This window comes from Carcharodon carcharias, chromosome 22, assembly GCF_017639515.1.
Source record: "Carcharodon carcharias isolate sCarCar2 chromosome 22, sCarCar2.pri, whole genome shotgun sequence".
Lineage (NCBI taxonomy): Eukaryota > Metazoa > Chordata > Chondrichthyes > Lamniformes > Lamnidae > Carcharodon > Carcharodon carcharias.
Genome location: NC_054488.1, coordinates 44853027 through 44925115, shown reverse-complemented (window position 1 = coordinate 44925115; position 72089 = coordinate 44853027). Strand labels below are relative to the sequence as shown.

Genomic DNA, 72089 nt, shown 5'->3' with positions numbered 1-72089 from the left:
AGCTGCCTCAGGGAGCTGAAGATTTTTAACTTAACAAATAAAGGTGGTAAAATTAAGGAAAACATGTCCCCTCTTGTGACTCACATGAGCAGGGACATGTTAAAAATGAGTTTTAAAAGTTCTTATTTTTTCTAAATCAATGGTTGAAACCCCATCCCGCCCATGGATGAGGATTTGCAAAACATGCAAAGGCCACTTGGCCTATTTGTCCTCCCGCCAACCGTAAGGTTGGACGGGCAGCGAAAAATTTAATTCAGTTGAATGATTAAGGGCCTTAATAGGCCTCTTAATTGTCACTGGGTGCACTGCCGTCTCTTGCATGCGCCCACCGACCAAAATATCACGCAAGTGCGCGATGACATTGGGACACTCACCCGACGGCATTGCGCACTATTTTTCTCCTGTTTGGGTTGGGCCCAACAAGGGAAAAGTTCTGCCCCAGGGCCTGGGGGCCAGGGGTGGCCTCAAGTTCAGTGTCGTAAACAGCGTTCTCGTCTTCCTTCAAACGAGCTTCAGACCTGAAAGACCAGCTTTAAAAAAAATCGGAACTATCAAACTGACACGTCCATTTTTTTTTAAGTCAATCTTTCAAGTCCGTTTCACTGAGTTGCTGCACTGCTACTTCTGACTTTTGGGCAGCTTCGCGATTCTGATTTGTTTTTTAAAGACCGCCAGAAAACAACAAAGCTGCCTGTAGATCACCAGCAGCAGCACAGCAGCTGAGAGCGTTCATGGTTGGGGGGATGTGTGAGCAGAGGTTCGGGGAGGGTGGGGGTAGGGTGGGGTGATTGAAAGGAGGTTGTGGCGGTGCCGTGGGGGAAGGTTTGGGGGTGGGGGGAGGTGGGGGGGGGGGGGTGGGGCAGAGTTGGGGGGCGCGGGGGTGGGGGGGTTGTGGTGGAGGAAGGCTGGAGGAGTCCCTTTTAAGGTTTGGTATTACAAAACAGCTATCTTAGTTGATATCAGCTCACACAGTCAAGAAACAGTTGAAACGCTGTCAGAAGGCATAATAAACTTCACTGGTAAATGCGCAGCCTCCGAAATTAATACATAACATTGGCAAAAGGATAATAAAACAAGTGACCTGTCACAAACAAGTATGATTTGTTTTCTCCACACTCGCTTTCTCCACAGTCCTCCTCTAACATGAATTTACTCAACACAATTATAAAACCAAATTTTTATTCGCATTTGCACAAAATACAACGTACAAAACATTCCTTTGAGGCTTCATGCAATTCTGTATAGCCACCATAAGAATAAGGACTATTTCTAACCTCCAAATTTTAAACAGTTCAGGACAAAGAGCAGAGGATCAGCACGCCATGAGCTGGAGATGATGGACAGCGATGCTTGGCGAGGATTGTAGTTTCCAGGGCGGAACCTGGTTTTTGGCTCCTTCCGTATTTTGGGACTCCAGATAAAGGGGTCCGTTACCTGTAGATATTGAAAATATATTGTAGTGAGATGCAGCAATCAAAAAAGTCTTCAGACTTTACAGATACAATTGTGAACCATTCAGTCTTTGTCCTCTAGCCCCTTAAAAGTGGCATCACACAGAGACACTCAAGGTTCCAATACTTCTCACTGACAGTGAAGACCTCTGTTGTTCAATCATTTCACTTTGTTGCTCAGGAGCCATTTGATCATTCTACCCTGCTGCATGCAGCAGGCACATAGGAACACAACCCCCTCCAAGTTACATACCAACACCTTTTCCTGTTGCTAGGTCAAAATCCTGGAACCCTACCTAACAGCATTTTAGAGGCACAGTAACCTCTTGAGCTGCTGTGGTTCAAGAACAACCGCTGCCTTTTCAAAAGCAACTATTGATTGAAAATAAATGCTGACTTTGCAAGTGATGTGCCTATCCTGAAAATGAATAATAAAAACACATTTGTTACACCTACTTACCTATACCAAAGGTAAACAGACCACCTCTCCTGCTCTTAAATGGAACTGTTCAAAACTTAGTGTGACTTAATGTATCCTTTTAATATTATTTAAAATTTTAATTTTATTTTTGTTCAAATGTTACTTAATGTCCATCTGTAAATTTGGGCTTTGTGCTGAGCTAGATTGCATGAATGGCCACATCATTATTCAGTGGTATTACTTTGATCATAAATGGATTTTTCTGATATTTAATTTATACAGCTCATAACACATAGTGACTTAAGACCTATAGAATATGATTCTAGTGATTGAGGAGGATTTGATAAGAATGAATTGTGGAAAGAATACATAAAATTACATTAATCGTGATTTTTTTGCAAGTCTGTGGTGGAAACTGAAAATGTATTGTTGAACATTGGGTCACAACCAAATACCCAACCTGCAGAATAAAATTCATAATGCCATTTACTTATGAGGTAATGTGCTATGGAAAGAACAACGGCCAGGATTCTGTGTCAGTGGCAAAGCGATAGTTCTCATCACTGAATTCGAAGAAAGTTGCCTATGAAGATCTGGCAATCTCTGTGGCGCAGATTTCACCTTTCGCAATGTTAATTTCATTCCAGTGCCAGCTTTGGAGATCTCTGCAATCCAGCAACAGTGATGTCATCAAACAGCCTAAGCAGCCAATCACATTGAATAATTCACACAGACAGCAAACCAGGATGGAACAAGTAGGTTTTATCAATTGATTTTTATAATTTTACAGAAATTAAAATAAAGCTTGGGGCATGCACATGTGATTAAGGCAGAAACTGAAATTGAATGAACAAACTTTAGATTTTTTTTAGATTTTACGAATCCATTTTGGCATGGAATGGATAAATTTGACATTCTAGAAATATAAAACTAGCTTTTCAGGATAAGAGAACTTGTTCAGAGGTAATTACCACGTAGATTCTGGAAAAGTCCCAGGAGATTGGAAAATTGCCAATGTAACACCCTTATCCAAAAAGGGAAGGAGAAAAAAAACAGATAACAATAGGCCAGTTAGCTTAACATTTGTCATTGGGAAAATGTTAGAGTCTATTATAAAGGACGTAATAGCAGAGCATTTAGAAATACATAATATAATCAAACAGAGTCAGCATGGCTTCATGAAGGAGAAGTCATGCCTGACAAATTTTTAGAATTCTTTGAGGAGGTAACAAGCAGGATAGATAAAGGGGAACCAATAGATGTAATACATCTGGATTTCCAAAAGGCATTTGATAAGGTACTGCACATAAGGCTAATTAATAAGATAAGAGCCCATGGTGTTCGGAGTAGTATAATTAGCATGGATAGAGGATTGGCTAACTAATAGAAGACAGAGAGTTGGGATAAGGGGTCATTTTCAGGATGGTAACCTGTAACTAGTGCAGTGCCACAGGGATCAGTGCTGGGGCCACAATTATTTACAATATATACTAATGAGTTGGATGAGGGAAGTGAATGCAAGTTTACCGGTGATACAATAATAGGTGGGAAGGCAAGCGGTGATGGTGACACAAAGAGTCTACAGAGGTACATAAACAGGTTAAGTGAATGGGCAAAAAATTGTCAGATGGAATATAATGTGGGAAAATGTGAGGTTATACACTTTGGCAGGAAGAATAGAGAAGCTGAATATTATTTAAATAGAGAAAGACTGCAGAAAGCTGCAGCACAAAGGGATTTGGGGGTCCTCGTGCAAGAATCACAAAAAGCTAGCATACAAGTTTGACAGGTAATAGGGAAGGTAAATGGAATGTCAGCCTTTATTTCAAAGCGAATAGAGTATAAAAATAGGGAAATCTTGCTAAAACTATACAAGGCACTAGTTAGACCACACCTGGAATACTGTGAACAGTTTTGGTCCCCTTATCTATGGAAAGATATGCTGTCATTGGAGGCAGTCCAGAGAAGGTTCACTAGGTTGATCCTGGGTATGGAGGGATTTTCTTATGAGGTGAGGTTGAGTAGGTTGGGCCTGTACTCATTGGAGTTTAGAAGAATGAGAGGTGACCTTATTGAAACAAAAGATACTAAGGGGGCTTGAGAGGGTAGATGCTGAGAGGTTGTTCCCCCTTGTGGGAGAGTCCAGGACCAAAGGGCATAATCTCAGAGTAAGGAGGTGCCCATTTAAGACAGAGATGAGGAGGAATTTCTTCTTTCGGAGGGTAGTGAATCTGTGGAATTCTTTACCGCAGGGGACTGTGGAGACTGGGTTGTTAAGTATATTCAAGGCTGAGATAAACAGACTTTTAATCAGAGAGGGAATCAAGGGTTTGGGGAAAAAGGCAAAAAAGTGGAATTGAGGATATTCAGATCAGCCATGACCTCACTGAATGGCAGAGCAAACTCAATGGGCCGAATGGCTTACCTGTGCTCTTACGCCTTATGGTCTTAAATACACTGTTCAATACCTAGTTACACTTCAGTCAACAATGCATAACTTTTTCAAGAGGTTTTACATTGGGACCAATAGAGTAAAATGTGGACATTCAGATCAAATCATTGATTTTCATTTGTGGGCACTTCAGCAGCATTCTCTTTGGAGTCACTGACAGAAAGCTCTGGATTTCCATGTTTAACAGTGCATGTGCAGGCTCCAGAAACTGCTATCAGTCTCACAGAGTAATGACAATGAACATTGTCAATGTTGCTGTGATTACAACCACAAAATCTGGCTCGGCATTTTAATCACTTCGTGAAACAATAAAAATAGAAGGAAACATCTGAATCATGACAGACACATGAATAACTGTTAGCAACCATGTATCGTGATGTAAAATTAATTAAAGTGCCACTTGAGAGATTGTTTACTCCATCATGTAAATAAAATATCTTATTTGTAATGGCAAAGCTAAAGATGAAAGACTATAAATTCTCACTCGTTGTGATTAGTGCCTGACACTGTGGCCTTGATATTTATCCCCACTATAAATGGGAGAGGCTCAAGGATGGCTTGGGGTTGCAGGAGTGGAGCTGGTGGGGGGCAGGGGGCAGGGGGCAGGGAGGTGGTAAAACTTAGTTACAGGGAATGAATTCCCAACACATCAAGTACATGATACATTACACAGTGGAAAGCAGGACAACTGACTGTTCTACCTCGGAGAAGGAGGGCACCTAATTAACATATTTAAATTGGGCTCCTACGGCTCAATTAGGAATCGAATTTATAACAGCAGCCTTTCTTAGCGGGCCTTAACACCAAGAGGAGCAGGAGTGACCCCCACCCCAGGTCTCACAAGGAAGCCTTTGGCCTCCCTCCACCAGATGGCAACCTCCCTTCCTCCTCCTCAATGCCGCCCTTCCTCTCTCTGGTTATTGGGGGCCCAGGGTGACTAACCATCCCGGATCTTCTAGGACTGTCCCATAATTCAGCTTTTCGTCCCGCATCCTGGGAGTTTTGTCCTGGGTTTTGCTCTCTCTCTCTCTCTCTACAGACTTTGTTTCTGTGCAGGCAGAATTAGTCGTGGCAGTTTGGTGGTTTTAGCTCGAGGCTGTTCAGCGCCCCCCACCACCACCCGCCCAGCCATCCCCCCTCTCCCACCGTCTCGGGTCTCGCCAACACGCCCCCTCCCCCTGTTCCCACCGATCTCATCAGCGCCCTGCTCCCCACTCCCACAGCCTCGCCAGCAAATCCCCTCCTTCTCTCACGGTTTCACTGAAAACCTCATCACCACCCCCCACTACCCCATGGTGAAGTGTCCCTTGTTATTTTTTGCCCAAAGTTGATTAGCTCTGCAGGGGCCATCCACAAGGGTCCCCAGCTGCAGCCTCCTGCTACTGGCTTCATGGCTGCCCACCAACCAAGCTGTCAGTTTGACAAGCTGCCGGATGACAAATGGATCAAAAAGAATGACAATGCCGTCCGGCTGTTAAGTACAGCAGGACCACCCCACCCACTGCCTTGCTTGGTTCTTTGGCCATTTTCGGCCTCCCCACTCCCTACCCCATAAATACCAAAGCCTATAATTCATTGTTGACAATAAGATATGGACCTAAATCTTCCTGGAAAAATAACAGCGAATTCACACGCACACTTCTGTTACTTCACACATCGGCCAGGATGCTTAGAGAAAGAAGAGAATGGCGTGAGTTACAAATCTGCAAAAATTGCTTGTCGATTTACAAAGAAAGCTCATCCATTTATCTCCCACAAATAGCAGCTTGCCCTTAATTTTCTCAATTTTTTAAAGAACTTTCCGTGTGTCTACATTAATTTACCATTAAGTTTGCTGCAGAAATCTATGGCTCCTAAATAAAACCATAAGCACTCTTTCAACGTTGGGACAACTGTTCCTGTAGTGCCAATTGACCTCTTTGGCTCAGAAAAGGAAACAATTTAAGCTGGCCAGTTTCATTCCTGCAGGTAGCAAATTGCTGTTAGAGATTTTGAAAAATGTCATATCCAGAGGTTTATGTTTTTTTCTTAATTTTCCTTCCTTTTTTTTTTCTCTCTTAATCCAATCTTTGTTTCCCTGCCTATATTTCTCTTCTTGTACCTGCTTTGACTCTGACATTCCTTTTCCATCATTCCTTTGTTTATTTCTCAATCCTTAAATCTCATTAGTTAAGGAGATGAGATTGTTAGCTCCTTCAATCACTAAGGCTCCAAATGCTCCATTACTGTCACTGTGCCATTATCAGATCTCAATTCCAGTAATTAACTCCGCAAATTATATTTGCGCTGAAGGTTGTAGGAAATGTGCCATGAGATCTACCCAACGATGTGGAAAATTGCCCAGGTATGACTTGCCCACAGAAAACAGGACAAATCCAATCTGGCCAGTTACCGCCCCCATCAACGCCCTCTCCATCATCAGAAAAGTGATGGAAAGTGTCACCGTCAGTGCTATCAATCAACACTTACTCAGCAATAACCTGCTTAGTGACCTCAGTTTGGATTCTGCCAAGGCTTCTTGGCTCCTAACCTCATTGCAGCCTTGGTCCAAACATGGACAAAAGGGCTGAATTATTGAGGTGAATTGAGAGAAACTGCCCTTGACTTCAAGTCAGCATTTGATCAAATGTGGCATCAAGGAGCCCTAGCAAAATTGAAGCCAATGGGAATTGGTAAAAACTCTCTACTGGTATGAATCATACTTAAGAAAAAGGAAGATAGTTGTGGTTGTTGGAGGCCAACTATCTCAGTCCCAGGTCATCCCTGCAAGAATTCCTCAGGGTAGTGTCCTAGGCCCCACCATCTGCAGCTGCTTCATCAATGACCTTCACTTCACCATAAGGTCAGAAGAGGGGCTATTCGCTGATGATTACACAATGTTCAGTACCATTCACAACTTCTCAGATACTGAAGAAGCCCATGTCCATATGCATCAAGACCTGAACAATATTCAGGCTTGGGCTGATAATTGGCAACTAACTTTCATACCACACAAGTGGCAGGCAATAACTGTCTCCAACAAGAGAGAATCTAACCATCTCCCCTTGACATTCAATAACCAGAAACTGAATTGGACCAGCTATATAAATTCTGTGGCTATAAGAGCAGGTGAGAGGCTGGAGGTTTTGTGGTGAGTAACTCATCTTTTGTCTCCCCAAGCATGTCCAGCATCTACAAGGCACTAATCAGGAGTGTGATGGAATACTCTTTACTTGCTTGGATGAGTGTGGCTCTCCAACAACACTCTAAAAGTTCAATACCATCCAGGACAAAGCAGCCTGTTTGACTGGCACCCCATCCACCACCTTAAACATTCAATCCCTCCATCACTGACACACAGCGGCAGCAGTGTGTACCATATACAAAATGCACTGCAACAACAAACTAAGCCTCCTTCAACAGTGCCTTCCAAACCTGCGACCTCTACCGCATAGATGGACAAGGGCAGCAGATGCGTGGGAACATGCCTGCAAGTTCCCTTCCAAGTTACACACTATCCTGACTTGGAACTATATCGCTGTTCTGTCACTGTCACTGGATCAAAATCTTGGAACTCTCTTCCTAAAGCACTGTCGGTGTTACCTGCACCAGATGAACTGCAGTGGTTCAAGAAGGCAGCTCACCACCACCTTCTCAAGAGCAATTAGGAATGGGCATCAAATGCTGGCCTTGCGAGTGACACACACATCCCATGAAATAATTTTAAAAAATGCTCCACTCCATCTACATTTGGCTTATGATTTATTTATCTTTTCTTCCCTTTCCAATTTTGTAAACTTTCTCATTGCTCAAGTTGTTATTTTTTGCTTCCCTTTTCCTGTTGTCTTTATATTTCTTTCCTAATGGATCGGGTTTCATTTTTCCAGGAGGCAGCTTTGTCCTGCCATTTTCCTCATATCCTCCAATAATTCTAGGAATATATCCAGCTGCCTTAATGTTCTTTGTCAGGAGAAATTTTACAAAAGTACAAACATAGGAAAGAGATGGACAAAAAAGACCAGATGGCCCATTGAGTCTGGGTTCACATTTATTCACATTATGACTGAGTGTCATGGCCCTCAATGTTGCAAATGCTGGAAATCTGAAATGAAAATGAAAAATGCTGGAAATTCTCAGCGGGTCAGGCATGATCTGTGGAGAGAGGAACATATAAAATGATGAGGGGCCTTGACAGGGTGGATTTGGAGAACATGTTTCCTTTTGTGGGAGAATCTAGAACTGTTTAAAAATAAGGCACAGCCCCTTTAAAACAGAGATGAGGCAAATAATTTTCACTCAGAGGGTCACAAGTCTTTGGAACTCTCTTCCTGTAAAGGTGGTGGAATCAGAGCCTTTGAATACTTTTAAGGCGGAGGTAGATAGGTTTTTGGTAAACAAGGGGGTGATAGGTTATTGGGGGTAGGCGGGATGCAGATTTCAGGTTATCATCAGATCAGCCATGATCTTATTAAATGGTGGAGCAGGCTCGAGGGGCTGAATGGCCTACTCCTTGTTTGTATGTTCATATGAACAGAGTTAACGTTTCAGGTTGATGACCTTTCATCTGATGACTTTTCGTCAAAATTATTCCAATGAAAGTTAATTGACCTGAAATGTTAACTCTGTTCTGAAATGTTAACTCTGTTCCTCTCTTCGTGAAGGCTGCCTGACTTGCTGAGCATTTCCAGCATTTTCTGTTATTAGGAGCCTCAGTGTGCCTGACCTGCCAGCAAACATGTAATCTCCAGGGACAGGCAAAAAGAGAATTGGATTTTAAAAATCATGGGGCAATTCAGGCAACAACAAAAAATGTTCTGGGGAATCTTTCCCCAACTTCTGAAGATGAAAAGACAGTGACCAGCAAATATGTCCCCCAACTTCGTACTGTACACAGCAATTTCACCCTCCTTCAGGAACTTCTGCTCCCTACTGTATGTTTGCAGTGAACTTACACAAGTTATTCACATGTCCCCTCATTCTCCATAGCCTAATTAATGTGAACACTGCAATCAAATCACAGAGAGGTCTATGCTTTTCTGGAGCCTATTATGATAACTAAGGATTTTTAAACTCAATATTTATCCAGTTGACCTCCTCTGAACCATTTTCAGAGCCTTTATATCTCCCACAGTGTAGTTGGGCTATAATGAAGGTCTAACCATTTTGTACAAGGACACTATGATGCTTTTAGATTTATATCGTATCACTATGCTATACATTACAATAATTTATTTGCTTTTGTAGTAGTTTCAACACTTTGGAACTTTTAGACAATCATGTCCTAAAACACCTTTTCCTCTCAACAGACTTTAGTTTGGAATTATATATCTTATACTTACCATTAGTTCTACTCATTTGCCTGACACGACAGCTATCAACATTAAACTTTTTCTGCCAGACGCAGGCCTATTTTCTCATCACATTGAGATCCAACTGTAATTCTTTTCTTCTCATTTAGGGTTCTGACAATGGCACAATCTGTTTGACATCAGTGCACCTGCGGATGATTCCCCCAACACCTTCAATGTAGACAATTAATGCAGATTGTGAAGAGCAAGTCACAACATCGACTACTGCAGGATTAGTCATGTTCTTCACTACCATTAATAACAAATCTTTGCCTGTAACCAATACCCTTTCCAACCCAGTCACAAGTTCTGCATGATTCTGTTTTCCATTGTAATCTATTGCGTGCCACTTTGTCAAAAACCTTTTTGAAAAATCCACACGTGCAATTTTTATTGGACTACCTTCACCCTAGCAATCTGATTGAAAAATTAAATCAGGTTGTTGAGATGTAAGCTTCTTTTCCAGACTCCATATTTAATAACGCATTCCATCAAGGTGGTCTTACAGAGTATCTCTAATGATCTCTTTGAATAACTTTCCTATAACTGATATCAAGCTAATGATCCTGTTTCTGACATATTTATCTTTCTCAATATTAGTACAGCATTAACCTCCATCCAGTCCATAGAAACAATCCCAAACTTTGAAGAGTTATTAAATTGATAAGCAAGGAGTCACATAGCACAGTTCCTTTGAGCATCCTCAGAATAATGATAAAAGCAAAATATTCAGAATAATGCTGTTGGACAAGCAATTTTATTTGATTTAGGACAAACTATTACTTGCCAATCCTACATATGGTACATTGATGGAAACTGTCCCATGTCCATAGCTGTAAAATAGATCAAAAAGCATTTGTCGCCATTCTAAACTTAGGCTGTAGTTATATTACTTTTTCAGTCTGAGACTGAGACTTACAGGGCTTGGTTCATTGCTGGCAACACCAGAGTTATGCTACAGGCTACATCTTACTCTACATCCCAGAAGAGTGCTTCTACACAGTGAATTTTAAACGTATGGACAGTAATTGTTGGAGATTTCTCAAAACGTATATAAAAATCACCGTTTAAGGTTATAAAGAGCCCAGGACGTCCCTGAGCATTTTTTATATCAGGCTTGGCTGTACAAGGATATAACAAATAGTGTCAAGCTCAGCTGGTAAATAGCTTTTGAGAGGTTGAACAGATTACTGCATTCCAGACTCAGAACAGGACCTTACTCTAACCTTGTGCTATCATTTTTTACACTGCAGCAAATCACAAAGGATTTTGACTCTATAGAATGGTATTAAAAAATGGGTTAATTTTCAGGTCCGAGAACTTGGGCCTTTTGCATCTTACTTTGGATTTTAAGTCAGAAGATATTTAATAAAAATGTGATTAGTACAATAAATATTACTCTGTTTACTCAGATTGGCAACAGGTGGGAAGAGATGTTCCACAGGAATGGGTGCTGTGACCACTATTGTGCACCAATTATGTAATTGATTTGGACTCAGAAATGATTAGTGTCAAATTGCTGGGTGTAACTAATACTGCGGAAGACTGCAGCAATATACAAGAAGATATTAACAAACTTGCAGTATGGCAGGTAAATGACAAGTAAATTTTAAATACAAAATAGTTTGAGGCGGTAAATTTTACTCGGATGAATTTGGAGGCAATCTGCTCCTTGGAAAATAATAGTCAATGGGGTAGAGGCACTGAGATCAAGGTGTACAGATTCACAAAGCACTAAAGCAGCAACGCATTATTAAAGGTTAAAAATACAAACAAAGCTCTTTAGTTACTTTCAAGAGGAACAGAATTCAAAAGCAGATGTCTTTAAAATTATGAAGGTGTTCAATTCGGTAGTCGTGAGGAGTCTAAAACAAACTGTCCAGACTATAAAATAGCCAATAACAAATCCAATGAGGAATTCAGGAGAAATTTCTTTACTCAAAGAGTGGTGAGAATGTGAAACTCACTGGCACGTGGAGTGGTTGAGAGTGGATAGCACATGCTTGAGGTAAAGATAGATGAATGCATAAGGGAGAAGGGAATAGATATGCTGATAGAGTGAGATGAGGTAAGGTGAGAAGAAAGCCTGTGTGGAGCATAAATACCAGAATAGGCCTAAATATATAAATATATATATTTCACCCCTCTCCTATTTATACTTAGTTCTGTTGAAAGGTCATGAGGACTCAAAACGTCAACTTTGTTCTTCTCCGCCGATGCTGCCAGACCTGCTGAGTTTTTCCAGGTATTTCTGTTTTTGTTTTTGTCCAGAATAGGCCTGTTGGGCTGAATGACCTGCTTCTGTGCTGTAAATTCTATAATTCAATTAATGGAAATACATAATCCCTATTAAAAATGTTGCAGTAATGTTGAGTATTTGTAACTTGGTTTTCAGCTTCAGTCCCATTTTGTCTTTGAATTGTCTATCCCTGATAAGAACAACTTATTAACCATACCACACTTTCAATCTACCATGGGTACAGGGAGTTTATCCCATTGGTGGAATATCCCCACGTCCCATCATTTTAACTTTACTGTGCATACTCAACAGGAGAGAAAAATAATGTTAGCATATGCCCATTTCATTAGTGTATTGTGGGCATCAAAGATTTGTGGATAAAAAGTTATAAATTGTAGGAAAAAGTAAATAGAAATGAGTCACTGGAATATTTATGGGTAGATTGCACAAATATAATTGATTAGTGTGCATATGAAATGTGTACCTAAAAGGCAAAAGACTGCTTTTTGCGATGTTAGGTGTTGCACTGTGCAGTGAGTGCTGAGTTGGGGGGGAGGGGGCGGGGACTGTTTGTGCGGCGGAACTGTTTACTCCGCTCCGGTGCGCAGCATCGGACAGTTTTACGGGTGACACGCGGAGGAATTGGAAGGGAATTTTCGGTAAAAAGGCGGAGGAGCCGCTCAGGGGGCGTCATGGCGGAGAACATCGTGAGTAACCGCTTCAGCTCAGCTACCCCTCCTCCCCTTCACCCCCCACCCCGCGGGGGATCCACCTCCAGCCGGGCCTGGGGCCTGAACACTTCCCCACCACAACACCCCCCCCCCTCCCTGCCCCGCTGTCGGGCCGAGCGGGGTCACTCAGGCCCCTGCTCAGTCCCCCTGGCCTGGCCGCAATCCGGGGTGAGAGCCGGGGACAGGCCCGGCAGCGGCCCCCGAGTGGGATGGGATGGAGCAGCTCCACCCGCATCCCCCGACTGCTCAGAGCAATGAGGCAGCAAATTAGGCAAAGAACCTCCCCCCCCACCTCCCGCTTTCCTCAGCCAGAGAAATGCAGCTACAGGGGCCAGGGAAAGGTGTGGGGCTCCTTCCTTTAAAAAATATACACGACATAACCTTCAGCATGACTTGCAGCAACGCTGGAATATTTTCTGAATATGTGAACTGTACATTTGCCTTGTCCAGCTTGAAGCGATCACTTGGTTAAAGTCACTCTCTTCATGATACAACCCATCGAATGGTGATTGCTGCTGGCCCATTATGTTGACCACCACTGAACTTTCTGCCCTGTAGATTACTGGAGAATGCAGCCCCAACAATTGTACTGCTATCGCCTAATTTTTTTTTTGTATACAGTCAGCATTGTTTCCATGAATGGAACACTAGGTTCTACGTGGACAAACTTGTATTTTCGGCCTCTGCTGAAAACTGGGAAAATACAAGTAGGTACTGCTGTAAAGTCAAACTTTGAGCAACAGAAGGAATGGTCAGATTCAACTGTTTTTGAGATTTTTAATGCCAGTTTTCAGAATTGTTCTTCTAGCTCATTTTTTTTTTAAAAAAGGTTTAATTTATTTTTCTGTAGGATTGAAATTAGAAGCTTCATCTAATTGCTCAGTGGCTGCTTGAACTGAGTCATGTCAGCCAGGATCCCTGGTCTGTGCTAAGTTAGCTGATCTCAACCAGCTTGGATATGAACATGAAGATTGATTTGAGCTGGGCTTCCTGGAGTTTTGCTGCCCTCTGTGGATTCATAGCCCTGCATGAGTTAGCAATTTTGGGTGGGGAGGGAGTTTAATATGTCTTCTTGGTTTGAGGAAGTAAGCCAGATGGTGAAGAATGCATTGATTATATTATAACAACCTGATTTGTTTAAAGACAATCTTGTAGCAGCCTGTGCATTTGGAAGAAGGCTGCAGATTGAAGAAAAGGGTGTGGAGAAATTACTTTGTCTAAAATGCTTTGTGTTTATATACTTCAGGCAGTAACAGTTTAGTAAGCCCATTTATTGTATCTAGCATGAGTATAACAATAACTATCTAGAGTTTATATAATGAATTATCTGCTCAGCTCTTCTGGCCTCTTGAGCACTGCTGTACCTTCAAGGCCCTAAGCTTCAGACCTCCTTTAAACCTCTCTACCTCTTTTTCCTCCATTAGTCCTTAAAACCTACCTCTTTGACCAAGTGTTTTGTTATCTACTCATATATCTCTTCATGTCACTCAGTGTACAATTTTGCTTTATAATGCCTTGGAGCATTTAATTTAAGGGTGCTAGATTAATATACGTAATTTTTGAATTTAATTGCCAGTCCATTTGCAGTTTTAGGAGTGGGAGTGGTAAATATTAAATATGAGTTAATTAGGAGATTGGGAACAAGGCACTTTATTTCTTTTTGAGTTTTTGTTAGAAGAGTTGCAAAGTAAGAATGACCCAGTGCAACCTGTTTCTACAGCTAGTAGACTGGTGTGTGTTTGTCATTGTGGCTTAGAAGGCTGGGGACAAACTAATTTTAAAATGTTTCAGTAAAAGGAAATTAAAAACATAATATAACAGTCAGAATGTTGCAGGTTTGCATACATGACGTCAAGAGCAAGAGTAGTTGTCAGTGGAAGTTGGGGTAATTGGACCAAGGCACACAAATAGAATCTAGCAGGTCAGCAGGCCATACAGCATCCATGGAGAGAAGAGACGAGTTAAAGTTTTAGCTGGGGAGTCTTCAACAGAATGCAGTCCAGGCGGTGTTTAGGAAGTCATGCTTTCTGTGCTTTTGCATAATACCTTGATTTTATATTTATGGTTAAAAAAAATCAAAACACTGAAACTTGGGAAACAGAAAATAGAGCTTTGGAATATAGGAGTGTCTCTGCAATAAAGATTGAGAAGCTGGAAAGTGTGGCGTGCAAACACTCCAGCACTACCACTGATAGTGTAATTATGTAGGCAATTTCTGTTATAAAGGAGGGCATAAAATTTTATAATAGAAAACATGACAAAAACATGATATGGAAATAAGATTTTTGTAGCCAAGAATTACATGCAGGCATTAGATTTTTGAAATCCAGCTGTGGCTTAGTTGGGAGCACACTCACCTCTGATTCACAAGTTTCTGGGTTCAAATCCCACTACAGGGTTTGAACACAAAAACCTACATGACACCCCATTGTAGTCTTGAGAGAGTGCTGCAGATGAGATATTAAACTGAGGCCCCATCTGCCCACTTGAGTGGATGTAAAAGATCCCACAGCACTATTACTAAGAAGAGCAGTCAAATCATCTCCAGTGTCCTGGCCAATATTTATCCCTCAAATCAACATCACACAAAACAGATTAACTGGTTGTTATCACATTTGTGGGGAATTTGCTGTGTGCAAATTGGCTGTTGCACACCCTGCATTACAATAATGACTACAGTACAAAAAGTATTTTATTCACTCTAAAACACTTTGAGATGTCTTGTGCTTGTAAAAATCGCTGTCTAAATGCACATCTTTTTAAGTTGTATGGTCAGGTGCATGTTGTGAATAGTCCTTGTATACAGGCGATCAGGCAACCTTTGTTGCTTTAAAAAAAAGTCAAATATACTAACATGAATAAGAATTAGGAGTAGGGCATACAATCCTTCAAGCTCACTTCAGTCTTCAATAAGATCATGGCTGATCTTCTACATCAACTCCAATTTCCTACCCTATGCCCATATCCCTTGATTCTCTTAGTGCCCAAAAATCTATCCATCTCAGTGTTGAACATACTCAATGCCTTGACTATCCCCTGCCCTCTAAGGTATAAAATCCCAAAGGTTCGCAACCTTCGCGTGAAGAAATTCCTCCTTATCTCAGTCTTAAGTGGCTGGCGCCTTATTCTGAGACTATGAAATCTAGTTCTAGACTCTCCAGCCAGGGGAAACAATCTCCCAGCATTTGCCCTAACAAGCCCTCTAACAATGTTCTACCCTTTCAGTGAGATCACCCCTCAATCTGCAGAATTCCTGAGAGTATAGACCCATTATATTCCATTGATCCTCATAGGATAACCCTCTAATCCCAAGATTAGGTCGAGTGAACCCGCTCTTAAGGCAAGTATGTCCTTCCTTAGGCAAGGAGAACGTTTTCTGAATATTTAAACAGTGTTGACATTATTGGGGAACTGACTGTGAAGATTATTGAGCAAAGCTGATAATGGAGATGAATTGGCACCAATAACAATATGTTTACAGTGGTGTTTTTGTCATTGCAGTGCGGTCATGTTCAGTCTTAAACTCCTCACCTAAGATATTGTTCCGTTCAGTGTTTCCCAAAAGGTCATATCAAGGAAATCAATAATAAAGATCAAATGATTAGTGCATAATTAAATTAATAAAGGAACCACTGGTTAGGTGAATCATCCTGTTCATTGTGAAATCCAGTCCATTCTACTACACTATTTTGTTTTAGGGAATAGGTCAAATTAAAATAGAAGCTAACACAAACTCCTTGTTTCTAAGTTGGTAAGACATAATACACAGTATTGTAGCTTAGAACAAGGTTTTGCATGGAACAGATTTTAAAGCTAATGTACCTTTACAAAATGGGCATATTTATAACAGTTAAGTAAATATTCCTTGCAACAAAAATCCAGAAAAGATATGGCACTAAACTTTTCATGATAAATGTGTAGAATAATTAGCTGACATAAAACTAAGTGGTTTTGTGTAAATATGCTTGATTGCTAAGCTATTATTTACAATATAATATTTAATTCATTTAATGTTTCATCTACTTGGATCTCTCATTTCACATGCTGACACACATTTTTACCTAATAAATACCATGTTTGTATATTGTAATATCAATCAGGAGATTATACTCCTTAATGGAACCATCTACACCAACCAAAGCACTTAGAACAAAAGTTCATTTAACTGATGGCACCATAACAGTTGCAATAATGATTTGAAGTTTTAAAATTTGTGCCAATAAGGAGATTGCCTCTTTAAAGACACTGGTGGTAGAGAAGATTTTTCATTTATAATGTAGTATAATGGCATCTCATTTCCAATTAGGCACTTCACAGCCTTCTGAACTCAACATTAAGTACAACAACTTTAGACCATTAATTGTGTCCTCCATTTAGAATTTCCTTCCACCTCCAAGTGGCAGTTTGTATCTTGTTCTCATGAGTTTGCTTTCAAACAACTCTGATTCTTTTTCTGCCATAAACACAGTGCTATTTTGCTTTCAAACAGTGCTGACCTTTATTCTGCTATTAACACCTACTCTGGGCCAATGTTTTTGCCTTTAGTACCATTATTACCACCCCCTATGTTTTGTGTTCCATGGCGTCTTTGCCATTTAACCTCCCCTGCCCTCCAACCTACCTGACATTCTATTATGCTGCACCTGCCCCTCCCCCTTTTTAAGTGCAAAAGCCATCATTTTTCTACCCCTCTCCAGTTCTGAGGATGTCATATTGGACTTGAAAGGTTAATTTTGTTTCTTTCTCCACAGATGCTGCCAGACCTGAATTTTTCCAGCATTTTTTGTCTTTATTTTAGATTTCCAGCATCTGCAGTTTTTTGCTTTTAGTTTAGTATCTTTCAGTTGTCTTAGTTCAGATACTTTTTTGGGTTCAGTAACTCACACCACTCTTGTAGGTGAACATTTGTTCTCTATGTTTTCAGTACCTCTATTTGCCCAGATAGTAAAATACTAAATTAGAAGCATTCCAGAAATTGAATAGGATATTCTCCATTTAATTTGATTTATTGATTTTACCATCTGCCATTGTGTTCTTCCACAAGTGTGGAAGCCAGTAGAATAACACTACACCAGACCATGACTCAAACAAATTTGTTAAGCAGTGAAGGGAAAAGGAAACAGTTGAAATGTGGTATAAAATCCAGTTATTCAGCTTAACTATCTCTTCAATTAAGTAGAAAATTACAAACAGTTGTGATTGCCATGCTAAACTGTAATCTGTTCTTTTGTGTGGTGGATTTTTATTTCTCACCATCTATGGAGCAATCTGACTTGGCCATCTCTCTCCAAAGAATTTAGAGGAACTGCCCAATGTGAATAACTGGAAGGTAACTGGGATCAAAGAAATTTAAATAACTATTTGTTGAATTCAAAGAAAAGCTGCCAATGAAACATTGAACAAATCCCAAAGGATTTTATATTTGAATCGAATGGCTTGGCTCACTCCTTTGGATACCAACCTGAAAAAAAACTCAACTAAAATCTGTAAAGTCTATGACATTTTTATCAACTTAAATTTGGGATGCTGTTTTGAGAGGTAAACTGTTTTTACGTGATTCCGGTATAGAAGCCAGGACCATGTTAACTTTTGGGCCACTGCTTCTTTCCTGTTGTAATTACTTATAAGCTGTTGAATTACAAGATTTGACAGATTGAATTACAGGGAAAGAATTCTTCTCCTGAGTGCAAGCTTTGTTTTTAAAAAAGCTAACATTCAAACCTAAGTTGCAAAAGAAACAGAGCATTCTACTAATGCATTTTATACTCATTACATGGAAACCATTTTAGAGCAGTTCAAACAGAGAGAGCAACCTAACTTGCTGCTCTTTCTCTACTTTTTATTCAGGCAATGCAGAATTCAATGCATTATTAAACACTTCCACAGAATTTGTTCACCAGAATTTGTTCTGTGATCTTTCAGCTGTTGGTTATTGGTTAACTAATGGCATTTTGACTGTTCTAATGTTCATCTTCAACACTGCAATCCAAAGTCTACACTGCACAGTGTTATGTACTTTTTAAATGTTTCTGCAAAATTTTATATTTTTTATTTCATAATATTTAGCTGCTGTTTGCCACACAATCTCAAAATCAGACACATTTGTCCAGCCGATACAGTTATGTAACATTTTGCAGTCAATGGATGAAATAACTGTGATTGCCTTTCTTCGTGTTTAAGCTGCCCAAAGCCTTTATGTAAGCTTTTGAGTGGAAACTTACTGTTACTTGCATTTCTTATCAGCACAATGCCTCTGCAGGAGATCTGGGCCATATGCGAGAGGGGCAGGCAACAGCATGTCTTCTCAACCAATCCAATAGAAGAATCCATATTGAGCCATACAAGGTTTAAATCAGGAAGTGGAAATTATAATATTTAATTCAATGTCAAATCATGTTCAGAAAGTAAAATAAGAAGGGTACTGAGAGAGAGGAATAAAAGAGAGCAAGTAAAACAAAAGGTTTGATTTTAATGCCCAGCAATAAGTAAAATCTGGAGGAATAAGACTCCACACTTGAAAATTAACATTTCAGTGCCAGAGAGCTTCTTAGGTAATAATTAAGACTTACCATGCCATTAAAAAATCACTTATGCCTGAATGCACCAGCCTAGCCTTTTCTGGCCTTTTTAGTGGATAACTAGTTTGTAAGTACAGCAATTTCATGCCCTTCCAAGTCCATGCTCTAGGTGAGGTTAACATTGGAGTGCAGCCCCTGAAGGGCAAATCAAATAGCAGTTTCCAGATTTCGATGTTTAACATTGCAAGTGCAGAGGCTGGACAATGCTGTCCAGTTTGTTCCATAATAGCTGTGGGTGCTGTTAGTCTCACCCTTACCCTTAATTCAAAATTCAGATTGATTTATTTTATTTCTTCTTGGTTATGGGGAGCCATTTGGCATTTCCGGACTCTTCTCAGTGATAACCCATTCTTGATGATTTTGCAACACTGATTGTTGTTGTATTATCACTGCTATAAATTATGCCATTTATTTCAAATCTAATTCTGCAGCCTTCCCCTTTGAAGCCAGATCCATGTTTTCCCCACCTGTTATAGATTATGATGACTTAGTAGCAAGATTTGTAAAAATGTTCATTGACTATCTGCTTGATCTTCTGAGTATTGTACAGAATGGCTTAAGAAGGGATCCCTCCTTTATGATCCAATGTGTAGGGAAAGGCTTGGAGTTTGAGCTGTTTGCCAGTTGTCAGGAGCCCATTGGTCAAGCATTGTTGCTGCAGCAGTGCCATGCACTTTTATTTGTTCTTAAACCTTACACTGCAGATAACAGTTGATTATTAAAAATGAACCGAGTGAGATTGCATTGTCACAGAATTATGGTGGCTTATATCAGGCTGTGGCTAAACATTTCATATGTCAGGATTCAGTAGTGGGACCATAGTACAGTTCATTCAGATTTTTTAAAAGGCGCTTATTTATAATATAGGGATTTGATAATTATAGGAAGGAATCAAATTCACTTATGTCTCTCTATTTTGAGAATGGTTTTTAATATGGTGGTGTGCCACGTACCCTTTATTTTACACTTGTGCAATGTTAGAATATGTGTTTGCAGCTGCAAGCATGGCTGAAATGGATATGGAAACCTAAAATGATAACTGGCCAATGGGAAAATTATAACTTAATACCTGATACCAGTTGTATTAAAACAGAATGAAACCGTTGAGATACCACAAACATACAGAATTTAGCAGCTAAGTATTTTAGTCAACTCTTTGTTTTAGCCTGCTTAAGTCCCATTGAAAATGTTTCTAATTCTCCAGTCTCTAACTCTATTTTGAAGGAATTTACTTGCAGTTTAATCTAGAACATCATGTAAGATCACATGCAGCTGTTGCCGATGCTTTAATATATATTGTCATGATTGTGCTTAAATATTTATTTAACCTTTCCTTAGATTGTCCGTATCCAGTCACCGCATGGTATGAAACGGATTAATGTGGGGAAACGAGAAACAGGAGCCCAATTTTTGAAAAAGGTAATGAGCTATTTTCTTCAAGGGAAGTTTGTTTCTGAAGGCTTCACTTAAAATTAAAGGAAAAATACGATAAATTTATCAGTTTGACTTGAGTACTTTTGGTTAAGTGTTATGTTTACAGAATTAGGTCACTTTTTCACCAGCCACTTTACTGATGTTAACTGAATCTTTCTTTGTAAATTCTTGTTCCTTTATAACATTTACATGGTTTTAGGACCCCAATTCCACACAATTTTGTATTACTTGTTGCACCGGAGCCTGCTAATTATTATATATGTAGTATCGTGTATCTCGCATGTTTGTCTTTTTTGAAGCATCACATCACGAAGTATCAACAGTACAGAAACGAGCCATTCAGCCCAACATACCTGACTATTTATGTTTTACACAAGCCTCCTCCTGCCTTTCTTCAGCTAACACCATCAACATATCCTTCTATTCTTTTCTCCTTTTCTGTAACTTCACTTAAATGCATCTATGGTGTTGCTTTGGTTACTCACTCTCTGGCTAAAAAAAGCTTATTTACGACCACCTTATATTTATGGCCCCTTGTTCTAGTCTCACCAGCAAGTCATGAATCCTTTGTATGCTTAACCTATCAAACCCCTTCATACTCTTACAGAGCACTATAAAGTCACCCTCAGTTTTCTCTCCGAGAGTCTGTTGATAGGAAATATATTTGATTGAAACATATAAGCTCCTGAGCAGTCATGAAAGTGTGGATGTGGAAAGGATGTTTCCTCATGTGGGAGAATCTAGAACTAGGGATCACTGTTTAAAAATAAGGGATTGCTCGTTTAAGACAGAGATGAGGAGAAAATTTTTTGATTGTCATGTGCCTTTAGAACTCTCTTCCTGAAAATATGGTGGGAGCAGAGTCTTTGAATATTTTTAAGGCAATGGTAGCTAGATTCATAATAAGCGAGGGGGTGAAAGTTTATCAGGGTTAGATGGGAATATGAAGTTGAGGTTACAGTCAGAACAGCCATGATTGTATTGAATGGCAGAGCAGGCTCGAGGGGCTCAGCGGCCTACTCCTCCTAATTTGTATGTTTGCTCTTTTCAGCCTTTCCTGTTGGTATAACCACTCTGTCCTGGTATCATTCGTGTAAAATCTTTTTTGCACTTTTTCCAGTGCCTCTGTCTTTTTTTTATAATATGGAGACCAGAACGTTGCATAGTACTTGTCTGTACAGGTTTAACATAATTTCTCTGCTTTTGAATTCTATCCCTCTGGAAATGAACCCCAAGCATTGTTCACTTTTTTAAACACAACTTCAATTTGCATTGCTTCTTGTCGTGATTTATGTATCTGCACCCCCAGATCACAGGGGTAGATGGTGATGTAGTGGTAATGTCACTGGATTAGCAATCCAGAGGCCCAGGCTATTACTGTGGGGACACAGGTTCAAATCCTGCCATGGCAGCTGGTGAAATTTAAATTCAATTAACAAATCTGGAATATAAAGCTCGTCTCAGTCATAGTGACTATGACAACTATTATCTGGTTCACTAATGTCCTTTTGGGAAGGAAATCTGCCAGCCTTACCTGGTCTGGCCTACATGATCTTATTGGATGGCAGAGCAGGATCAAGGGGCCGAATGGTCTACTCCTGTTCCTATTTCTTATGAGTCCAGACCCACAGCAATATGGTTGACTCTTAACTGCCCTCTGAAATGGCCTAGCAGGCCATTCAGTTCAAAGGCAGTTAGGGATGGGCAACAAATGCTGGTTTTGCCAACGATGCCCACATCCCATAAAAGACTAAAGGAAAAAAAATCCCTTGGTACCACTACTCCATTTAAGCATTTAGAAAAATGTATTACCTCACACTTAATGCTTTTTGAAGTTTGTTTTCCAGTTGCATGTTCATTCTGCAGGCTTATATAAGTCTTCCTATATTTTATCACAGTCCTTTTCTGTATTAACTATGGAGCCATTTTGGACACATCCGTACATTTGAAATTATGTTTCCAACATTCAAGTCTGTGGCTGAAATCGCTTCAATAAAACAGCAACAAATCACAACTGAGCAGACAGAAAACCAAATGAAAAACAGCTAGCCTATCTAAGGGAAGGAATAGGATCTTTGCAAGCAGCTGCCAATCTACAAAAATTCTGTCAACAACAGCAATCCTTTAATTGATCTTGGGATCAATTTACAGCACTTAGCATTTGTGGCATTAAAGGGTCAGTCACGCAAAACACAGACTCACCTTTCCTTAAGACTATTTCATTACACCTGTTCGGAAAGGCTGAGGACCTAAACTCTCCTCCTGTTGTACAATACATTGTGCATTACATCCTATCCCATCAATATAAAGCTGTAAAACAAATAGGAAAAACTGCAAATGCTAGCTATCGGAAATAAAAACAGAAGTTGCTGGAAATGTATAGCAAGTCAGCATCTAAAAATGAAAAGACAGTTAAGGTGTTGGCAATTTTGAAGAAAATATTGCCTTTATAACCTTAAGCCATACCAAATTCTGTCAGTTTTTACAATTAGAGTAGCATCAGAACATGAGTTACATATGGTAATAAATCAGTACTGATCTTTAAGATTGGGAAAATGCAACAAAACAGTAAACTTTTTGAAGTGACTGGGAAGTACTTTGGAAAATATTCCCAAGCTTTGATTGTCTTGATTCTTACAGATTACAATTAGCTGTAGCTGCATTGCAAGGAATTTTGGGGAGGCGGTAGCATAGTGGTATTGTCACTGGGTTAGTACTCCAGATACCCTGGGTATTGCTCTGGGGACCCAGGTTCAAATCCCACCATGGCAGATGGTGAAATTTGAATTTAATTTTTAAAAATGTGGAATTAAAAGTCTAATGATGACTATGAAACCATTGTCAATTGTTGTAAAAACCCATCTGGTTCACTGATGTCCTTCGGGGATGGAAATCTGCCATCCTTATCTGGTCATACCTACATGTGACCCACACCTTGCCTCACAAGCCACTTGGTTCTCAAGGGCAATTAGGGATGGATAATAAATGCTGGTCCAGCCAACGAGGCCCATGTACATTGACTGAATTAAAAAAAAACACTGAATAGCTCATTGAATAGTACAAAAATGAATTCTAGATGTATGTAAAAGTTGGGCTGAATATTCTATTCACCAATGGAAAAATAATAACCTAGTGACTAACTGCATATGCAGGAATGTTACTAATGGCAAGGCTCAGAATAGTGCTCAAGCCTTTAGATTCTTGAAGAAAGATTTCTTCTGTTTGTAACTAAATGATAAATGCAATCCTGTGTTAATTTGACTGCAAATGGCAAACAGAGAAAACATTCCCACCTTGTGGCTTTGACTTTGATTTTCTCAGCACACCAAAGATATCACTTAGAAAGACAAAGATATCACTCCTAGTAGGAGTGCTGGTGAGAAATAACTTATTTTTGCGAAAATCTACCTTGCTTTACAGACTGCTTAATCCTGCTAACAGTTAGTACTGTTAGTGAAGAGGAAGAGAGACTAAAATATTATGCCATTCTTTTTAAAGAAATGTAAAATATGATTACAAGATGCTTCTAGAATCGTGTTACCTGTTGAGTATCAGGGTGTTTGCCATTCTAAGAAGCATTACGTCACTCTTTGAAACAAAAATAGAAATCAGAAAAATATTGAATTCAGTTATTTAGTTTCTGCAAACTTGCAAAGCAGCCAAGAGGCAGATTAGCAAGAGAACTGACTTCACAAAATAAGATGTATTTTGGATTCTCTCACCTCCCTCCCCATATCCTCCATCTCACAGCCCATTCTGTGGAACTCCCAAGTTTATCATCTCAAATTTAGATTTTATGGAAAACCAATTATTTTGCGTTATAATTTTTATTTTTCTGCTTTGGGAGAGTGGGGCTGAAAAAGTAGAAAAGCAATACAAAATAAGGCCACGTCTAATGTGCTTTGAAATTAAGCTACTTGCCCTGTTTGAATCCTAAAGTGTAGACCTTGGGTTCTGCCAAGAAAATTTTTCAGCAGAGTTGTGATCAGTTTTGGCCAAGATTTGCATTTATTGAGTATGATGGTCCAGTAGTAGACTTCAGGGAGTTGGGGATGTAAGGAAGGATGTTTTTTATTCATTCATGAGATATGGCCAACACTGGCAAGGCCAGCATTTATTGCCCATCCCTAGTTGCCCTTGGGGAAAGGTGGTGAGCTGCTGCCTTGAACGACTGCAGTTTGTGTGATGAAGGTGTTCCCACAGACCTGTTAGAAAGGGAGTTCCAGAATTTTGTTCCAGCCACAGTGAAGGAATGGTGATATATTTTTAAATCATGAGCTGTGTGACTTGGAGGGGAACTTGCAGGTGGTGGTGTTCTCCTGAGCCTGTTACCCTTGTTCTTCTAAGTGGTAGAGGTCATGGGTTAGGAATATGTTGTCAAAGGAGCCTTGGCAAACTGCTGCAGTGCATTTTGTAAACTACACACACTGCAGCCACGTTTGCCAATGGTGGAGGTGGTGAATGTTTAAGGTGGAAAGTGGAGTGTCAGTCAAGTGGGCTGCTTTGCCCTGGATGGGGTCAAATTTCTTGATTGTTGTTAGAGCTGCACTCGTCTAGTCAAGTGGAATGTATTCCATCATATTCCTTACTTGTGTCTTCTAGTTGGTGAAAAGGTTTTAGGATGTCAAGGTGTGAATCATTTGTCGTATAATTCCCTGCCTCTGACTTGAAGCCAAGGCATTTATGTAGCTGGTCCAGTTAAGTTTCTGGTCACTGATGACTTTCCTGCTGCCCAGGATATAGGGAATTCAGTGATGGTAATGACATTGCATGTTGAGGCGAGGTGGTTAGACTTTGTCTTTTTGAAGGTAGTCATTGCAAATTGCACTTATGTGGCACAAATGTTCCTTAACCACTTACCAGCCTAAGTTTGAATATTGTCCAGGTCTTGCTGCATGCAGGCATATAGTCTGCTTCGTTATCTGAGGAGTTGAGAATGGAACTTTGCAATCATCAGCAAACATGCCATTTAGAGTCATAGAATGGTTACAGCACAGAAGGAGGCCATTTGACTCATCAAGTCTGTGCCAGATCTCTGCAAGAGTAATTTGGCTGCTCCCACCCACTCCCCATCGCCCTTTATTTTTTTTCCATTCAGGTGCTTACCCAATTCCCTTATAAGAGCCACAATTTAATCTGTTTCAGACATCTGTTTCAGATTGTAACCACTGACTGCACAAATAATTTTTTCCTCATGTCACCTTTAGCTATTTTGCCAATCACTTTAACTTCTCTGGTTCTTGACCCTTCTGCCAGTGGAAATAGTTTCTCTCTCTTCACTCTGGCCAAACCCCGTATGATTTTGAACACCTCTATCAAATCTCCTTTCAGCCCCCTCTAAGGAGAACAGCCCCAGCTTCTCCAGTCTGTCCACATAACTGCAATCCCTCATCTCCAGAAGCATTCTTGTAAATCTTTTCTGCATCCTCACTAAACCCTTCACATCCTTCTGAAAGTGCAGTACCCAGAATTGGACGCACTGTTCCAGTTGAGGCTGAACCATTTCTGACCTTATGATGGAGGGGAGTTCCCTGATGAAACAGCTGATGATGTTTGAGTCTAGGACACTGCCTTGATGAGCTCCTGCAATGATGTCCTGGGCTGAGATGATTGGCCTTCAACGACCACAGCCATCTTGCTTTGTACTAGGTATGATTCCAACCCCTGATACCCTTTGGCTTCAATATTGCTAGGGCTTCTCAATGCCACATCCAGTCAAATATTGCCTTTTTACCAAGGCCAGTCACTCATTTCACCTCAGAAATTTTGCTGTCTTGTCCAATTTTGGAGGAAGGTTGTGATAAAGTCTGAGTGGTCCTATTGAACCCAAACTGAGAATCGATTAACAGGTTGTTGGTGAGTACTTGATAACACCGTCAATGGCATCTTCCATCATTTTGATGGTTGATTGAGAGTGGACTGATGGGGCCATAATGGATTTATTGGATTTTGTCCAGTTTTTTTGGTAACCAGGACATACCCAGGCAATTTACCACTTGTTGTGAAGGTGCCAGTGTTGTAGCTTCCCTGGAACAGCTTGGCAAGCAGTGTAGCTAGTTCTGGAGAACAAGTCTTCAGCACTATAGCCAGCATGTTGTTAGGGCCCACAGCCTTTGCTGTAACTGGTGCACTCAGCTATTTCTTGATATCACGTGGAATGAATCAGACTGGCTGAGGACTGGCATCTGTGAAGGCTGGGCTTTTTATCCCCTCGGCACTTCTCGTTGAAGGTGGTTGTGAACGCTTTAGTCTTTTTGTCTTTTGCTGGGCCGGGTGTGCTAGGCTCTACTATCATTGGAAATGTTCATGAAGTGTTCACTTCCCATTAGTTGTTAAGTTGTCTGGTACCATTTACAACTGGATGTGGTAGCGTTGCAGAGTTTTGATTAGATTTGTTGGTTGTGGGATTGTTTAGCTCTGTTTCTATCGCTGGCTGCTTCCACTGTTTAGCATGCATGTAGTCCTGTTGCAGCTTCACCATGTTGGCACCTCCATGTTTTGGTACCCCATGCCCTGCTCCTGGCATGCTCTTCTACACTCCTCTGAACCTGACTTGATGGTAGCAGCAATGTTTGGGTCATGCAAGCATTTACAAATTGTGGTGGAATACAATTCTGCTGTTGCTGATGGCCGCAGCACCTCTTGAATGCCATGATTTGAGCTGCTGGATCTGGTGTGAATCTATCTCATTTAGCACAGTGGTAGTGTCTCACAACATATTAAATAATGTCCTCATTGTGAAGACAGAACTTTGTCTCCACATGGACTGTATGATGGTCACTCCTACCAATACTGACAAGGTCAAGTAGGTTTTTCATCATGCCCGTTCTCTCACTAACAGCTGCAGGCCCAGGCTTGGCAACTATGTCCTTTAGGACTCGTCAGCTTTGTGGTGGTGCAACCAAGCCACTCTTGGTGAAGACTATTGAAGTCCTGCACCCAGAGTGCATTCTGTGCCCTTGTTATCCTCTGTTTCTTCAAAATGCTATTCAACATGGAGGAGCACTGATTCATCACTTGAGAGAGACTGATCTGCAGGACATTTCCTTGCCTATGTTTAATCGGATGCATGAAACTTCTTGGGATCCAGTGTTGTTATTGACTTCCACGGCCACCCCCTCCCATGATGTGTACCACTGTGACTCCATCTCTGGTGGGTCCGTCCTGCCATTGGACAGAACCTACCCAAGGATGATGACAGAGGACTTTGGGACATTGGCTGTTTAGTATGATTCTGAATTTGACTGAGTTAGGTTGATGATTTGTGTTCAATCTGCAGAAGAAGCTTGTTTCTTGTTTTATTGTTACAATTCAGGAATGGTAGAGCAGTCCACGTATAGGTCAGTAGCTGCACATTTAAATCAAACGTGCATGAAGTCCTGATTTTTTTTTTACTTCTCGCATTCTAATTGTAATTTAATTTGTTTTTCTTTTTAGGTTGCAAAGGAATTTGGCTGTTCTAACAATGGCTTTTCTGTATACCTTAACAGAAATAAAACTGGAGAGATCTCCCCAACAACGAATAAATCACTCTCTTTTCTTAAAATTAAGTACGTACTGGTATTTAACCATATTTATTAGTAGTGAACGCATTTCAACATCTAGACATTTTGAAAAGAAATGAATGGGAAAGAGAGCTTTGAGATACAAAAAAAATGGTTTCAGGAACTGAACACACAAACAATGTTAAATTGGACATATAGCTCCTCCCTGATTATTTTAGTCATTTAAGGCTTTGGATTTATTGAAACATGGTAAGTATTGTTGAGAAAGCATAAGTAAAAAATACTATGTTAGAAGACTTTTTATTAACTCAATTACCATAAACCAGTGACTACTTAAATTATTTTCTATCAAGTTATTGTGTAGTTGGGGAAAAGGCAAAAAGGTACACATAGTTTGCCTAACTGAAGTTGCCATCAAGAAGAAGGAAGTATGTGAGGTGTCTGATTTTTTTCTTTTTTTAGTTTTCTGCTCTCTTTCCATTGTCATAGGGAAACACTTGACCTTTATTGAGTGTCAAGAAATAGGTGCCTGTAGGCTGCTTTATTTATAGGTGGAATAGCTGAAGAATGAATAAGCAGCTGAAGGGGATTTTTTTATTTGCTGATGTTGAGCTATAAGCTTTTATTGTGTTCTGTAAGTAGAAAGCAATTTAAAAAGTAAGTAGCTGGCTCAAAAAGAAAAACAGTTCTTCCTCAGTAGTTACAAGTATTCAGAATTTCTGGAAATGATTATGGTTATTGTGTTTGTGACAACCGTTTTCAGTTTTTTGAACACTATATAAACTGATCTCTTGCATTAGATTGGGCCATGAGTACCTGCAGCAACACATTTATATAGCATCTTTAACATAATGAAATGTCCCAAGGTGCTTCACAGAGGCATTATAAAACAAAATGTGACACTGAGCTCAGGAAATATTAAGGAAGATGACTAAAAGCTTTTAAGGAGCATCTTAAAGGAGTAAAGTGAGGCTGCGGTGTGGGAAGGGAATTTCAGAGCTTGAAGCCAAGGCAGCTGAAGACACAGATGTCAATGGTGGAACGATTGAAACTGGAGGCACTGGAGGCCATAATTGGAGAAAAGGAGATACCTCAGAGGGATTTGGGGTGGGATGGGCCATCATGACAGGATTTGAAGAAATGGTGGAGTGTTTTAAAATCAAGGTGTTGCATAGCTCTGAGCCAGTGTAGACCAGCAAGCACAGGAGTGATGGGTGAATGGGAGTTGGTGCGATTTAGGTCACCAGCCTCAAGTTTACAGAGGGTAGAATGTGGGACGCCAGCCAGGAGAGCATAGAATAAGTTAAGTCTGGAAGTAACAAAGGCATGAATGAGGATTCCGGCAACAGATGGGCTGAGGCAGGAGTGGAGTTGGGCAGTGTTACAGAAGGGGAAATAGGCACCTTAGTGATGTATGTATATGTGTTGAAAGTTCACCAAGGGGTTAAATATGAGCTTGAGAAAAACTGATTTAGCCTCAGTCAGTTGCCAGGGAAAGAGATGGAGTCAGTGATGAGCGAGCAGTGTTCGTGGAGGGGACCAAAGACAATGATTTCAGTTTTCCCAAAGTTTAATTGGAGGAAATCTCTACTTATCCAGTACTGGAACAAATCTGACAATTCAGACAGTGAAAAGGTCAAGTGGCAAGTAAAGCTGGGTATCACCTGTTTAAGTATGGAATTGTCATGTTTTTGGATGATGTCGCCAAGGGGCAGTATGTAGATTAGAAATAGGAGGGGGGCACACATTCTTTGGGGGTACTAGAGGTGAACTGTGCGGGCCTCTGGCTAGGATTAAATAGGTAAGAGTGGAACCAAGGCAGTCCCTTCTACTTGATGACGATGGAGAGGCATTAGAGAAGGATGGTGCAGTCTACCAGTTCAAAAAAGGTTGTAAAGATCTGCTCTGCAATTACAAACCAGTCAGTTTAACTGTGGCAGTGGAGAAACTTCTAGAAAGAATTATTCAGGATAGAATTAATGGTCAACGTGGAAAAATGTGGATTGATTTGGAAAAGTCAGCATGAATTTGTTAAAGGAAAATCGCATCTAACTAACTTGCTTTGAAGATGTAACAGAGATGGTTGATGAAGGCAAGGCTGTTGATGTGGTGTGTATGGACTTTCAAAAGGCATCCGATACAGTACCACATAACAGACTTGTGAGAAAAATTATAGGTCATGGAATAAAAGGGACAGTAGCAATGTGGATACAAAATCGGCTAAGGGATAGGAAACAGAGTAATTGTTAATGAGTATTTTTCAGGCTGGAAGGAGGTTTGTAGTGGAGTCCCCCAGGGGTCGTTATTGGCACCCTTGCTTTTCCTGTTATATATAAATGATCTAGATCTTGGTGTGCAGGGGACAATTTCAAAGTTTGCAGATGACACAAAACTTAGGAGAATTGTAAACTGTGAGGAGGGCAGTGTAAAATTCAGAAGGACATTAATACATTAGTGTAGTGGGCAGATAGGTGGCAGATAAAGTTCAATGCAGAGAAGTGTGAGATGATACACTTTGGTACAAAGAACGTAGAAAGACAGTACAAAATAAAGGATACTATCCTAAGGGGTGTGCAGGAGCAGAGAGACCTGGATGTATATTTACATAAGTAATTAAATGTGGCCAGACAGGTAGGGAGCGCTGTTTCTAAAGCATACAGTATTCTAGGCTTCATTAATATGGGCATAGAGTACAAGAGCAGGGAGGTTATGATGATATATAAGACACTGGTTAGACCTCAGCTGGAGTATTGTGTATAGTTCTGATCACCACACTATAGGAAGGATGTGAACACATTGGAGAGAGTGCAGAAGAGGTTTACGAGAATGGATCCAGAGATGAGACAATTCGGTTATAAGGAAAGATTGGGGAAATTGGGACTGTTTTCTTTGGAGAGGAGAAGGCTGAGAGGAGATTTAATAGAAGTTTTCAAAATCATGAGGGGTCTGGACAGATTAGATTGGGAGAAACTGTTCCTGCTTGTAAGTGGATTGAGAACCAGAGAGCACAGTTCTAAAGAGTTTTGCAATAGAAGCAAATGCAAGGTGAGAAAAAGCTTTTTCACACCGCGAGTAGTTAGGGTTTGGAATGCACTGCCTGGAAGTGTGGTGGAGGTAGGTTCAATTGAGGCATTCAAGGGGGCATTTGATGATTGTTTCTATTTAAATAATGTTATGGGGAAAAGGCAGGAGATTGGCATTAAGTTAAAATACTCAGAGAGCCACTGCAGACACGATGGGCTGAATGGCTACCTTCTACACAGTAACAATTCTGAGTCAAAGGCTGCAGTCAGGTTGAGAAAGACAAGAAGGGATAGCTAGGCTTTACCACAGCCATGTAGGATGTCATGTGTGACTTTGAGAGCTGTTTCAGTACTGCGTAGGGGTAGAATCCTAATTGAAGTGATTCAAACATGGAGTTCCAAGGAAGATGGGCATGAACTTACGAGGCAACAACATGTTCAAGGACTTTGGAGAAGAAAAGGATGTTGGAAATTGGATCCTAATTTTCAAGGACGGGGGTAAAGGGTTGGGCTTTGAACGAGAGGGGTGGCGACAGTATATTTGAGCAGAGAAGAACCAAGCCTGAGGAGAGAGAACTGTTAAAAATGTCAACTAACTCCTGGGAGCAGGAAAGGAAGTTGGGCAGTCAGTAGTTTAGTGGGAATAGGATTTAGAGAGCAGGCTGTGGGTCTTGAGAGAATGGTCACACAAAGAGGATATGAGTTGAAATAGGGGAGGTGGAGAAAAATGCATGTTTGAGGTAGGGCAGGAGGAAGCCTTAGTGAAAGTTCAGCCTGGCAGATTCAGGGAGGAGTGGTAAAGGCAGCTGATTGGGTGGTCTCAGTCTTGGTGACAAATCTATGAGCTGCTCACACTTGTTGGAGGTGAAGATGGAGGGAACAGGGAAGACGGGTTTAAGATGACAGGAGAAAAGGAATCAGGATTACCTTGCGTTCCCAGGTGATCCTGAAATATCGAGCAATTTAGCAGACGCGAGTAGAATCTGATAGTGCTTTATGTGGCCTGACCAGATCTAGCGGTGATTGTCTGAACCAATTGGGCAATTTCTTTTCAAGCCTGCATCCCTTGGAGTTAAGGGAGTGGAGATGAGGACCCTATGGAGGAGTGGCCGGGGTGAGAGAGAGAGTAGTTGTTTTAATGGGATGAGGGCATTGAAGGTGGAGGTGAGGGTGCAGTGGAGTATAATGATAGCTGCCAACATGTTGTGAATGGAGGGCCAAAAGCTAGATAGTTGGCATTTTGACAAAGCAGTTGTATATGAATTGGGAAAGTTTTTTTCTGCAGATGGTTGCAGAAGGACCAATGGTTTTGAAGGGGGAAACTGGATGTAGGTGGAGAATGATACAAAGTAGTAATCTGTAACCGTTGTCACAGGCCATATGAGATGGTGAGGTCAGTGAGTGACCATAAATGTGGGTTGGGGAACTTATATGGAGGATGAGATTAAGGGAAGCTAGGAGGATAGTAAATGCGGAAAGAGAACATGATGATTACTGGCTGTTTGTCAATTGGGAAGCCATCATGATCTGCCCTGACACTCGTCACATGCAAATAATTCTAGGAAGGGATCGCTGGATAGTGATAAAGTCTAAGAATCCTGATCAGCAGTATTCTTCTCCCTGCCCACCTGGGGTAAGGATGCTTTTGATAATGTGGGGAAGTTAATAGATAATTAAATGCTCAGAAATATTGGGAGTATCTTCATTTCTCCATTTCCCCTTAAACTGTGACCCCTGGATTTTGTGATGTTTGAAAACATGAGATTTAGATATTAAGCTAGCCAGAGAAAAACTCTCCAGGATAACTGAATATTAGTGGAAATAAGCCAAAAGCTTTTTATCTACTATGAAGTTTACTGCTAGATGTTAGTAAGTTGGATTTATAAAAAAAATTCTACATACTGTACATGTGATTATTTGCTGGAATACTCAGGTTCCCAAAAAATATCAACGGTTGCTTTGTCAGCAGGAATGCTTTAATTTGGACCGATGCAATGTGACTTTGATGTGTCCTTGGTTTCAGTATTTAACTTCAGTGCTCAATATTTTGACAGGTGTAAGCCCAGTAATTTGTCCTTAATATCTTCTGCCTTAGACATGGAGACGTACTGTTCCTCTTTCCATCAAGTGACGCTGGGACTTCCACTCAAGTTATGGAGACTTCAGCCCAAGCTCCTGGAGGGTCACGAGTTTCAACCACGTCTACAGTGCCTGTGGTGGAGGATGAAATTGACCAGTATCTAATGAAACAGGATGGAAAGATATACAGAAACAGGGACCAGCAACAGTAAGACTTTCTGCTCAAAAACCTACAGAATAGCATTAATTATGTATGTTTTATAAATTATAGAATGATACATTGGGTTCGAATTGCTGTAAATTAAGATTAGAGGTGACCTCTTAAAGCGCAAGCCATTTGTGAACAACTTCTGTATCCAAAGTTATTAACTTTTTGAGTGGTAATGTTCCCTCTTATAAGTTAGTCTCCCCCCCCACCTTTCCTCTTTCGTTATCCATATTCAAGAGGTTAGGTGACCAGCCCCTTGGCCCATGGTTCTTAAACTGATTCTTGGGAGATCCTCAGTGAGTGGTCTAGGCTTGCACAAGTCTCTCTGCTCCAGTCACTCCTTTGGTTTGTGCCTCTGTCTGATTTGCCCTCGGTGTTTCTGCACAGATATCATAACCTTAGTTATGTTAAGTGTTACTGGCATAATGGTTGATGGTCCTGTGGCAGCATCATGTTGCACCCATGAACCTTAGTATGATAACAATGAGAGCTTGATTAAATTACACTGCTGAAGCAAGATGAATATGTGATGCAGTGTACAATCTAAACCAGGTTTGATATTCCATTTGAAAGGAAGGAGATTGAAATAAAACAGTTTAAAGTTGAGATGGTTATTTGTTCCATAATAGTGATGGCGCTGGGGAATAAGGTGGGCCAAGTGGACTAAGTGCCTATGGGTGAACATCTGGGTAAGAGCGATCATTGGATCGCAAGGTCTAGATTGGTATCTGAGAACTAAATTGGAGGAGGACGGATTTCCATGGGATGTAAAGATGTTTAGTCAGGGTAAAATAAAAGCAAAACTGTAACTGAACAATGGGTGATCTTTAGGGAGGAGCTCTTTTGGTTACAGTCTAGGTACATTCCAAAAAGGATGAAATGTAAGGAAACCAAAGTCAAGACTCCTTGGATGACAAGGCAGATTAGAGAATAAGACGAAACACAAAAAAGGAGGGTGTACAAATTCTTCAATTGAGAACCAGGCCAAATACAATAAGAGGGGAAGTAAAGAGGAAAATAAGCCTGGCAAAGAGAAAAAATTAGAATAGAATGGCAATAAACATAAATGTGAACCCAAAAATCTTCTATCCGCATGTAAATAATAAGTGCATAGTAAGAGGTGGGGTGGATCATATTAGGGTAATATGTGAGCTAGAAAACTCATGAGTACATTGTACTATTGTTTACCAAGGTAGAGTATGCTGACAAAATATCAGTAGAAGCAGAGATGACAGGTAATGGATTAGGTAAAAATGGGTGGGCATCATGTGTTGGAAAGCTGGCAGATGATACAAAGATAGATGGAGGGACAGGTAGTATTGAGGAGGCGGGGAGGCTGCAGAAGGATTTGGACAGGTTAGGAGAATGGGCAAAGAAGTGGCAGATGGAATACAACGTGGGGAAGTGTGAGGTCATGCACCTTGGTAGGAAGAATAGAGGCATAGACTATTTTCTAAATGGGGAGAGAATTCAGAAATCTGGAGAGCAAAGGGACTTGGGAGTCCTAGTCCAGGATTCTCTTAAGGTTAACTTGTAGGTTGAGTCGGTAGTTAAGAAGGCAAATGTAATGTTGGCATTTATTTCGAGAGGACAAGAATATAAAAGCAGGGATGTGCTGCTGAGGCTTTATAAGGCTCTGGTCAGACCACATTTAGAATATTGTGAGCAATTTTGGGCCCCGTATCTCAGGAAGGATGTGCTGTCCCTGGAGAGAGTCCAGAGGAGGTTCACGAGAACGATCCCAGGAATGTTTGAGGACTCTGGGTCTATACTTGATGGAGTTTAGAAGGATGAGGTGGGGGGATCTGATTGAAACTTACAGAATACTGAAAGGCCTGGGTAGAGTGGACATGGGGAAGATGTTTCCATTAGTAGGAGAGACTAAGACCCGAGGGCACAGCCTCAGAGTAAAGGGAAAACCTTTTAGAACAGAGATGAGGAGAAACTTCTTTATCCAGAGAGTGGTGAATCTATGGAATTCATCGCCACAGAATGCTGTGGAGGCCAGGTCATTGAGTGTATTTAAGACCGAGATGGATAGGTTCTTGATTGGTATGGGGATCAAAGGTTATAGGGAGAAGGTGGGAGAATGGGGTTGAGAAACTTATCAGCCATGATTGAATGGCGGGACAGACTCGATGGGCTGAATGGCCTAATTTCTGCTCCTATGTCTTATGGTTTATGCTTAGATTGGATAAGTCGCTTATCCAGATAGCTTGCATTCCAGGTTACCTGAGGGAAGTAGGGTTGGAGATAGCAGAAGGGCTTGCCATAATCTTCCAGTTTTCCCTAGATACAGAAGAAATGTCAAAGTTTGGAAAGTGGCAAATGTGACACCCTTGTTGAGGAAAGGGTGTAGGACATTCCTAGTAACTACTAGGCCAGTCCATTTAACACCAGTGGTGGGTATGGTTTAAGAAATAATAATCGAGGGGAAAAAATTAACTGGCACTTGGGAGAGGTTTGAGGAGAGCCAGCACAGATGTGTAAATGGCAGATCATGTTTGACTAATCTAATTGAATTTTTCGTGAAATAACCGGGAATATTAATAAGGGGAATGCGGTGTTTATTATCTATATGGATTTTTGAAGAACGCATTTATGAAGTTAGTTTTAAGTGTGATCTGAAGAATTCTCTAAATCGATGGGTAGCTCTGAAAAGTTAGCTACCTTGCTTGATCTGTCATCATGTGGTATTGATAACTTGGCTGATTATTAGGTTATCGCATTTAAAATAAGTGAGACTTGTATTTACATTCCATAATAAAATGATAAACAGAGTCGCAGTAATAAATATTTGTAGTCCGGTTGTGAAAAACTTTTAAGACATAAGGGGTAGACTATGACTTTGTGTGGTAGTGTATGATGAGTGATAGTGAAATGGCAGCCTGAGTTGCACATCCCCTGACCTCAGTGTAAGTAATGGAGGCAGATGCAAAATAGCCTGCCAGTTTGCAGTTGTCCTTTTGTACATTTCTGCGGTTGTCTTTTTGCATATTTCCACAGTCAAAATCTAGACCAAAAACTCAGTTTCATTTTCAGAATTATGTTCTTTGTTAAACTTCTTTTGGTTTTGTGTTTTTGTTAGGTGCCGGCATGGTGCTTTGGGCAAATGTGTTCATTGCGTACCACTGGAGGTAAGGAAGTCATAGCAGTCTCATTATTCTGTTTGGAAATCATTGCACTTTTTCAGAATTTACATTATCGTCCAAGAATATTGATCAAGTTGGTTTGTGCTGCTTTTGATATTACCATAGTGGACAGATTAAAGGACATTTCTGACTGTATGGTACTCTTAACTCTGAGGAAGTGTGAGCAAGTCTGTGCTTTAGACCAATGAGGCAGAGTGAAAATATCCACTCTCCTTTCTTTAAAGGACCCCATATACCTTGAGCGGATCTAAATCCAGGTGTGCAGTAAAATGATGGCTTGTGATTGGCCTGCAATAGTGAGCATGAAATCAAATTTCTGTCCAAAGCACTCTAGCTAAGAGACACGCATGACAATAACTGAGCCAGCTATGGCATTTGTTTTCATACTGGGGGAATCTTCTGTAGAACAAGTATGTTGAAAATCATTATTTTGAAATGATGGAAAATGTTAGATTTTGGATATATAAGCAAATACTGCATCACAGGGTAGCCATTATTAAAATCAATCAGTGACACAGATTTTTATGTTTTGATAATTTTATTATGGCCAAGAATGCCTAAAAAATGTTGTTTCTTGCTGACTGATCCTTATGCAGTTGTGTGTTAATTTACATTATTAATGTGGATTTGAGAAGCCAATGTGAACGCTTATGTGGAATCTTAAAGAACTTTCAGCTTTATTAATATAGCAAATTTTTGCTTTAGTACCTACATCTAGTAATTTAAAAAGTCCAATTGGTGTAGTACAGTCATAGGCCATCATTTTACTGTACACCTGGATTTAGATCTGCTCAAGGTACGCAGGGTCCCAGAAGAAGAGGCTGGATATTTTCATGTTCTCATTAGTCTATAGCACCAACTTGCCCACACTTCTTCACTACTTAACTTTTAACTACAGGTATCTTGTGATGTGCTGGCAAAATAATTGTAAAACCCCTTCTGAATGCTGTGCATTTGCCACTTTTATTTGTTATTCAGTTAACATGCACTTAAACATATCTCCCCCTTTACAAATCGATTCTTTGCATTTTGTTCCTCAGTGCGCAATGTGCAGGCACATGCTATTAGTTTAAAATGAAAATCAATCCCATCTCAGGGATTTTGATGCCATCATATTAGTCTTTTTTGGAGTAATGTAATTTAGTGAACAATTGATTTTAATACTTAATTCAGTAAACCCTTAATGCAGTCTTGGCTACCATGTCTGTTAAGTGGCCTGTGATCTGATAAGGCTTGTTCTTCAAGCTTTTCAAGTACTTTTAACAAAATTCCTTATTGATATGCATGGATATTTATCAACCTGAAGTATAATGTTTCAATGTTGCATTTGTTTTCAATTCACCTAAAAGCAAACTATAGTGAACATTTACATCATTCTTTGTCATTCACCTGCACAATAGAATATTCATCATTGTCTGGTTTAAAAAATGTTTGTCTTTATTTCTAAACCCCTTTGCTATGCAAGGTGCCAACCTCTTTGAAGGTACAGAAAACAGATTGGTATTGAGAACAAAATGGGGATTGAGGGAGGGAATTAGCCCTCAAAAGGGGATAATATCTTAAGGGGAATAAAAAGCAGAATTTGGGTGAGTATTAATAGTTTAAGTGTGAGAAGTAAAAATTCAAGGATAATTGAGCAGTTTTGTTGGGTGGAAGAGAAGGAAAAAAATAAGGAGAAGACGACAATAGATACTCTTTTTAAAAGAGCAAAAATAATGGCCACATAGCTTAACAGCTAATAGAAAAATGAGTGTGTTGGTATGAAAAATCATAAACAATGAAGACATCAGAATAACAGCCAAATATATAATAGCTCAGTGAAAAACATGGGAGAAGCTCATAAGAAGAGGTGGTGATGATTTGGGTGGGGTTGATAGAGAGATTAGATGTTAAGCATCTGAAATTATAACAGAAAATGCTGATAACGCACGCAGTAGGTCCAGAAAAGAGAATAGAAACAGGCTGACATTGCTGGCAAACACCATCACCCCGCCCACCTGTGTGTTAAGAGAAAGGATCGACACTGTGTTAATCTGTCTTTGTTGCCCTTGAATTACCACAGACCCACACTCCCTACTTTACAGCTCTGTGGTATCTTAGAATTTTAAGTGCTGAGGAGGAGGGTGAGATGCTGTTCCTGAGCTTGGTTGGAGTAGTATTGGTGTCCAAAGACCAAGAGGCCAGTGTCATGTTTGACAAATTTTGAGTTGTGTGTGTTTTATCTTTAAAAAATGACAGATTAGGTAGATTAAGGCAATGTGTAAGTGGTTTTCAGAAAACATTTGAAGAGGTGTCTCGCAGGCTTGTTGCAAAATCCAGATGTGTGGCATAAAAGGAAATAAAGCAACAGGATAGAAAGTTGGTTGACAGGGCTAGTGGGTATTGCTTGGATTGAGGAAGGGCTGTAAGGATATGGGCAGGGATCAGTTGCAGACAGCCTTAAGCTGTTGTTAAATGTAATTTAATGCAAAGAAAGGCATGGAAACGCACTTTGGGAGAAACACCAAGAAATGGAAAGACAAGAAAGGCCTAGATGTTCAAACACATATTCCTTGAAAAAGCAGTCAGATAATAAAGTCTCAAATGTGGCCAATAGTATCTTGGGGTTGGATGAATACTTGAATAATTGATAAGAAAAAATAAATTTGTGCAAGCAATGGTTAGGCATTGATAAGACTACTGAATGCAGTTTTACTGCCCGATTATAGAAAGGACATGAAAGCTAAAGTGGGTGTGCAATGAAGATTCACTTGGATGATTCCAGGGATAGAAAACCATAATTGAGAGGCTTGGGTACTGGAACTGTTTTCATTCTTCTCTTATGATCTTAGTGGAGAAGAAAAGGCTAAGAGAAAATTTAATAGAGGTTTTTAAATTTATGAAGGATTTTGATATGTTAACTAGGCTAGGAAAAGACTATTTGTTAAGGAGTTAGTGATGAGAGGTCACAATTTAAAGTTGTTGCTGAGAAGAAAGACATTTTGTGATGCAGAAGGAGATTGGAGCATGCAATGTTCTGCCTCAAGCATTTGAGAGAGAGAGAGACCACTGCATCTTTTAAGGAAAATTAGTGAATATTTGAAGCAGAGGAAGAGTTACAGCTCCTATCTCTAATTTTCCCATTAAAATTTTGTGTAAATATGAATGATATACTTCATTCATTATCATAATTTGTTTTGGGAAGTGAGTCTATATATAAGAATTTTAAGTGTTAGTGATCAAGCAACCTTTAAAAGACTGAAAATCCCAGTACTGTTTAGACAGATTCAGTCACAGATTACATTTCACATTATTCTGTTTTCTACTAGTTCTGAATTATTCAAATAAGGAGCATAAAATAGGAAACATTGGTTGATTTGGCAAACTATCAAAAGTAATATCAGCCTATTGAACCAAAGGGATGTGTTGCATTTGTGCAATGAGTAGTAAATGGATACAATCATTTTTGCCTTCACTCTGTGATATATGATTAAAACACCTGTGCATCTGACATATTTTCACATTTATAGCAAAACTGGTATTTAAAATATTCTATGTTTAATTCAAAATATTCCTATTTGCATTAAGCACATTTCAGTAGATATCTAATGGTGATTGTGAAAAATGTATTGTCTTATTCTGTTTTACACACAAATAATCCATATCCTTTTGGCATAAATTGTAGTTTACATTCATCTATGTTTCTGGACTATGCTTTTTATTCTTTAGCCTTTTGATGAGGATTATCTCAATCACTTGGACCCCCCTGTTAAACATATGTCATTCCATGCATATATCCGAAAACTGACTGGTGGTGCTGACAAGTAAGTATTCTTTAGAAGAAGCGTTTCTCAGATTCTCCACAATAATTATTTTCTAAAAGTAGACCTGCTCGAGTCTATGATTCATACCTTATTTCCAGGTGTGTTGGTTTAAAACTGCCACAGTATCATGACATAGGATTGGGCAAACTAGATGAGGTACCTAAGCATTGTGGATGCTTTTTTGAAAAAAAATTCTTTCCAGAATATCCTGATATAGAGTGTATTCATTCAAAGCAACTTGATCCTGATTGTTAGGTCAGTTTTGAATTTTCTTGTTGTCCTGATCATTTCTGCTGGTTAGATGCTATGATTGACCTATGTAAACTGATGTTAGAGATTTAGATCCAAATCTCAAAAAAGTAGGTTCAGGTCTTTTTAATCCATCTTGCAGTGTTTGACTTCTCTCTCCATTATACCCGAAGACAGCCTTGCACAGTATTTGTGTGAGAGAGAGATATTGCTGAAATTCAGCTTCAAATATATTCCTTTTGGGAATGCCCTGTAGTTTTCATGTAATCTGAGAGCCAAGACTATGACGTGCGCAATTTCTTAGTCACAGTCTTTATATAGCAGCACACTGATGGCTTGTTCTGTGCCTCCTACATTACTGTTTCACTTTAACTTGAAGCCTTTTTTCCAGTTCATATATTTTAAAATTAAGAGGTGCTGCAAAATAAACACCAGACTCCTACATTGGGCTTTCAGGCCACCAATTTATTTAGCAGCATTGCAGCCTATGAATCAATGGCAGCAAAAAACCAATAGTACTTTTAGACCACACTGAAATAGTGCAAATTTAAATCTCATTCAAAGGTGTAAGTTGCTTCCTATGTATACAGTTAATTTTCTAAGATGTGGATAATTCAGAAGAATTTAAACCTGTCTCTGTTGTAACGTATGGGCAACATTTTCCCCCTGTTTGGGGGGGGGGAGGGGGGGTGACCAGGCGCGGGCTGGCGGGTTCCCGATCGGTGCCCCCGCCTGGGGGCGTGCCGCCATTTTACGTAGGCGGGCCAATTAAGGCCCATCCAGCGTGGCATCCACTCAGAAATGCTGTGCGCTCCACGTATGGGCGGGTTCGAGCGGATTCCCTGAGCCGGGAGTGCACCCTTTCGTGCATGTGTGAGAAAGAGCACACAATCTCCCTGAGGCAAAATGCCGCCTCACGGAGACCACTGGAAGTTTTGTAAATTTGTGGAAGTGTGGAAAAAAAATTCCTGACATGCCCCCTCGTGACACTGTCAGGTGAGCTGGGACATGTCAGTTTCTTTTATTTCAACATTTCATAAACATTTTAAAGCCCTCATGAAACCTCACCCGCCCGTGGATGAGGTTTTGTGTTTTTTCTAAAGGCCGCCTGGCCTCCTTGCCTGCCTGCCAACCTTAAGTTAGACGGGCAGGTCCTTTAATTAGCTTAATTACTTTTTTAAAGGCCTTAAGTTGGCCGTTGACAGTTTGGCGGGCACGCAGCCAACTCGACTGCACGCTCGCCAAACTGAGAATCTAAATGACATGGGGTGACGTCGGGACGCACACCCAATGTCACCCCGCGTCATTTTATGCATCGGCAAGCAGGCCCCGCCCCATGCTCGGCAACCAGAAGATGCAGCCCATAATGGTGCATTCATCTACAAAGTTGGGGTTTTTGACTCAGTCATTGCATTAAAAACGATTACCAAACTATCAAAAACTTTGTTCAGATGTGAGTGTTTAAGCAACCAACACTGTACAAAAGCTTCTCTGATTTTAATTATTTTAAAAATGCTAGAGTTCCATTCACATTGAGAATAGAATTTTAAAGTAATTGTAATTTTTAACTTTAAATTTTGAAGCTACAGTCATGCTAATCTCCTGGTCTGAAATTAACCACTGGCCATTTTTTCTCTCCCCTTCCTCACTTCCCGAAACCTGGGATCAGTGAGGCAAATTAGGGATGGGCAATAAATGTTGGCCTGGTCAGCGGCGCCCACATCCCATGAATGAATTAAAAAAAAATTCCATCTTTAGCAGCCCAACAAGCTAGAGATTGCTTGTGAGTCAGATGCTCATTGGCTAAATCCGCTGCTTATTATTGATATTTATTTAATTTGTATTTCTTACTTTTCTTGTATGTTTAAATACCAACTGTGGCCTTTGTCTAGTGCCTCCACAGAACTGACGTAATGCCTGATGTAGAAGTCATGCACAAACCTGCCCAAAGGCATCTCTTTTTTTTTATTAATCAGTTGGCCAAATCCTCAAAGACTAATTTTTTTGCATTGTTGAAGCAACCGGGTTAAGCTTTCTTTCGTTGAAACAGCATTGGGTCTTCTGGTAGCTTGACATTTTGACTCCCTACTGAAACAGATGATCTCATCAGCAGCACCCTAGGGTTAATATCTTGATTGAGGTTGCTAATTATTCTGCTTCAATTAGTATTATGTCAGTGGTGTGCAAGGTTCATGTTTCTGGATTTGCTCAACCTTGTTGGAGAGTTGAAAGGTTTAATTATGATTGTCATTCTGCTCACAGAGGCAAATTTGTTGCCTTGGAGAACATTAGCTGCAAAATCAAATCTGGGTGTGAAGGGCATCCCCCATGGCCTGATGGAATTTGTACAAAGTGCCAGCCGAGCGCCATAACACTTAATAGACAGGCAAGTATGAATCCATTGTTCATGGATTTGCAAACCTCATTATATAGAGTATTGGATAGTTTGGAGAGGGATGGAAAGCACATTTAGAAGCAATTTTTATCTAGCGTGTTAAATAATTCAAGCATAGAATCGATTGTTTGTTACAAATTAGTATAAAACAACACCAAACCATTGGCAGCCCTTTGGAGCAATTCAGTCCGATTTTAAAACTGAGACACCAATCATTTATTATGTTGTTTAATACTTGTGGGGGTTGCTATAGGGAATTTTTTTTTTTTTTTAAATGTATTTATCTAGTAGCCTATTTTTAATTCAAGTTGATGTTATGCATAAAATTGTCTCTTGTACTTTTTTGTTAAAATTTCTTAATTTGATCCCTTGGCTGATACACTTTTTTCAAGCAACTCGAGTAACATTGAATTAAGCACTATTACCTGTATGCTAATTCGCACCAAGTAATAGTCACCCATTTCCTCCCTGTGCTTGCTTCTTGGCCCCTTGTGTGGCAGCACCTCAAATTTAAAATTATGACCCTTGATTTCAAATCCCTCCGTGGCCTCGACCTGTTCCGCTTCTGTAACCTCCTCCCACCCTACAACCTTCTGAGATCCCCGTGCTTCTCCAACACTGGCCTCTTATCCTTTGATGGATGTGGCTTCCATTGTCTAGACCCCAAGTTATGGAATTCCACATCTTTCTACCTCTCTACCTTTCTTTCCCTCTTTAAGATGCTGAGTAAAACCTACCTCTGACCAAACTTTTGATCATTTCATGTAATCTCTCTCAGTGTCCAGTTTTGTGTGATGACACTTGTGAAGGGCCTTGGACTTTTTACAATAACAGCCACTTGTATTTGTACAGTGCCTTTAATGTCTAAAACATCTCAGAATGCTTCACAGGAGGGTTATCGAATAAAATTTAAAACTGAGCTGCAAAAGGAGATATTAGGACAATTGTCCAAAAGATTGGTCAGAGATAGATTTTACAGTGCGACTTAAAGGAGGAGAGAGTGCCAGAATGGGTAAGGGAAGGAATCCCAGGAATTACCGTCTAGGTATTCAAAGCACCGTAACTAGTGATGGAACAATTAAAACTGAGGTACATAAAAGGCCAGAATTAGAGAAGTGCAAGGCCAGAACGTTGGAGATGGGAGGGATAAGGCCATGGATGGGTTTAAAAACAAGGTGAGAATTTTAAAATTGTGGCATTGCCAGACCAGGAGCCAGGATTATTGGTGAACGGGGCTGGATGCGAGTTAGGATATGAGCAACAGAGGTTTGGATAAGCTCAAGTTTACGGAGGGTGGGAGATGGGAAGTGTGCCGGGAAACCATCGGAATAGTCGAGTGTTGAGGTAACTAGGGCTTGGATGAGGGTTTCAACAGCACGTAAGCTGAGCTGGGGCAGTCAGGTAATGTGACTACATTGGCGTCTGGTTGCTTTCAAGTAATCACATAACCAATAAAATTGCTAGACCATAACAAAATAGTTGTTCTTCACATATGATCCTTAGCAGTGAATGTTGTCAGGCTGTTTATCGGGGGAGGGGGACGCAGATGCATCACACCAGAGCCCAATTCTGTCTTCGCCTCCATCCAATTGCACTCGGTTTCTCTCCAACCCCTTTCTAGCCCAGAGGTGCTTTGCTGTTACCCTAGTGAAGATAAGCTGGATAAATCTGTCACGATAGGGTGAACATAAGAACAGCAGCGGGCCATTCAGCCCCTCAAGTCTGTTCCATCGTCCAGTTAGATCACAGCTGACCTGTATATCAACTCTTAACGAACAGAAAGCTATTGATCTAGGTCTCAAAAATTTCAATTGACCCAGCATCCCACAATTTTTTTGTGTGGGAGTGAGTGCTAAATTTTTGCTATGCTTTGTGAAAAAAGCTCCCCTTCAAGCCACGCACTGTCCTGACTTGGAAGTGTATCACCGTTCCTTCACTGTCACTGAATCAGAATCATGGACCTCCCTCCCTAGCAGCACTATGGACATACCTACGTAGATGGACTGCAGCAGTTCTGGAAGATGGCTCACCACCACCTTCTCAAAGGCAATTAGGGAAGGGCAACAAGTGCTGGCCTTGCTGGTGACACTAACATCCCTTGAAAGAATTTTTAAAAATTCTTAAATGACCTGGTGCTAATTTTAAACTTGTACCTTCTTGATCTAGATTCTCTAACCAGAGGGAATTGTTTCTAACCACCCTGCTGAATCCTTTAATCGTTTTAAATACCTCACTTAGATCACTTCTCATTCGCCTATGCTTGGAAATACAAGCTAAGTTTATGCTTTTTAAATGCATTGATAATTCAAAATTCTAAACATTATTAATGAAACAATCATTTGGAATTATCGGGAGGAGGCTGTATACCTTTTTCCCTTTGGAGTATTGTAATTAAAATGATTTGAAGATTGTATTTAGCACATGGCTGTCTTCTGTCGAGTTCTGAATGTTAAAATTCTCAATAATTGTATTTTTTTAAAATATTTCCAAGATCTCTTATGTAGTAATTATCTTTTGAACAGAAATACAGGCATGTGGATAACATAATGTTTGAGAACCACACAATAGCAGATCGTTTCCTCAACTTTTGGCGTCAAACGGGAAACCAGCGGCTTGGATTCCTTTATGGTCGCTACACCGAACACACAGACATTCCTCTAGGTATTCGAGCAGAGGTTGCTGCCATCTATGAACCTCCACAAGTAAGAGATCTGCTTTTGCAGTTTATTAGTAGACATGACACATTTAAAATGCAAAGAGCTCTGCATTCTTTGTTAATTTGTGCATTCAACAAAAATTCACATCTGGACGCTTTGTAGAGTGAGTTCAATTATAAGTACAGGTAAGGAGAATGGAGAAATAAACACTGTTTCCTATGAACAGAAGGGTTTGAGAATGCAGAAAAAATATCTAGCTCAGATTATTGGCAAAATTTAACAGCTGTTATGCCAAGAAGGCATGAAGAAAAAAAATCTTAAAAATTTTCTTCCTTTCCATCTTCTCTTGTTTAAATTCTGTTCTTAAAAATGGACAAAGGCTAACTCATCAACCTCCTGGAGTGTGACACCCTTTGCATTGTATGAACATTCCAACCAAACCAACACAAAGGACTAGTAGACAAGATGTCTGCACCAGCCAGCTCTGGACAAAGGCAGAGCTATTGTGACCCCTCATCTCCAATGTTGTGCTAATGGTTCCACAGTTATCTGCTCAAAATACAATGGGTTTTAACAAGGGCCCTTAAAGTAAATCATTAGCTGAATGGCTCGAACCAAAACCACCCTGTTGCAAGACTGAGATTTGAGCTGTTTGAATTGCTTTAATTGTACAGCTTTTGAACTGTGTCTTTGTTTGTGGTTTAATCTCAAGAGAAAATTGGTCTTCAGGCTAGCAGCCTGCCTTTGACTTCATCTCTCTCAAAGTTGGCTCTCCAAAAAGAATCCTGTATTTCGCCTTCAGACTGAACTAATTTCCAGAATACAAGAAAACTTTAATTTCCAGAATACATATAATTTACAGAATACAAGTAATTTCCAGAATACAAGAATACTTGGCTGCATCTTCAACCTGCAGCCAAGTTCCTAGGACCAAGAATTCTCCAGACAAAACCACCTGAAAGAACATTGACTTACTGGACTCTACTTACGTAAATTAATGGCAACGCTTTTTGACTTTTTTTAAGTAACTTGCAATTTGTAACTTCCTTCCCTTTCTTTCTCTGCCTTTCTACCTTGTATGCTCGTGAGTGTGAATGTGTGTCGCAACCCATCCCTCAGGTCTGAATGTGTTAATAAATCCTAGTTTTGTATCACCTTAAAGAATTTGCTGTGGGTTTATTTTTATTGTTGGACCTCATAACCCGGGGTTTGGGAAACACACCGTGGCCCATTTTGGCAAGGGAAAGGATATTAAGGGAAACAAATTAAATTAGAAGTTAAGATATCGCTATCATGGGCAGCAGAGGGGAACAGTAACAATAATTGAATTCACCTCACTCTTGTCTCTGTAATTCAGCAATGAGAATGAATCCACTTTGGCAAGGCTGTGTTTGACACACATTATAACATACTTTTTAATTGAGTATAGTTCATGGTACCTGCTTTCTATTTAATTTGTTTTTGGTACTCGTGCTTCTAACATAGGGGCCTAGAACCTTTACAGGAGGAGAGCTGAACAAATGTAAACAAAGAAATGCTATCTAATCTAAATATCATTAAGTGCAGATATATAGTAATGTAAGTTGTGAAGCCTTACATACTCAAAACTATTACTTCATGTGAAGGAGTCATATAACCTGGACTTCTATGTAATGTAGTTAAAATCAAATTACATTTTATCCTCTGTGTGTACATTCAGCAAAAGAGTTACCCAAGAAGAGAACTTGTGTGGTGTTGAATACACTTCATCCCAGTGGCTCAACGAGAGCAGTTTGGATCCACCAGATGGCCCCATATTGTCTGTTCTCTAAACAGAAGAATGCTGTTTTGCATGATTTGAATTAGTTACTCTCAAGCAGCAAATATATTCTATAGCAAATGAATGGTGTAATAAATATTAGCTACATTATCACGCCAGTTTGAAGCATGTAGAATTCAATTCTGGTTCAGAATATACATCTTTTCAAAAAAAAATATTTGCATACTGTTAGTTTCATTTTATTTGGAGATCTCGTTCATTTTACATATATTTTATTAATGCGTCAATACATATATTTCATGCTATTTTTAAGCAGATATTTGTGGGAGGGAGGTGTTCTTTTATAATTTATTCATGATTCATGTGGGCCACTGCTGGCTGGCCAACATTTATCGTCCTTGAAACAGCTGAGTGACTTGCAAGGCCAGTTCAGAGGGTGGTTAAGAGTCAACCACAGTGTGGTGGGTTTGGAGGTGGACATTGGCCAGACTGGGTCTGGCAGCAGATTTTCAATCTAAAAGGACACTGGTGAACCAGATGGGTTTTAATGACAATCTGGTAGTTTCATGGTCACCATTACTGAAACCAGCTTTCTATTCCAGATTTATTTAATTAACTGAATTAAAATTTGCTTGCTGCTGTGCTGGGAATTGAACTTGGGTCTCTGGATCATTACTCCAGGCTTCTGGATTACTAGTCCAGTAATGTAACCACAATGTTCCCATAGCATTATTGTTATTGAGCCACCCTGACTTAGGCAATGCATCATAAGTGAACAGTTTTCTGTCTGTTGACCAAAGATTCTGTGTATAAAGTTTGAGCAAGAACACAGATTTCTTCTTAGCTATGCGTTCAGCAGGTGCTTACTAGTCTAAGGATTGTGACGGCAACATTGACACCACGGTTGGGAAGCTAACTGGAACTCAAAATTGCACTTGGCAAACATTTGTCTGTGAAGGCCAATTCAATCAGCAGTATCTACAGTTAAATCCACCTGCTTGAGTGAGTGATCCATTTCAAGCTGGTCTTGGATATCTTAATGCTCTGCAGTTACATAGAAATGGAATTATTTGTGTCAACAGACAATTTACCCTCTCCTCCCAAATCAGAGTCTGGTCAGCTTGGAGACTATCTTCCATGTAAAAGTAGATTTCCCAACTTGTTTCCTCTGATCCCCAGGATTCTTCAAATGATCTGGACAGAAGGGATGAAATTGATTCTGGTACCCAGTTTTTGGTCTTGGAATCCATGATTCTCCTTGACCTGCTTCCCCAGAGGAGAAATTCATTCCCAATTAACTCTTGGGTCACATGCACCTCTTAGACCTAGCTGCTTTCTGGTTGGAGGTCATGATTTCTAGAATATGACCATCATTCTTTGGATGATATCCAGCTTCTCAAAAGCCTTTAGCATGGAGAGCATGCAATATTAACTAGATTAAGCTCCTCCAGAGGTATTTATCAAGAAATTTAGAACATCCCTCCTGCAGGGTGACTTCAACTTCACTTCTCTTGGACCATTAAGTAATCGTCAGCTGAAATCCAGTTTGATAAAGTTTTATGTGATAACAGCATCAGTATTCTGTGACTCTTCTGGTTCAGATTAGTTTGGGGGCACCTATATCTGAGAGCTATAAGATAGTTACATTTAAATTGAGCTCACAGTTGTCTATTTAAACTAAATTAAAGAAAAGGAATTAAATTCTCCCCTCCAATAAAATAATTGAGGTGTTGCACCAAATACAATGGAGAAACGTTCAATTACTCTTTCACAACTTCAGAAACATAAGAACAAGTGATTAAATTTCTTAAAAGTCACTAAATAAGAACAAATAGTTAGCTTATCTTTGAATATTGTTTGCTTTTTGACTGATTTTCTTTTTATAGATTGGTACAGCAAACAGCCTAGAATTTTTGGAAGACCCAAAAGCTGAAGTTGTAGATGAAATTGCTGCTAAACTTGGATTGAGAAAGGTGAGTCAATGACCCAGATTTTGCTGCAGGAATAATGGAAAGGCTGTCAACAGTCACTGTTATTAAGTACAATCTGGCAGCAATTTCCGGTGTCGCAAATGCGCAGTTGAATGTGAGAATTGGGATGTTGCTGTCCAAATTGCCCTTCTCCAAAAGCTTTGCTTTTTCAACACTTCCTGAAGAGATTTGCCATTCAAACACTTGAAGGGTATGGAGCTGTGGCACTGACCAACTAGATACCTACTGAATTTGCCGAGAAAGCTTAGGTTTATTCATTCAAGCATAAGTGCAATTTGAATGGCACGCCAAGTCTTAATTATTAGCAAACAACCTCCCTGGAGCTCTTTGACTTGCTGTCAGCTGGCTTTGTTTTTTTTTTTTTAAATTAAAAATAGTACTAATTTATTTTTAAATAATCTTTTAATTTAAAGAAACAGTTTAGTATATTTTATGCCCTGTGCTAAAATGGCCGTTCTTCCAACTTTTGGAGCTTGCGTTGTTTTTCTGTTTCATTAACAATAAGCAGATGTGAAACACTACTTTACAGTAAACGGAGTAATGTTTTCCAGCTGCCGTGGGCAGGACAACATAAGATCTGCATGCATGCAAAATAAAGTTTATTTAACTTTCAGACCTATGTGAATAGAAAAAGGAAGATCTTAAATTCTGGGGTGTTGAAAATAGAAAAATCTGTTGACCTTTTATTTAGCTGTTTTTGCCAATAAGGCAGAAAAAAAAAAACTTGTGAAAGCAAATCATCAAAAATAAGTACTCAGCCCAAAGAGAATGACAAATGCATTCTTGACCAGCAGTTTTTCCTTTGCCGTTGTATCCTCCCAAGTTGCCTTCACCCCAGGACACACACAGTATTAGCTGGGTAGTGGAATGGGAAGGGATGTACATTTCTCCAAAACTATTCCATGATGTTTCAGCAGAAGATGCAGTTGTGACTCTAATATTTCATCATTGAAGTCTATCTTGTTTATTAGTGTATATAGTGTGACCACACTGTCAAATTCACCAATAGATATTGAAAGTCTTCAAATGTCAGCTCTTCAATAAAAGAGCCATTCCTGTCAGTTCAGTAGTTACAAACAAAATATCGTTTGTAGAATAATACCGAATGTGCCAACTTCAATTACTGTTTTTGTGGCTGGGTTGCTTGATGGGGCTCCTAATTTTGCACTTGGGATGAGTGCAGATGAGTAAGGAAAATCTGGAACGATTAGTTTTGCAATGTTTATAACTACATACGTTAGCTGAGCACAAAATAAGACTGGGAAAGGGGTTAGCAAGTCAGCTCATAGTTTGTCCTAGCTTTCTAACTGAATGCTAAATGGACGTCCACAGCCGTATGGTGGAAACATCAAAACACTCAACTCTTAATAGTTTAGACTTGTTTTCAACTTGCTGCGTTGTTTGTTTCAGGTTGGCTGGATATTCACAGATCTTCTATCGGAGGACACGAGGAAAGGCACTGTCAAATTTATCAGGAATAAGGTAAGGAGTTTGATGCTCATTGAAAATAATTTTTAGGATTGCTGTAGCACTCCCATTTAAAGCTTCCTCTTGCTGTGTTTTTAACTTTTTTTAAATTAATATTTCCAGCGTGTTTGTTGTCCTGAAAGAATATTGGACTGTTGACTTATTTCATTTTCATACATTTCTATTTTAAGTTTTTTGCTTCAGGAATTTTGCTTTTCTCCATTACTTAGGGGCATCTGGCATACAGTTGACATAACATACATTTAATTTCAAACTATTTAGCAACATTCTTGATTCTTCTTCCTACAGGTTTTACTGTTCCCACTAATTTTTAAAAATTCTGGCACTCCAGTAAATTAAAAGAAGCACTTGAATTGAAATTGCACCACTTTTCTGTTGAATGAATCATTGAGCTTTTTAAAATACATCCCACTCTATTGCTATATGTACTTATTGTTTTTTATCCTCTTCCATTCCTCTCCTTCCACCATCTCCACTGGATTATGGAGCATTCACAAGCCAGTTTAATGTATGAAGCCAAAAGAGCTTCACGCTGGCTTTAAATTTGGAAGGTAAAGCAGCTGGGAAGACTCATGTTGACTCTGAAATGAAGTGAAGTGAAGCTCCTTGCTCAGAGAATCTTGTTCTGCTTCCTCCCAGTATAAGGTCAAGCCTGAATTTGTACCCAGGTACCACTTATACTATGATTGCAGCTCTGGCGTAAAGTGAAAAAATTTCACACTGATGCCACAACATTAGGATAAATGCAAGTTTAGAGCAGAAGAATCTGTTTTGACTTCTCTGATCCATTCAGGATCTGTCCCCTATCCAGCTTGATGCCATAAATCCATGTAAAGTAATTTTTGCTTTAATTTTCAGAAGTATTATTTGGTACGGCAGCTTCATTGGCTGATTGATAAGAGAGCAGCATTAGGAATAGGTGCTGGATTACAGATTTGCTAATTTATTAATACTCAATTAACCTGTCCAAATTTTGAAAGTTTTTGCACGGGATCATTCCCAATAAACTCTTAGATGATGAAGTTGTCTGTGTACCATGCTGAGCTAGAGAACAGAACAAGAAATGTTTTTTTTTAATGTACATTTGATATTTAAAATCTAAAATGTTTTCAGTGTAAAATAAAGCAAGTGAGCATGGGTGCAGAAAATGTTTGCAGCTGTGTTTCATAAGACATTTGCTGCATTCCAGAAATCTCTCCCAGACAGAAGTGACTACCGGTGCAGACAGGCACGGATGTGCCCGTCTCCAAAATGTGTATTTAGGATTATATTGTATAAATAAATTCAAGTTGGAAAGAGGTACTCTACTTAAACCAACCAAGAACTTCAAATAAGTGTATTATTGGATGCTTTTAACCAGTAAATATATACCACAAAGTAAAAGTAAATACATTCTTTAAAAACCCCTTTAATACACTCTAATTCTGAAAATTGGAAGAAAAGTTAAGTTTCAAGCCAAGCTGATGACTTAACTGAATTAAGTTCACAATCTTACATTCACTATCTACCACACTGACATTAGGAAGGGTAGAGTGGAGATCATGTGCCCTTTTGTGGCGAGGTGGCAAAAGTAGAGGCATAAATTGCAAGAGAAAACAAGTCTCTGATAAACTTGTCACGGCGGTATTTAGACCACAGGTAAAGATTACTGTGTTCTGTAGAACACTCCATTATGGAAAAGGCGTTAATTAATAGACTGTAAAGGGTATATTTACTCGGATGTTACCAGGAATGAGCAGCTTTAGCTATGAGGAAAGACTTAAGATTTTGGAGCTGTTTCCTTGGGACAGGAAAGGCTAGGAGATTAATTAGAGGTTTCTTTCAAAGTTTGTGGCAGATTTTGATAGTATGAATTCAGAAAGACTTTTGTTTGGAATCTGTGATGGGAGGTTATTGATTTTAACATTTGGTACTGAGAGAAAGGAAAGAGGTCAGGAAGACCACCTTTCCTCAGCGAGCGACTGAGCCTGTAGCTTTTCCAGGAGAGATAGTTGAGGCAGGGACCATTGCATTTTCAAGAGAAAAGTAGATAAACATTTGAAGTAGAGGAAAATAGAAGACAAAGGAGAGCAGTGAAATTAGTTTAAAATTTCTTTACCGAGCAGCTGGCACAGACACACAAGGTTGAATGGTCTTATAGATCCTTTGGAGATATGGCTGAGTCACGAGCGTACTTTAGTAGCTGCACAAAATCATAGCTTTGGGAGGTGTGGAGAGGAGCAATCTCTCCTGTCTACAAGCAGCTGCTGAACTAAATGAGTTGAAGTGGTAATAATTCTACTGGTTTGAGCTTACAGCATGATGCTATTTTGACATTGGCATTCAAAAAAATTTTCAAAACAGCTGTGCTTATACTAACTTGAAATGCTAATGGTTTTATTTTTCTTTATCAGGATGCACATTTCCTAAGTGCAGAGGAGTGCATCACAGCAGGAGATTTCCAGAACAAGCACCCCAATGCTTGCCGCCTATCTCCTGATAATCACTTTGGATCCAAGTTTGTTACTGTCTTGGCAACAGGTATGGGCTGATAGTGATTGTGATCAAATCTCAGCATTTCCCTCTCTCTCTCTCATTACAACAAGCCACCCACAGTTCCCTGATTTCTGGCTGCTTCACTGGGAGTGGATCATGTGTTGGTGAAAATCTTGTGTGTCTGTGACGGTGACTAGATATGTCCAGGTTTGGAAAAAGTGAAAATGTCAACTTTGCATGAAGAACAGACGTGTGTTTTTGCAAAGTTAATTACACATTTTTTATGTGACACAGAATAAGCAAGTGCATTGATTTAAGGAAGTGAGTAGGTTGGAAAATCTTGAAACAATATTGTCTTCCATCTCACCTGAGCATCATGCAATTTTCTTATGGAAATTTGTTTGTTTTCCCTTTCCGCAGGTGGCCCAGATAATCAGGTTCATTTTGAAGGTTACCAGGTTTCCAATCAATGTATGGCCCTTGTAGGCGATGACTGTTTTCTGCCATGCAGAGATGCACCAGAGCTCGGATATGTAAAGGAGTCTTCTAGTGAACAATATGTTCCTGATGTTTTCTATAAGGTAACTACATAACTGACTGTGCTGTGGCGTATTACATACTACAGGCAACATACGTCCAAGCAAATAGTTTAAATCAATTTCGCCCACTCATTATTTCTTTTTGTTTGCTATCATAGTCAGCCTTATAAATCATGGAAAGAAGGGAGAAAAGACAGTGGGATGTTTTAGGCTGGAAGCAAAGGAAATAAATCTCCAAAAAAGATAAACTCAATGACTGTCTGAAACAATGTTTGGTATTTGTGTTCATGTTTGAGGAAAATTGTTGCTCAGCCAAGTAGAGGGACTTTTCCACTCAAAATATCCTAGATACTCATTCCAGTTTGAGGCTGAACCAGACTGTTTGCAACCTTGAAGTCCCATTCGACCCTGAACCGAACTACCAACCCCATAACCTGTTCATCACCAAGATCACTTACTTCAATCACCATAACATTATGCATCTCCACCCCTGACTTTTCATCTGCTGCAGGACCCCCTCAATCATGCTTTTGTTACTTCTAGATGCAACAATTTCAATGCTTTTCTGGCTGGTGCCTCACCTTTCACCGTCCATAAACATAATATTATCTAAAACTCTGCTGGCTGTACCCCAACTTGCACCAAGCTCTGTTCACCCATCTCCTCTGTTCTTGTTCACTTCGATTGGCTTCTACTTAGACAACACCTCTATATTTTTAAAATTCTTGTTCTTGTTTTCAAATCTCTCAATGGCCTTGCTCCTCCCTATCTCTGTAACCTCCTCCAGCTCTCCGAGATTTCTACACTCTTCTAACTCTGGCTTCTTGCATGCCACCATTAGTGGCCATGCTTTCAGCTACCTATGCCTTAAGCTCTGGAATTTTCTCCTTAAACCTCTCCACATTTTTACCCCTCCTTTAAGACATTCCTAAAACACCTACCCGTTTGATCAATATTTAGTTACCTGTCCCTAATATCTCCTTTTGTGGCTCACTGTCAATTTGGTGGTTGATCACTTCTGTGAAGTGCCTTGCAGCACTTTTCTATCTTAACAGCACTGTATAAATTGTTCTATAGAATCTTATAGCACAGAATAGAGTCATTCTCTATCATGGCATTATGTCCAAATGCATACCCAATTCCCTTTTGAAAATTACTATTGAATCTGCTTCCACCTCTCCTTCAAACATTGCAATCCAGATCATAACTTGCGGTGTTTTTTTTTAAGATCTCATCTCATCTTTCTTTTTTACAGTCATCTTAAGTCTGTGTCCTATAGTTACTAATCCTCCTGTCAGTGGAAACTGTTTTTCCTTTTTTATTGTTTCAAAATCCACCACACCTTTGAACACCTCAGTCAAATTTCCCTGAACATTCTCTACTCTCAGGAGAACAATCCCATATTCTCTAGTCTGCCCACATGACTTAAGTTCCTCATCCCTGGTATAATTCTGGTAAATCTCCTCCTGAGGGCAATTTAAAGAAATCTTGTTTGAAAACAGTGCCCGTGCGCTCAAAATAAATAAATAATTGAAGGAATGTTGTTTTTGAGGCTGTCATTGGCCCCCTCCTATTTCTCATTGCATTCTGCCCCTCAGCAACATCATCCAAAAACACCATGTCAGTTTCCATGTGTAAGCTGAAACCATGCAGTTCTACTTCACCAGCACCATCTCTCTTGACACGTCCACTGCCTCCAATTTGTCAGTCTGCTTATCAGACATCCAGAGCAGCAATTCCTTTCAACTAAATATCCCGAAGACCGAAGCCATTGTCTTCAGTCCCCACCACAAACTCAGTTTCCTAGTCACAGACTCCATCGCTGTCCCTGGCAAATGTCTGAGGATGAAATATATTATTTGCAACATTGGTGTCATATTTGACTTTGAGCTGAACTTTTGTGCACATATCCACACCATCACTAAGACTGGCTACTTCCATCTCTGTACCATTGCCTGACCCCACCATTTCCTCTGCTCATCTGCTGCTGAAATCCTCATCCGTGCCTTGGTTGCCTCTCAACCTGACTATTCCAACACACACTGTCTAGCCCCTCAATTTCTACACTTCATACACTTCTGATCATCCAAAAGTCTGCTTACTATGTCCTAACTTAAATGAAGACCTGTTCACATATCGCCTCTATTCACTGACTTACATTGTCTCCCAGTTAAGCAATGCCTGGATTTTACGTTTCTTATCATTGTTTTCAAATCCCTCCTTAGCCTTGATACCCCCATTCTCTGTAATTTCTTCCAGCCCTCAGATCCCAGCACTGCTCCAATTCTGGCCTCTTGCGTATCCCTGATTTTAATCACTCCACCATTGGTGAGGGTGCCTTCAACTGCCAAGACCATATGTTCTGAAATTCGCTCCCTAAACCTTTCCTCCACTCTTTCATCCTTTAAGATGTTTTTTAAAATGCACCTCTTTGACCTGCTCTATATCTCCTTTTGTGTCTGGGTGTCAAATTTTGTTTGATAATACTCCTGTGAAGCACCTAGTGTTGTTTTACTGTGTTAAAAATGCCGTATAAATGCAAGTTGTTGTTGTACCCAGAATTGGATACAGTGCTTCAGCTGAGGCCTAATCAGTGACTTACCAATGTTTAGCATAACCTCCTTGCTTTGTACTCCACTCATCTATTGATAACAAGGATTAGGGATGGGCAATAAATGTTGGCCTAACTGGCAACATGCACACCCCATGAAAGAATTTTTAAAAAGTTAGCGTTAACAGCTTTTACCAACTTGTCCTACCATTTTCAAAGATTTGTGTAAGTGAACCCCCACTTCTTTCTGTTCTTGCACACCCTTTAAAATTATTACCTTTCCCCAGCCTTCCATCCAAAATACAGCACTCTGTAGTTCTCTGCATTAAGTTTCATCTGCTGTCTGTCTGCCCATTTTACCAGTCTATCAAAGTCCTCCTGAAGTCTACTACTATTCATCTTATTTGAATAGTTGATTACCATTGCTGGCAGCAGCTTTATTTTGACTAGAAATGTTTGCAAAACCTTATTCATATGAATACATTCCTAAAAATAATAGTTGTTATCACATTCTAGTTAATTATGTCCATATGGTGAAGTGAATATGTGCATGTAAATTGTTCTTGTGGTTTCCCTCATAGGACATAGACAAGTTTGGTAATGAAATCACACAGTTAGCAAGGCCATTGCCAGTTGAGTACCTGATCATAGATGTAAGTACAAGCTAAAGTACATTTCTGATCCTGAATTTCATTTTTCCTGAGATACAGCAAGGGAACGTTGATGCATGGCACATGATGACATAAGTCTATTAATGCTTGTTTTGCCTCTGCTAATACTGCAATATTAAAATAATTAAGTTGCATAAAGTGGTTAAAAACTAGTTTGCCTAAACACATGTATTGTGTTCTGAAATTGATTTAATTCTATTAATGGCATTTATGTTTAAATTTGAGGCCAGAGATATGTAGGTGTTGGGCATCACTCCACTCCCTCTACTATGCTAAGTTATTTCAGTTGCTAAAGCACAAATTAGATGCAGGCAGCATATATAGAAGTACCTAAATTGCTTGTCTCTTGAGAAATCAGTTTCCTTAATATGTGGTACATTCCAAACGTAAAGTAAATTATTTTACTCTTAAACCAGTATTACTTTTTTTAATAGAGCACTTTTACCAAACTTTTGTGTGTATGGTTTTAAAAAGGGGGAAAAATCAGGTTAGTTTCTGGCTGAACATGAATTCTGGCTATCCCAATGGCAAGACTAGTTAAGGTAGTGAATAGCTGAGCCACACAGACTTGGAAAGTACCCCTCTCAGTTGCAAACTGTGCTGAATGAGTTGATGCCAGCCAAGTGGCAGCTGGAGTACTACACTTAGGGCTGAATTTTTCTGTCGGCGAACAGGAGTGGGGGTCCGCTCACCGACGCGTAAAATAACTCGCGGTGACGTCGGGTGTGCGTCCCGACGTCACCGTGCGTCATTTAGATTGCCAGTTCGGCGAGCGCACAGCCGCATTGGCTGCGCGCCCACTGAATTGTTCAAGGCCTATTAAGGCCATTATTAAACTAATTATAGTTAAGAATGCTGCCCGTCCAACCTTAAGGTTGGCGGGGGGCAGGCAAAGAGCCCAGGCGGCCTTCGCATTTTTCATGAAACCTCATCCATGGGCGGGATGAGTGTTCATGAAGGGCTTGTTAATTTAATTAAAAATTTTGAAAAAACTAATGGACATGTCCCAGCTCATGTGACAGTTTCACATGAGGGGACATGTCCTTAAAAATTTTTCCACCTTTATTAACCTTTCCACAAATTAAACTAATCTCCCTGAGGCCCCTGACAACCCCCTCCCAAAAGGGGGACAATTCTTCCCTTAGTTTTGGTGTTCCAGAGTTTCATCATGCCAGGGTTAGAGGAGGAGAAATTTGATTGGATTGCCTACTCCTAGGACATGATTAGGCTTGGTAATGATGCACCCTGTGTTTGAACATCCTGACTATACTCACTGCTGGGGATCACAGGTGAAAAATGGCTGTTGGGGAACCTGGCAGTTATGCATTTTTGCCCAGACAATGAGCCACTGTTCTTGGGAGAGAACAAAAGGGAGAAAATTAGCTGGCCCAGTTGAGTTTCTAGGCAACGGTGAAGCTCCGCTGGATGTTGATAGCAGGGGTGGGGGGGCTTGAGTAGTGCAAATGCCATTGTACGTCATGGAGAGGTGATTAAGTGGCCTCTTGTTGGAAATGGTTGGTTGTAGCACTGTTCTATTCTGCTGCCTGAGTATCAATTATAAAGAATATACAGATGTTAAATTATCAAGTTTGTCTATTTTTAAGCCTAAAATTATATTCCACTATTCATAAAAGTTATGTTCTTGGTGACCAATCCAACAAATCAAAATGGCTGACAAGCAGAGTTGATACCAAAGCGGACAAAGCCAAAACAGTTTACCATTGGTTGGGTAATTGCTGTACCATCTGTTAAGAGCTATTAGTTTCTAATTCGACGCACTGAATTAATTATTTTAACTTGCTGAATTAGTTACTGAATTACAAAGCAGTACAATTTTTATCCTCCCTGGTTAGCTCATTATTAAAACAGAGATCTATTTGTCATGTAGTGCTAATTCTTTTCAGTAGATGATTATTCTCTTGAGATATGACAGATGTAAAGGATTACAGTGTGTCAGCACTGTTCTTAATTCAGTAGCCAAAGCAAGGAACTGCAGAGAAACCTAAATGAAACAGGATGGACAGACAGCCCAGCATCTGCCACTTCTTGGAAATATTTAGAATCTGAAGCTATGTCCTCTGCAGGTGTTGAAAGTGCTGGTTTGTATTAGCATTAGTGTGCCCCAATAGATGCCTCTCACTGTTCCGAAAACCTTTTATCTGCACAAATAATGGTTTAAAATGATTACGGTCCCTGACCCTTCTAATTTTTTTTGTCGTTTTGCATGCCCTGTTATTTTCAATGCACGGTACCTTAAATGTTTTTTGTGTGGCTGCGTAGGAACGGTACCTTAAAGAGTACAACTTGAGTGTTTTATGCAGCACCTTCGAGGTTCCTGCATGGCTGCACACATGCAGATTAGAGGGAATGTTGACTGCCATTGCACCCTTTATGTTTATTCAGCTAGAAAAATGGTCCTTAATAGTGTTATCCATGGATGATTAGTTTTATTTTTCTTCTATATTAGTGTTCTGTATAAAACCAGGCAGACAACTTTTTTTAAATCATTTACTACATCTGGGCTTTGCTGGCTGGGCCAACATTTATTGCCCATCCTTAATTGCCCTTGAGAAATTGGTGGTTCCTTCCTTCTTGAACCACTGCAGTCCATGTAGTGTAGGTCCACCTACAGTGCTGTTAGAAAGGGAATTCCAGGATTTTGACCCAGCGATAGTGCAGTAAGGGCAAGAAATTATCCTGGCATGGATTTGCAGCAGGCCTATTTGATGTAATAATTCACGGCAAGTCGAAACTTCCAATTGAATGTTTTATTTGGAACATGCAATGTTCTTCAAACTGCCTAAATAAAGAAAAACATTCCTTATGGAGAAGTCATGAACGACCTTTTTCACCTGCTCAGTACTGTCTGTGTCTTGTGGAGCTCCACTTTGTGGAATGAAAGGCATGGCAGTTTACGAAGTCACAGTTTTTTTCAGCTTTAAACTGTATTCAGTAAACCATTAAGCTTTTTTCAATTTAAGATTTTGTCATTTTTAGAACTGATCATGCGCAAAATCCAGCTGTTAGTATAAACTCCAGATTGCAGAGTTTTATGACTCGGAGTAGTTCAGAGTTTGTGCAGCATAATCAATTAATGAGAGAGTTTATGATTCCATTAGCAGTATTGTACTTTACAAGCTAAACCTCTCAATTTGTACTTACTGCTTAATAATGCCTGCGCTATTCCTGTTACCTTGGCCTTGAGGCAGTAACATTGCACTTATTGGCATTTGCAACATTTGGTATAAATTATGCAATTGCTTATGAACCTTCAGTGATTTGTGTACGTGGGACACATAAATTTCTTTGCTCCTCCACAGTGCTTAGTTTTTCACCATTGAGAAAACATTCAGATTTTTTTTTTAATCATTCATGGGATGCGGGCGTCGCTGGCTAGGCCAGCATTTGTTGCCAATCTTAGTTGCCCTTGAGAAGGTGCTGGTGAGCTGCTGCCTTGAACCGCTGCAATCCATGTGGTATAGGTACACCCACAGTGCTGTTAGGGAGGGTGTTCCAGGATGTTATGAGGGGCATGAACAGGGTGGTTAGGGAGCAGCTGTTCCCCTTAGTTGAAGGGTCAGTCACAAGGGGGCATAAGATCAAGGTGAGGGGCAGGAGGTTTAGGGGGAATGTGAGGAAAAACCTTTTTACCCAGAGGGTGGTGATGGTCTGGAATGCACTGACTGGGAGGGTGGTGGAGGCAGGTTGACTCACATCCTTTAAGAAGTACCTGGATGAGCAATTGGCACGTCAAAACATTCAAGGCTATGGGCCAAGTGCTGGTAAATGGGATTAGGTAGGTAGGTCAGGTGTTTCTCACATGTCGGTGCAGACTCGATGGGCCAAAGGGCCTCTTCTGCACTGTGATTCTGTGATATTGACCCAGCAACAGTGAAGGAACAGCAATATATTTCCAAGTCAGAATGGTGAGTGGCTTCAGGAACAACTTCCAAGTGGTGTTGTTCCCATGTGTCCGCTGCTCTTGACCTTCTGGATGGTAGCGGTTGTGGGTTTGGAAAGTGCTGTTTAAAGATCCTTGATGAGTTTCTGCAGTGCATCTTGTTGATGGTACACAATGCTGCCACTGTGCATTGGTGGTGGAGGGAGTGAATGTTTGTGGATGGGCTGCCAATCTAGCTGGCTGCTTTGTCCTGGATGGTGTCAAGCTTCTTGAGCGTTGTTGGAGCTGCACTCATCCAGGCAAGTGAAGAGTATTCCATCACACTCCTGACTTGTACCTTTGTAGATGGTTGACAGGCTTTGGGGAGTCAGGAGGTGAGTTATTCGCTGCAGGATTCCTAGCCTCGGACCTGCTCTTGTAGCCACAGTATTTATATGGCTAGTCCAGTTCTCTTTCTGGTCAATGGTAACCCCCCAGGATGTTGATAGTGGGGGATTCAGCAATGGTAATGCCATTGAATGTCATGGGGCGATGGTTAGATTCTCTGTTGTAGGAGATGGTCCTTGCCAGGCACTTGTGTTGATGCGAATGCTACTTGCCACTTGTCAGCCCAAGCCTGGATATTGTCCAAGTCTTGCTGCATTTGGACATGGACTGCTTCAGTATCTGAGGAGTCAGGAATGGTGCTGAACATTGTGCGATCATCAGTGAACATCCCCACTTCTGACCTTATAATGGAAGGAAGGTCATTGATGAAGCAGCTGAAGATGTTTGGGCCAAGGACACTACCTGCAGTGATATCCTAGTACTGAGATGATTGACCTCCAACAACCACGACTGCCTTCCTTTGTGCTAGATATGACTCCAACCAGCAGAGAGTTTTCCCTGTGATTCCCGATGACTCTAGTTTTGCTAGGGCTCTTTTATGCTACACTAGATCAAATGTTTCCTTGATGTCAAGGGCAGTTACTCTCACCTCACTACTGGAGTTCAGCTCTTTTGCCCATGTTTGAACCAAGGCTGTAATGAGGTCAGGAGCTGAGTGGCCCTGGCTGAACCCAAACTGAGCATCAGTGAGCAGGTTATTGCTCAGCAGTGCCACTTGATAACTCTGTTGATGACCCCTTCCATCACTTTACTGATGATTGAAAGTAGACTGACGGGGTGGTAATTGGCTGGGTTGGACTTGTCCTCCTTTTTGTGTACAGGACATACCCGGGGAGTTATCCGTAATATCAGATAGATTTCAGTTTTATAGCTGTACTGGAACAGCTTGGCTGGGGGCCTGGCAAGTTCTGGAACACAAATCTTCAGTACTATTACTGGAATATTGTCAGGGTCCATAGCTTTTGTAGTATCCAGTGCCTTCAGCCATTTCTTGATGTCACATGGAATGAATCAAGTTGGCTGAAGACTAACATCTGTGATGCTGGGGACCTCTGGAGGAGGTCAGGATGGATCATTGACTTGGCACTACTGGCTGAAGATTGTTGCAAATGGTTCAACCTTATATTTTGCACTAATGTTCTGGGCTCCCCCATCATTGAGGATGGGGATATTTGTGGAGCTGCCTCCTCCAGTGAATTGTTTAATTGTCCACCACCATTATATTTCTTCAACCCAAAATGGATGACCTGACACTTTTCCATATTGAACTCCATTTGCTACATTTTGTCCACTCATAATCAGTCTATGCCCTTTTGTAACTTCCTACTACCACTTTCACAATCTACTGTGCCCCCCACACTGCAAACTTGGATATACAGTACAGTTCTCTCTTCTCCATCCACGTCATTGATAAATATCGTACTTGTATTGATATAGCGCATTTCATACAAGCATGATCAAACAAATGTTTGTCATTGAGTTACATCAGGAGAGGTGATCAAAAACTTAGACAGGTAGGTTTCAAGAGCATCTTAAAGGAGCGAGAGGCAGCGAGGTTTAAGGAGAGAATTCCAGGGCTTGGGGCCTAGGCAGCTGAAGGCACAGCAGCAAATGGTGGCGCAATTAAAATCGAGTGATTAAGTATAATGAAAAGCTGAGGCTCATGTGAAGCACCTTTTTTTGTGTTGAAGATGCTACATATGTGCAAGTTGTTACAGCCTTATAGAAAATATGGTTTATCTCATTCCTAAAAGTCATTTTCCACAAGATTGTTTGAAATATGGAAGCAAATTATCTGTAAAAAAAAAGTGCCAATATTGCATTTTGAAACAAAAATAGACAATAAGGAGAATCCATAGCAAACCTACAGCTGCTGTAAAAAGACAGTGGAAGTGGAGACAATGCATGATTTCTAAAGGAAATTCAATGGACACTTGAGGGAAATAAACTTGCAGGGCTATGGTGTTAGAGCAAGGCAATGGGACTGACTGGATTGCTCTACAGGGAGCTGGCGAGGACTTGATGGGCCAAATGGTTTCCTTCTGTGCCGTAATGACTGCACAAGATGGTGTGATGTTTTGTGTCTAGTCAGAAGTGTTCTGACAAATGGTCTACATCTGAAATACTAGCCTGCCTTTTCTCTCTCTAGATGCTATTAGGTATGCTGCCTGTTTCTGCAATTTTCTGTTTTTATATGCATAAACTTGATTTTTAACTCTGACGGTACAGCCATTCTTTTCTTTCAAATATAGATTCCCACGACTTTTCCAAAGGACCCTGTTTACACTTTTGCTTCACCTCCGCACCCTTTTTCTGTTGTGAACAGGGATGTCGTCGGAGAGACACAGGTAAATGTCTCACTGCTGTAATGAACAATTTACTATTGTATTAAAATTTGAAATGCGTGAGATTGAGAGGAATGAAGCACAAAGTACAATGCCAACACAGGGGTTGAAGTTTTACTGATGAGTAAATTCTTTTAATTTCTATTTGCTGTGCAGTTGACCTTTTATTACAGGATTGTTGTACTGCTGGAGAGAAACTGGCTGAGGTACTTCCAAGAACAATTAGTAGCACTTGTAAAACAAATATCTATGTAACACAGTATCCTACCTCATAGTCACTCTAAATGATTTGATTCTTGCATTTCACCAATTCGTTTGCTTTTGATGTTGATGTGACTTTTTAGCAGACGAGTTTGTGCTCTAATAAGTGGTCTCATATAAGTAAGTGAATAATTGAAGTATAACAAAAGCTAATACAAAGCCCCAGTAAAAAAAAATAGCACTATTGATGATTCAAATTCTGGCTACCAATAATATTTTAATTCTATCATCGAGCACTGCTGTGCATGAGTTTTAGTGTGTAAAGCTCTGCCTTTTCCAGCTTCATAACAATGTGAGCATCTCGCCTTCTCATTTTCTCATTATATTCATTCCTCTTCTTTCCCCCCCCCCCCCAAACACACACACACACACACACACAAAACACCCATCCTTTCAACTGAATGATTTATAGGATTTTTAGCTTCTGCTTTGTGATCTTTTAAACTCCCTCAAGCTACTTCAGCTTGGCTCAGTGGGACTTAACCCCCGTACCAGGAATTTATACAGTGCTTATTTTCCTAAAATAGACCTATGGTATTTGATGATATAGTTCATCCGAATAAATCTTACTAGAAAATACTCTGTTTCTTTAAGCTATATGGCATCCTGCATGGCAATGAATTCTCCTTAAGGCTGCTAATTGGGATCAAATTTAAATATTTGGAATTTCTTTTCATTTTTAAATGAGATATTAAAGCAATCATTTGTGCTGCCAGTTTAAATTGACTTTGGATAAGCAATTTGTAAAAACTTGATCTGAATTTATACTGAAATGACATATTGCATAGATTTCTAGCAGAAAATGTCAGTTTTATATATTGATTCTTCAGGGTGAGCTATGATGTCAGCATCTTGCACAATCTGCATTGGCATTTATGATATTTAACTGGGCTCTTGAGGGAAGTTGGATTACCCCAGTAGAACCTTCCAATTCAATCATGAAAATTTGAATTTCTGTCAATACAATTTTCTTGACTGAAAAGTGGAACCTTCAATCTTTTGTCCCCTTCCTGAAGATGTTGACTCTTAACTGAGGAATGTTTTCAGGCATGTTGGGTGCCTCACCCTTTATTATTTAGCCATGAAATGCATCACAACAGAGCCTTTTCTGCCCTCACCTGCTGTCTAAGTACATGCACTTTCCAGGACAGGCCATTCAAAAATGATAGGGAATAGAAATTCTTGCTGGGTGTTTCTTTTCTCCTCTGCTTCCCAGACCATGGCAGTGATTCTTATTATAGCATTCTTATTGTTCTCTGGCTCAGAACAGCTAACTCATTCAGACAAGAGTCTGAACCTTCAACCTCACTGGTCTGTATAACAGCAGTTACCCACTGCAACCTCTGATTTTTTTTATTTTAAAAAATAAATGAAGTTCAATACAAGTTTTATTCTCGTGATCCTTTTGTACTGTTGTACAGTAACTTATTTTGTTTCCTATAGGATTTTCATACCCTGGCCTCCTACTTATCACAGAATCAATCTTCTGTTTTTCTTGATGTCATCTCAGATTTCCACCTCCTTCTGTTCCTGGTAACCAATGATGTTATGCCGCTCAGGGTGAGTATCATTTAACAGCCCCTGAACATATTGTAATAGTTTAGAAGCTCCACTTAACTCCTCTGTTTAAAGTCTCTTTGTTGTGTGACATTGTGACCACACCTAAAAGGAGTTTTATTAATTCCTTTACCGAGATATTGGGCTGTAACGAGGAAGTAAGTGAAAACAAATGAAAGCCAGAATGTAGTAATGTCTGGCATTGGAAATGGACGGGGCAAATTTCTGAGTGGCTGTTCTGACAATTTCACTATGATAGAAAAAACACCTGCATAATTTGTTTTGCGACACCCATGGAAACAGATTTATTATATTAAAGTATTTTATATAAATAAAGAGTAAAAGGGAATAAATTAAATGCACGTAATATTATTAGCAATATGTAGAAAGCTATCCTGTTCTCTGATCTTGCTGTCCACTGTTGCATTCATCTTCCTTTAGAAAGATCTACACTGTTAATGTTAATGTTTTATTCCAGAAATCTTATTGTAGTTTTTGGATTACTTGACCACAAATAATAATTTGTATTTGCATTTACTGACAGTCTGTTTTGGGGAGCTTAATGTTCATTGGACACTTAAAATATTTACTGTAATGAATTGCTTTTAAACCCAGATATGACACAACATTCATACAATATTGTTTGCGTGCATATTTTTGGCAGGACACCAGACCCAGATTTGATTCTGAGTCAGAAGCAGCTTGCTATCTTGGCATATTACCAATGAATGTCTGCTCAGATCATTACCAGACTTTACCTTTTAGGTCAGCAGCAAGCACAATGTGTGCATGTGTGTAGAGCAGTTTGGTTGACAGTGATCAACTGGAGATCAGGATCAATCAAAATATTGACCTGCTTGGAACTTTGAGCATTGCCTGTCATGCATTTGATTAGGGCTTGATGAAAGTCTTCATTTCAAATAATTAGTCATCTTTGTGTTCTATTTAATGATGAATATTACAATTAATGTTAATTTTCACCTTTAGCAATAAAAGTATAAATCATAATTTTGTTGGGCACAGAGGGGTGCAGTTGTATATCAATAAATGCCACAATACAAGATATTTTAAGTTGTGTCATATCCCATTTGAAAGTATTTGGAATTGAATTTAATCTTTTCAATATAGATTGTAAATTTTGCCTTATCAGGTTTCTATCAGACTTAAATTAGCATTGTTTTTGGAAAGATACCAAAAGTTAAGAATATTGCTTACAGATTTATTTTGTCATGCAGAACATTTTTGAAATCTTGTAAAATGATGCAAGTAATATTCTGAATTGCCAAAATAAGGAAAAGCTATACTGAATAATTATTTTAAGATCGAGAATATATCTTGTACAGCAGTATAATCAGCTTTCCTACTTGTAACTGGCACCCAAATTGTTAAACTGTAGAATATCCCCCTTTACAAAGACCTTAAGATGAACTCAAAGTCTGGGTTTGCACACAGATTTAGTTATTGCATTGCTGAAGATAAAAATTATTTTCATTTATTGATGCACTACAATGAATAAGGGAATACAGTTTGGTTAAGTTCATTTTGTATTTGTGTTAAACACTCAAAATGTATTACTTCCAGATACTTTATAACTGAAGGCAGATGTGTTTTTAAAGCAAAAAAGAAAACTGTTTCTCATTGCGGAAAGACTTCAGTTGTATACAGATATAATCAAGGGTTTCAGTCAAATTGTACTATGACCTGATACTCACATCTGCCAGCCACAAGTGAGTTTCCTAAGGAAGTAGGATACTGTGAAGATGCATATCATCAGACACAATAAATCATGCTTAAGGCAAGGATTTCCCTTAACTGGCACCTGGTGCAGTGCTAGATACGGCTGTTTTAGGACCAATGGGACATTCCCTAATATGGGAGTAGGGGTGACATACCTTTTTTAACCACTGATACCTCATTTCACAGCACACTAGTTTTGGCAAAGCCTTGGGTCAAAGTGCCCTTTTGGATTTAGTTACACATTATGAAATCCTCATAGCAAACCTTATATGGCCAGGTACTCTAGGCAAAAAAAAAATCCACAGAAAGTCAGATGCTAGGAGATGCAAATTTTACCTATTAAAAGACTAGCAGAGCCATGAATTTGCAGCAACCAAATTTACTGAGAAAACTTGGGTGTGATGAGTAGATAATCAGAAGTACCATATCATGGTATAGTATTTTCTGAGTGTGGATATTTGTTTCTGCAGATCTGTCGTCATTTTGAAAAACCATTATGCCTTTTCACCTAACTGTTCATTCCTAAGAATAAAAGAACTAATCGTATGACTTTTTTCTTACATTTGGATTAATACTTTATTTTGGTGGTCTTGACAAATTTCCAGTTATTGCTATCTGTTTTCCATAATCCTGCACTGTATTGTCTATTTGGTAGAATATCCTAATTTTGATACTTTGGCCCATCTAAATCTACCTGGAGATCGAGGTACCGAAAGGCATTGCAAAATATACTATTATATTGGAAAAACCTCAATGTTCAAATGAAATATTTATACTCTTTATTTAATGCAAGCTACATATGTAACTAACTTTACAGAAATTTCAGCCATTATGTCAATGTGTCAGGTTATAGTATTTTCTTCAAAATCTACACTTTATACAGATATGGGTAAAGCACTCTTTTTCAAAATATTGATCATTGTGACTGGGACATATCAGTTCTGTACAGTTATTTATATATTCAAAATCTCTTTAAATCACGAATATCCCTTTGTTTTTTTTTCAAAAAAGAATATATTCTTGATGGATATGAATTGATTCCATTGCTAGAGATCTGAGGTACGGTTATGTAAGAGTCTGAGCAGAGATGATATTTGAAAATTGATGAGTACTTGTGTAAAATAGAGTTTTTAGCGTGCAGGTGACAAAACGGTGGCTCAGTGCTGTTATTCTATGTGCTTTATCGTAATCTTGCATCTGTAAGGGTGATAATTTTTATCTATTACCTCACTAACATAGCAGCTGTAATTTGAATTTATCCTAATTCTCAAGATTTCCGTTCAAAGATAGCAAACCCAAATGACTCTTATTTTGGAATGGAAAGCTAGCTTCCACTGGTTATTTAAAGTTAGATTCAGTTGAAGCTGTTATGAACAGGCTAATTAAAGACCTCATTCATCTCTCATGCAAAGGCATTCATTCTTATGCATCAAGTAGCATCAGGCCTGCAAAATGGCCATTTTGCATATTTTTGCACATGTAACCTTCACTGTTTTATATCTTTAACAGGATAGTATCAACTTGTTGTTGGAAGCAGTGAAAACACGGAATGAGGAACTCGCCCAGACCTGGAAGAGATCAGAGCAGTGGGCTACCATTGAACAGCTTTGCAGTAAGGAGGAAAGGGGGGATGGGCAGTGGCAGCTAGTCTAAACAATAATTGTAAAATGTATGAATTGCCTGCCTATTGCATATTGGTTTCACAAGCTAATCAATGGTATACCTGAAGCTAACGCTCAGATTGAAGCTAAATGTCTACTGCTATAGCTGGAGCTGCCTAGAATACCAATTTCTTGAATACTTTCTCGGTTACACAGTAGCCTCTACTGGTATTGTTGTCCAATCTTCACAATACATTTAAAAAAAGGGGCTTTCAACAAGTAGTTTGTGAATATAATTTATGTTGCAACAGCTAGATGTCTTAGCAACTGAATCCTCATTTTAAGAAGCACTGTTTTTTAAAAAAGACATGTTGCTAGTGAGTTGAGCATTGAGTAAATGCAGCAAGCATTTACAGGCTTGATCCTTGGTATCCGCTTAATAGCCTGATCTCAGTTGACACGCTTGGGTTAGGAAGGGAAAATCATTTCAGTCACCACTTCTTAATGTATATGTGTGAAGATCTGTTTGAAAACCAGACCTAACTTAATTAGAACTTCTCTGTTTTCTCCTGACCCATCCAATTGAGCTACAGAGATGAGACGCAAACTTAAATAATAGCTGCTGGGGCAAGGATGTCAGAGAGTTTCTGACATGTATGGAACTGTGTCCCACAAAAGAATGAATGCCTTCAGGACAAGGGAAGGTGTGAAAAAGGAGGGTACGGTAGTATGGTGGTTATGGTACCCAACTAGCAGTCCAAAATTTAGATGTTCAAATCCCACAATCGCAACTTGTGAAATTGAGTTCACCAATTCTGTTTAATTTGTGGCCTGCCAGTGAAGAATTATTGGAAAAGCTGGCTCACTAATGTTGGTTGGGAAAATGAACCTGCTGCTGCTACCCAACCTGTCATACACCTGACTCGTGGCCCACATTATGTAGTTGATGCTGAATGCCCACTCAGTTTAAAAATAATTGCTACTAATTATCAGGGCAACTAGGGATGGGCAATAAATGGAAAAAGGGAAAGAATTTGCATTGATGTAACGCCTTTCACAACATCAGCATCCCCCAAAACCGATATACAACCAGTGAAATATTTTTCAAAGCCACATGCCATCCTGTCGTGGAACTATATTGCCTCCTCTTCACTGTCGTGGGGTCAAAATCCTGGAACTCCCTTTCTCAACAGCACTGTGGATGTCTATACACTACGTGGATGGCAGTGGCTCAAGAAGGCAGTTGGGGATGGGCCACAAATATTGGCCTTGCCAGCGGTGCTCATATCCTGGGAACACTGTTGTAACATTGGAACCTTGCCATTGTCACCCACATTCAAAAAAGAAACTTCCCCGTCTCATTGTTATGGCAGGGTTTTGATAACTGGGGAAATTTGCTGATTAGAGAGAATGACCAGAGGTCAGTAACATTTGTAATTAACTTTTATTTTCCAAAATTATCTCTCCTTGCAGGCCTCAAATATTTTCTGTAACTGAGATGGCATATTAGCAACTTAATATATCTGTAAACTAGTTTGTAGGTGTTATGTGAGAAGAATATGTTCTTCCAATGCATAATTACTCCATCCCCATTTGGATGCACAAGAGTGCACCTTGTGAAGTGCAAATCTGTTTGTAATTCTGATATTGATGGAAGTCTTACAAATCTGATCATGTAGGAGTTTTCTGTATAAACTTTACCCCACTTTTTCTGGGTGCTGATGTATTCTATATCTCATAAAAGTAGGTAGTAGATATGTTAGAACTTGATGAATATACTCAGTCTAAATATTGGTTTACCTAACCAAACTTTAAACACACCGTTTCTCTTAATATAAGATTTGTACTGCATTCGGTTTAAACAGGGTGTTTAAAAAGGGTGCCATTTGATTTGAACAGTACAGATGTCCACTCATGTTCCTTTTACTGAATATGGAACGATAAGTCTCCTGGTAGATTCTGTGCTACTGCTTGGCTACCAAAAACGAAACAGGAGATCAGAATCTCAATTGCTTCCATGATAATGTGGGCTGGCTGGGTCTTTTTCTCCTGTCCTGATGGTGACCAACTCTGAAATTTGGTGTGTTTGTGTCTCTCTCACTTTCTCATCATGATCATAATCATGCTTAACTTCACCTAAATGAATTTGTATGCACAATTGGTTTTTATTCTTTGAGGCCTAGATACTAATCAGTTGCTGTCTGCTTACAGGTACAGTGGGTGTTCAGCCACACAGTGCTTCAGAATACGGTGCATTGGGAGGATCTCAGCAGTCTGCTCCCACTGCTATGTGGTCCTGTAGACACTGCACCTTTATGAACCACCCAGGCACTGACCAATGTGAGATGTGCAATCTTCCTAGAACCTAGCCAGCAGCAAATGAAAGCCGGATTTGGCCATACCATTTGACCCTTTGTCCATTTGGGAAGACAAGGTGGCTGCCAGAGCGCTCTGGATCCAGCAAGAAAATTCTACAAGTGAACTTGTACTCTTGAGATCTGCCTGGACTTTAATTGAGATTAAAATGAAACAATTACTAAATACAACTTTTACTTTCAAGGACTTTTGCTTTCTTCCACATTTCAGTTGAATGGTTTTTGAGAAAATGTCACTATTTGTGCAAAACAAATTCTGTGGGGGTTATAATGACACACTTGTCTTGTCATTAGTTATCAAATCTGGAGAGCAAAATCTGGCATCCAGCTCGTGAACAGCTGGTGAAGATTAACTGTCACCAAATGCAATGGAAGGGTTTCAAATGAGGTGAATTTAGTAAGTCACCTAGGCTGCTCAAATATGTGGTGCAAAACTATAACCAACCCCAAAAACAGTACCAAACAAAACCTGTTGCTGAGTTTGGCAGGTTTTGCTTTGTGCTATGTCGGATGTTATCTATGAGGATAAGGCATAGCAGACTGAAGATCAGTGCTGTGTACATGTTGCTGCAGTCCTTTTTGGCAGGGGCAAGATAGGTTAAACACGTGCAGAAATTTACTTCCTACGTGTTACTTTGCTAATCTGTGACATTTTCCCCAGCCTTGACATTAACACCTCTCGTTGACAGTCTTAAAACTGTCTTGCAATTGAATGTTAACCTTTATGACATTGAGGTAACCACAGTG

General features: G+C 39.8%; 1 protein-coding gene across 2 annotated transcripts; it reads left to right on the top strand.

Annotated features, from left to right (window-relative positions):
• The first annotated feature begins 12495 nt into the window (after positions 1-12495).
• nploc4 (NPL4 homolog, ubiquitin recognition factor) lies at positions 12496-71513 on the top strand. Of its 2 annotated transcripts, none has more exons than XM_041216890.1 (17): positions 12496-12597; positions 20538-20618; positions 28071-28183; positions 33257-33448; positions 36537-36585; positions 40309-40403; positions 42915-43038; positions 45570-45749; positions 49350-49436; positions 50865-50936; positions 53336-53462; positions 53838-53998; positions 57089-57160; positions 63719-63814; positions 65516-65632; positions 68876-68978; positions 71179-71513. In XM_041216890.1, exons 1-17 carry the CDS (start codon positions 12583-12585, stop codon positions 71334-71336), a joined length of 1842 nt encoding a protein of 613 aa, XP_041072824.1. In that variant the 5' UTR covers positions 12496-12582; the 3' UTR covers positions 71337-71513. The 2 variants fall into 2 exon arrangements, with proteins under 2 accessions (XP_041072824.1, XP_041072823.1); XM_041216889.1 differs by lacking the exon at positions 12496-12597 and adding an exon at positions 13242-13328.
• The last annotated feature ends 576 nt before the right edge of the window (positions 71514-72089 follow it).

Coding starts and splice junctions, on each gene's coding strand:
- nploc4 (XM_041216889.1), top strand. CDS start 13,257: ATGAATGGAACACTAGGTTCTACGTGGACAAACTTGTATTTTCGGCCT. Junction 20,619..28,070: donor GAGCCCAATTTTTGAAAAAG/GTAATGAGCTAT, acceptor TTTTCTTTTTAG/GTTGCAAAGGAATTTGGCTG. Junction 53,999..57,088: donor TTCCTGATGTTTTCTATAAG/GTAACTACATAA, acceptor TTTCCCTCATAG/GACATAGACAAGTTTGGTAA.